Source organism: Sorex fumeus, unplaced genomic scaffold (assembly GCF_029834395.1).
Source record: "Sorex fumeus unplaced genomic scaffold, SorFum_2.1 ptg000111l, whole genome shotgun sequence".
NCBI classification, from domain to species: Eukaryota; Metazoa; Chordata; class Mammalia; order Eulipotyphla; family Soricidae; genus Sorex; species Sorex fumeus.
Genome location: NW_026606168.1, coordinates 3,594,192 through 3,666,280, shown reverse-complemented (window position 1 = coordinate 3,666,280; position 72,089 = coordinate 3,594,192). Strand labels below are relative to the sequence as shown.

The window sequence follows — 72,089 nt, the reverse complement described above, 5'->3', positions numbered from 1 at the left end:
CAAAATACAAAGATAGTCTACAGAATGGGAAAGGATATTCGCCGAATACACATCTGACAAGGGGTTGATATCAAGGATATATAAATTACTGATTGAACTCCACAAGAAGAAAACATCCAACCCCACAAAAAAATGGGGCAATGAAATGAACAGAAACTTTCTCAAAGAAGAAATCCGAATGACAAAAAAAAGCACATGAGAAAATGCTCTACATCATTAATCATCAGGGAGATGCAGATCAAAACCACAATGAGATACCATCTCACATCTCAGAGACTGGCCCACATCCAAAAGAACAAAAGCAACTGATGCTGGCATGGATATGGCGAGAAAGGGACACTCCTTCACTGTTGGTGGGAATGCCGACTGGTTCAGCCCTTTTGGAAAACAGTATGAACAATTCTCAAAAAATTAGAAATTGAACTCCCATTTGACCCAGAAATACCACTCCTGGGAATATATCCCAGAGAGGCAAAAAAGTATAGTCGAAGTGACATCTGCACTTGTTTGTTCATTGAAGCACTCTTTACAATAGCCAGAATCTGGAAAAAAACCTGAGTGCCCAAGAACAGAAGACTGGTTAAAGAAACTTTGGTACATCTACACAATGGAGTACTATGTAGCTGTTAGAAAAGATGAAGTCATGAAATTTACATACAAGTGGTACTATATGGAAAGTATCATGCTAAGCGAAGTGAGTCAGAAAGAGAGGGATAGACATAGAAAGATTGCATTCATCTGGGGGACATAAAGTGACAAAATAGAAGATTAATACCCAAAAATAGCCAAGATCAGTACCAGAATTACTCCATGGCTTAGAGGCCAGCCAGGCTTTCTAGGGGAAAGGGCAGCTCAGATAGAGAAGGGAGCACCAAATCAAGGGGGTTTGGAGGATTCTCCCAGGATGGGAGATGCATGTTGAAAGTAGACTATGGACCAAACATGATTGCCACTCAATGCCTCTTTTGCAGACCACAACACCCAAAAGGAGAGAGAGAACAAAAGGGAATGCCCTGCCACAGAGGCAGGGTGGGATGGGGGGATGGGGGTGGGAGAGATACTGGGATCCATGGTGGTGGAAAATGGGCACTGGTGGAGGGATGGGTATTTGATCATCAAAACCCAAGCACAAAAATTTGTAAGTTTACAGCTGTACCTCATGGTGTTTCACTAATAAAAATTAATTTTAAAAAGTTAAAAAATAAAAAAATAAAAAAGTGTATATATACATATTGGAGCTGGAGCGATAGCACAGCGGTAGGGCATTCGCCTTACACGCGGCCAACATGGCTGACCCGAGTTCGATTCCTCCACCCCTCTCGGAGAGCCCGGCAAGCTACCGAGAGTATTCGATATGCCAAACACAGTAACAACAAAGTCTCCAATGGAGACGTTAATGGGCCCGCTCGAGCAAATCGACGATCAAGGGGAGGGCCTTTATCTTATCTTATCTTATCTTATCTTATATATACATATATGTATATATACACATACACATATATACAATGTATATGTATTGCATATATACATACATACACACATTTACAATCACATGTATCATATGTATATATATACATAAAAATAGTGCTTCAGCCAAAATGCTATGATCTACTGAGACTGTGATTCCTCTTGTTTAATATATGTCACTAGAGCGTTCGCCTTACAAGCGGCCAACATGGCTGACCCGAGTTCAATTCCTCCGCCCCTCTCAGAAAGCCCGGCAATCTACCGAGAGTATTCGATATGCCAAACACAGTAACAACAAAGTCTCCAATGGAGACGTTACTGGGCCCGCTCGAGCAAATCAACGATCAACAGGAGGGCCTTTACCTTTACCTTTTATGCCCCTACTAGGAGCCAGATACAGTACTGAGCACAGAGAAATGATCCCTTAACTGAAGGGGTATAATTTCACCATGGAGCTAGGGCAGTCATTAGTCAAATAATGCCACTAAAGAATGTAAAATGACAAAGTGAGAACTGAGTGCACCTAGCAAATAGACTTATCTAGACTGAGGGAGTACTGGATGCCAATGTGAGAAAGTAGCTCTAGAGATGACAAAAGAATTAGTTAAGATGTGTCATGAAAGTAGACTAAGGACTAAACATAATGGCCTCGCAGTGTCTGTATTGCAAACCATAATGCCCAAAAGAGGGGAGAGAGAGAGAGAGAGAGAGAGAGAGAGAGAGAGAGAGAGAGAGAGGAGGTGCCTGCCGCAGAGGCAGGGAGTGGGATGGGATGGGGGTGGCAGGAGGAATATTGGGAACATTTGTGGTGAAAAAGCACACTGGTGAAGGGATGGATGCTTAATCATTGTATGATTGAAACTTAATCATGAAAGTTTGTAACTGTATCTCACAGTGATTCCATTTAAAAAATAATAAAATAACAACAACAACAAAATTAGTTCGCAAAACAGTAGTCAGGGCACATGCTTCAAATAAGCTACTGCATGTATAATGGCTGTGGTCACAGACCCGCACAAAGAAGTTTCAGTGGGCTTACAGCACAGAGTACTCTAGTTGGTTCTGGGATCCCCAGCTATATTGCCACCAATATGAGAAAGTAGTTGGACTTTATAAATGTCAATCCCTTAATAGCACAACAGGAAGAGGTCGTTAATGGAAATAAAGAGCTTTGAACATCTATGCTAGGAAAGGGCTGACTAGGATATGCATAAATGTTCTAGAAGATGGAGCACACAGTAAAATATCTAACTTCAGAGAGTAATAGGTCTATGTCATAGTCAACAGAATAGTCTGAAAGGCAGATCTATTCTGTGCCTATTCTTTAACATTTTTAAATTGCTATGGGGGAGGTAATAAAAACTCAAGGAAACTCATAGTTTGTGACATATGAAAATTACCTGAAACTCACATTTTAGTGTTCATGAACACAGATTACCCATTCATTTACCAACATATGTGGCTGTTTTCAATACATAATGGTCATTGAGTAATATCATAATTTCCTAGCATAGATGTTCAAAGCTCTTTATTTCCATTAACGACCTCTTCCTGTTGTGCTATTAAGGGATTGACATTTATAAAGTCCAACTACTTTCTCATATCAATCATATCAATACATAATGGTCATTGAGTAATATCAACAAACCAGAGTACTGAAGCAAAGCTGAAATTATTGTTTGCCCCTTTATAGAAAGTTTGCAGAACTCTGGGCTAGTCATACAAGCCAATATATCTGTCTGCTTAGTCAGATAACTGACAAGTGAGTCTTAATGGGAACAAGGGCAAAGTAATGCATTTTAGGATAAAAATATCCAAACTATTTATAAAATAAAGTCCATGCTCAGGAGTAAGCACAACTGGGAGTATCTGTTCTAGACTATAAAAATTATCATGCAATTGATGAAGATGCCTATCCATCTACTTCATCTGAGGGGGGCCTGAGAAATGATTAAAGTATAAATAAATATGAAACTACACAGAAAGATTGTATCATTTTGTACTAACATTTTTATGGAAACAAAGAAATCATCAAAATTTAGTACATAATCTACGAGGAAATTAGTAACAAAGATTTAGAATTTGTGAACCAGAGGAACAGTTCAATGGGCAAGGCACAGGCTTTGTTTGTGGAGGTCTAGGTTTCATTCCCAGAACTGCATGATCCCCATGTACTATCAGGATTGTAACTGGAGCACTGGCCAGAAGTAGCCCCTGGACACTATTGGGTGTAGAAGGCCTGCAAAAAATAATTTGCGATGTTCATCCAGGATTTTTGGAGATGGTACATATTTTGTCTTATTTAACACTATAGTTTCCAGAACCTAGGTTAAAGAGCAGCATGCTTGTTGAGAGACCAGAGAAAGATCAAAATGCATGCTTTTTTGCAGGTTTGACCCCACTCAGAACTGTACTTGGGCACCACCAGAAACAGCCCCCCCAAGCACAGAGCTGGGCCTAGTGCCTGAGCACTGCTGGATATGGCCCAAAAAACAACCAAAGATTAATATTTGTTGAAAAAAGGAAGAGATAAGGGAGGGGAGAAGGAAGAGAGAGGGAAGGAGAAAAGAAAGGAAGACCAGGCAGAATCTACAGTTTGAAGACTGAAGAGAATTCAATCAGATGAAATCAAAAGAAGAATACCCAAACATAAAACGAGTGTGAGATAGGAGGATGGCCAATGCAAATGTGCTAAACAACTGACCTAGATGGGGAATCAAAAAATTTTGTCTCTTGTGAAAAAATATTTCCATATTAAATACTGCAAAGTTTAGCAACATCTTGTCATTTTCTTAAGCCAACATCTTTGTACTTATAAAAAGTTCAGTAACTACTGAACCCCATTGTTTAACATTATTATTAACCCTTTTCCACCTTTGATCATGTCTCTGACATCCATATACAAAGCTGGAAAATTTAAAATGTTTTCACTAAAAGTAATGTATAACAGATGCTGAATACCTCAAAAGGTAAGAGAATCATAAGGTCAGTGAGTCATTGGAGTCTAAAATCAATTAAAGTCAAGAAAGTTCAAGATGGAGGGCCAGGTAACCAAAGAAAGACTTTGTGTTTCCTTTTGTTCTTATTATGATATATTTGCATAATAAAACAACACCATGAGTTTACTATTGCTATGATGACTCCTGAAGTGATCAAATATGGTTAAATCCCGGGTGATACCTTGACTTCTGGAAATCACTATCCCAAGTACTTCCTCTTCTCTAAAATCCCATGCATACTCTTCCCCTCATTAATTTACTCCATTTATATACTTGTATAACTTAGAAATTTGTGTCGAAACAATAGTACTCTCTCTGAAAGTATGCCTGCACTGCTACTTGTGAGTAAAAATGGCACTATTGCCTTTAGAGACTAGCTTCTTAAACTGTGTTGCAACCCCATATAGGTCATGTAATATATAAAGGTGGGAAGCACCAAAATTTTACCTTAAAACAAATGTATGAACATCAGTGAATATTCTATTTGTGTACCTAATATCTATGGGGCTGGAGCAATAGCACAGCGAGTAGGGCGTTTGCCTTGCAAGCAGCCAACATAGCCGACCCAAGTTTGATTCCTCTGCCCCTCTCGGAGAGCCCAGGAAGCTACCGAGAGTATCTCGCCCGCAGGGCAAAGCCTGGCAATCTATGCCAAACACAGGAACAATTGTCACAATGGAGATGTTACTGGGCCATCTTGAGCAAATCGATGAACAACAGGAGAACAGTGACAGTGACAGTGACCTAATATCTATACCCAGGTCAGGTAAAAATTTCTCAGGCAAAAATAGATCAAGAATGGAAAAAGTTGGGGGCCAGAGCTATAGTACTGTACAGCAGGTAGGGAACTTGCCTTGCACCTGGCCAACAAGGTTCAATTCCCGACATCTGATATAGTTCCCCAAGCCTGCCAGGATTGACCTCTGAACATAGAGCCAGGAGAAAGCCTTGGCAGCTTTGTGGTTATGGCCCAAAACACAAACAAAATGGGAAAATTTGAAGAAGACTTCGGGGTTTGGAGGTCTGGGGGACAGGGAGCCTCCTAAGCAGAGTCCAAGAGGTCCAGGGATTCCACCAGCAGTTTATTGGTGAAGTACACTGGCGGTTCATTACAAGGACCCAAGGATGTGATGCTGCTCGGGCTTTGTGATGTGATGACACCCTGTAATGCTGGGATCCTCCACGGCCACATCCAGTGGTACTTGGGTGTGACTGGCGCTGTATCACAAAAGAAAAATGTTTAAGAAGTCCTATATTAGAGACTAGTATATACTCGAGTCGTATCTACTAAAAAAAAATGAATAGTAGTATTGCTTCTAAGTAAGGCAGTTTACTAAACATTAAACTCATCTTAAGGGATCATGTGATATCAGGAATCAGGTCAGGTACATACACCCTAACCACTATTTGACTCCTGTCACTGTTACTGTCCTCCTATTGTTCATCAATTTGCTCGAGTGGGTCCAGTAACATCTCCATTGAGAGACTTGTTGTTACTGTGTTTGGCATATTGAATATATATTCAATGTAAAGTTTAAATATAAATTTATAAAATATAAATATCACTGTCACTGTCCTCCCATCATTCATTGATTTGCTCGAGCAGGCCCAGTAACATCTCCATTGTGACAATTGTTACTGTGTTTGGCATATTGCCATTGTGACCATTGTTACTGTGTTTGGCATATTGAACACATCACGGGTAGCTTGCCATGCTTTGCCGTGCGGGCGAGATACTCTTAGTAGCTTGCCGGGCTCTCCGAGAGGGGCGGAGGAATTGAACTCGGGTCGGCCACTTGCAAGGCAAACGCCCTACCTGCTGTGCTATCGCTCCAGCCCAATATAAATATGTAACATTGAATACATCATAGGTAGCTTGCCAGTGTGACAATTGTTACTGTGTTTGGCATATTGTTTGGCATATTGAATACGTCACGGGTAGCTTGCCGAGCTTTTTTGCCATGCGGGCGAGATACTCTCTCAGTAGTTTGCTGGGCTCTCCGAGAGGGGCAGAGTAATTGAACCCGGCTGTGCCAGGCCAGTTGAGTGCAAGGCAAGCGACCTACCGCTGTGCTATCACTCCAGCCCTGGATTTAACTCCTGTTTTTAATTCTTGGATTTAACTCCCGCTTCCCCAAAATTTAAGAAGTCTTGATCTAGAGTACACTCACTTCTAACTCTATGGGTGTGTGTTACTTTCAGCAGACTGCCTTACTTAGGAAAAATGTCATTTAAAATTCCTTGTATCTAGTTCTAAGGTAACTTGGTTTCTCCTATCAGTTATTCTGTAAGGGAAGCATTCAGAACAACAGGAGAGGTGTATCTCCAGAATAATTAAATATAATTTTTACTTAGTCATATAGTAACTTAGGTGCAATTTCTACACCTGCAATGTTCCAGGCTGACCTGGGACTTCAGTAACTCTTACTGCATTGTGATGTCTTGGAGGCCCTACCTGGGTGCAACCGGTCTCCTCTGGGTCACCACTGACCAGGTACATTGTTTAGTTCAATGTAATAGGAGTCATTTCCCTGAGGAAACCCAGCCCAGTATGCTGCAGGGCACAAAAGGAACAAGGTGTCTTTCTCAAATAAAATTCTCTCCCTTTCTCAACGAAAACTCTGCTAACATCAGGATTCCAGAATCTTTTCTCATTATGAGGCAAACTCATCTCAGTAAACAGAAATACCCATGTACTGGGAATCTCCTCCAATCCAAGGAAATCTGGACTATTGTTCACTGGCCAGACAACCTCCTCCTTTACAATGGGCCTCTTATCCTCTGTTTCCCAGATCTCACCCAGGCCTGTAGTGCTTGCTACCTCATGCTCATCACTTGGAATATTCAGAGCAGATCCTTCCTGGTATGAGCTGAGTGGGTCAATGGGGATAAGGTTCAAATCAGAAAATACCAGGAGACTGAGGAGAAGGCTCACCAAGGAACCTCAGCAGTCAAGGAACTATAGCTAAGATTCTGGATTGGTTTTTGTTTTTTAATTGGGATGGGGGGACACACTCGGTAGTGCTCAGGGCTTATTCCTGGCTCTGTGTGTGCTTAGTGATCATTCCCAGAGGGCTTGAGGAACCACAGGCGGGGTGACGGGAATTGAACCTGGATCAGTCATATGCAAGGCAAGTGTCCTCCACACTCTTTTATCACTCTGATTCTAGATCCCATTTTTTAATAGTGTCCACATGCATTTCTATGCATACATAAAGATGAAATAATCATCTTTGTGATTATCAAATAAAAAAATTGATATTTGAAGAGATTGAAAAATTGCCTTAAACTTCATTTGTAGATGAACATATGTAGATGAACATAATTAAGGCATAAATAACAGAGAGGAGAATAAAGCTTTGTTGGACAGTCTAAATTACTGTAATTTATATTTAATTACCATGTGGCACAATGATTATAAGGCATTATTATGTCTTGTAAATCATACATCAAGATCTTTGTGATAAGAGTGCTAAATTCTGTTCAGTCCTTTGTGATCCAGGAGTTAGTTTAAAACCACTAAAGTTAATTTAATTTGGCTTAGACTTGGGTGTTTTGCTTCAGAGAATACAGGGAGTTAAACAGCAGGTGAACTTGCTACATTGAATTCTGGAAGTATCTAATATAAAAGATACTTTTTAAAAAATTAATGTCCTCTTTATAAATGAATTCTGGGAAAAACTCAAAGCACTTTGCAGATTTCAATCTAATTAATCCTCACAATAACCCATGGGGACAGGGTTCTTATACAACGGTCTTTATTGTTTAGAGCCACCAGTTGTTAGAGGCCACAAAAAAGTCACTTCGTCTGCAGTGCTTCTCTGACCTCGCTTAATTGAGAAACACTATAATGTTCTTTGAAATAAGTCTTGTATAAATACAAATTATTAGTGTATGACTAATCTCTAATTATTATTAGACAGATTAAAACAACTAATAATTTCTTAGAAAATGAGCTTTAGACCTTATACCCTATCACTGCACTGCTTAAAGAATATAAATGTTTTTATTAGAGAATTTAAGGTTCTGGATGAACTCTCGAGGAGATAGGACACTAAGAGGACAGTGAGGAATTATAGACACAAAAACTGCTTAAGATAGCAGGTCCCTGAATAACACAAGGTATGCCCTTCAAACCAAAATAAAGTCACTCTCCAAGAAAATATCCCAAAAGATGTTAAGTGAAAAGTTCCTGTAATAGTAACATTAACGAGTATGGTTATGATCTAGAGATTTAAATGAGTTAGAGAAATAGTCTTTAACCTTTTTTATCAGTTTGCCTTTAACCTGCAGACCACCACTATCCTGATATCAGTCCACAAACTAGCAGTTATAAACAAGACTGTATGTAGATGAGTGGTTTTCAACACTTCTGTAGCTGAGAACCTGAACTAGTGTGCAGACCAGCAGTTGAAAACCACTGAGATAGATCTTGTCATTAGGTACTGAAATGTAGCAATCCTAACAAGGGACAGACACATGTGGAAGATTCTTGTTGAACAGCATTTGCCCCCATTCTTGCTTTGAAATTTGGTTGAGCTACTGTAATTTATTAAAATACCTGTCACTGTCACTGTCACTGTCCTCCTGTTGTTCATAGATTTGCTCGAGCGGGCCCAGTAATGTCTCCATTGTGACAAGCATTACTGTGTTTGGCATATGGAATACATCATGGGTAGCTTGCCAGGCTTTACCGAGTGGGGGGAGGTACTCTCGGTAGCTTGCCGGGCTCTCCGAGAGGGCTGGGGGAATCAAACTCGGGTCGGCCATGTTGGCCGCTTGCAAGGCAAACGCCCTACCTGCTGTGCATACCTAGAGAACATTTTTACAGTCTCACTGAAAAGGCTGAATAGAGAGTACAGTGTGTAAGACAATTATTTTGCATGCATCCAACCCAGGATCAAGTCCATAGGGTCCCCTGAGCCTACCAGAAATGACTCCTGAGTATAGAGCCAGGAATAAGCCCTAACCTAAGCACAGCCAAGTATGGCCCCTAAAACAAAAACAAAACAAAACAAAACAAAACAAAAACAATGTCTCTGCTTGCTTTGCAAACCTGACAAACTCAGGTTGAACCCTGCACCCATATGGTCGCTTGAGCCTTGGTAGAAGTGATCTCTGAGCACAGATTCAGAAATAAACCCTGAGCACCACCAGATGTGACCCAAAAACAAAACAAAAAAAAGCAACAACCAAGTTTTACTGAATTCTTAGCGTATCCTATGAAATAGGCAGGATATATATTATTTTCTACTTTTTTCATAGACAAAATGAATTCAGCAATAGTAGACAGTAGGTATCCCAATGAATGATGTAAATAGAAGATGAGTAACGTTCTCTTGAATTCTCATATGGTTCTCTTGTTCTCTGACTGTCCTAACCAGGGCCTAACAGCTGAAGACCTCAGGGCCCCAGCCAAGGCCATGCTGGGAACACTCTACACACACTTGGATGAGCCTCACGCATAAAAGAACTGGCAGAGGAACCCAGGTGTGTGGGACCCGGGGCTGAGATCTCCAAGCCTGCACGGTTTGGGACAGGACCTGCCAGTAGCTAGACAGTTACACCCACCAACTGCCGTGTAACCCCAACAACGGCCAGGATCCAGAGATTATCACACTCAGCTCCCGGAGGCGTGCGGCCGCGAATGGACATCTTATCATCTCATTCCTTCTTTGGACAAACTGGCAGGCTACCGAATGTAACCTGTCCACATGGCAAAGTCTGGCAAACTCCCCGTGGCATACCATATATGCCAAATACCAGTAACAATGAAGGGTCTCATTCTCCTAACTCTGAAAGAGCCTTGAATATGGCACTTTTTAAAAAAAAATCTCAGGGCTAGGACGAAGGAGACGTTATTGGTGCCTGCTTGAGGCAATTGACGAATAACAGGATGGTTGTGATTGTGATTGTGATGCTCTTGTTTGTGGAAAAGCATTCTCAGAGCACTTCCAAAGTCAGCCATTCATATCCAAACTCCACTCGCCCAGCTCTACTTCCAGACTCGGGGACTGGGGCTTGTACTCCTTAAAAGCCATGTGCCATCTGGGAGACTCCTATGGCACAGTTCAGTCAGGTGTTTCCTTCTCAGTTCAGTCAGGTGTGTTTAGAGAAATTAAAGAATATTTATTTTAAAAACTTAAACAAAAATAAAGGTATGAAAACAATGACCTTGAAAGAGGATACATTTCAACTCCAGATTGCTTTGCCTAAGTAAGGTAGTTAAACTCCTAAGCCAGGAAGTCTCACCTTACTGTATCCCTCCATGTCCAAGAACTTTACGCTCTTTGGAAGTTCCTTTTCTATCTAGTTCTCTTTATCCAGAGGAGGGATTAAACTATCTCTAGCCACTGTTAATCCATACAAAGTAGGATGATTACACTTATTGTGGTTAGGCATCCCATCACTAACCCTTGTCCACATGCATTCAAATAGCTTTCATCCTTTCCTGGAAAAGATAGAGAGGCACTGTAGCACTGTCCTCCCGTTGTTCATCGATTTGCTCGAGCGGGCCCAGTAACATCTCCATCGTGAGACTTGTTACTGTGTTTGGCATATTGAATACATCACGGGTAGCTTGCCAGGCTTTGCTGTGCGGGCGAGATACTCTCAGTAGCAAACCAAAAAGAGAGAGGACACATTTTAAATTATGGGTTGGGGCGAGAGAGATAGTAAGGTAAGGTAATTAACTTGTACACAGCCCCAGAACCCTATATGGTCCCTTGAGCTCCCCTCTGGAGTGATCCCTGAGCACAGAGCCAGGGGTAAGTTCTGAGCACCACTGGGTGTGGCCTAGAAAGACAAAAATTAAAATTAAAAAATCTTATGGGAATCCCTTGCATTCAAATATTCCAATGGAGAAAGGAATTATCAGCACGAGGAACATACAGTACTTGAGCTACATACATACTAGAGGGTATTTTTCCCCATGTTTTTGATCTACAAAAGCTTTTCTATCATTCTTCCTTTCCAAGGAGGATTTGATAGACTGATACTCAGATCTTAAGACTGTGGTGGGTCTCTGATCCATGAAACAGAACTCTCTCCTAGCATAAATCATGAGGGCAAAGTAGAGAAATCATTAAAACTTGAGCTCTGGAGCCTGGGATGTAAGTGGTAAAAAAGTCACTCTATGTGTGTAAGGCTCAGAGTCTGATTCCTGGCATTGCATGGTTCCCCGAGCACAGCCAAGGATGACCCCAGAACACCAGCAGGGAGTAACTCATCACTACTGCCAGGTGTGGCCTCAAAACAAAAACAATAAAGAAAGCCTGAGTTCTGAAAATAAACTAATGACACTGTGTTCCTGCTGTTTGCTTGCTGCATGACCCTTGACCTATTTACTTAACTTCTCTCAGACCCCAGGTCTTTAATAATTTAAAAATGAATAGAAGGCATGATTGAGACCTTATTAGCTGTTGGAGACTGTATGGTAAGCCTTATATGCTTTACAAGCATGATCTCATTTAATCCTTATGTCCTGTGAAGCAGGTACTATTATCTCTCTGTTTTGTAGGCAAAAACATAGATGCACAGAGTGTGCCATTGATTACATTACAGTGACTGTAAATGTAAAACCAGAGTTTGAATATAAGCAATCTGACTCCAAAACTCATGGTTTGAATTCAGTACCTTCTTCAAATATGCAGTAAGAAATAAGTTGATATAAGTTAGTTCTTGTGCATAGTTCCCAGTACATAAATAAGGCTTAGAAAGACTTCTAAGAAAGAAACAGTGGTAGAGTGATGTTGGCACTGTGGTGGTAGGTATAGTATTCCTAAAGTATTAGTATTAGTACTACTGCTTTGGGCTGGAGCGATAGCACAGCAGGTAGGGCGTTCGCCTTACAAGCGGCCAACATGGCCGACCCGAGTTCGATTCCTCCGCCCCTCCCGGAGAGCCTGGCAAGCTACCGAGAGTATTCGATATGCCAAACACAGTAACAGCAAAGTCTCCAATGGAGACGTTACTGGGCCCGCTCGAGCAAATCGACGATCAACGGGAGGGCCTTTACCTTTGGGCTGGAGCGATAGCACAGTGGTAGGGCGTCTGCCTTGCACGCAGCCAACATGGCCGACCCGAGTTCGATTCCTCCACCCCTCTCGGAGAGCCTCGGAGAGCCCGGCAAGCTACGGAGAGTATCTCGCCCGCACGGCAGAACCTGGCAAGCTCCCCATGACGTATTCGATATGCCAAACACAGTAACAACGAAGTCTCCAATGGAGATGTTACTGGGCCTGCTCGAGCAAATCGACGAACAACGGGAGGGCCTTTACCTTTACCTTTTACTACTGTTTTAAAACAGGATGCCTTGGCCAAAATTTGATGTTTAATTAATTCATTTCTATAGCACTGTATAGCAGTGTCCTTCCTTTGTTCATCAATTTGCTTGAGTAGGCACCAATAACGTCTCTATTTGTGAGACTTATTGTTGTTGTTGTTGTTTTGGGGGGTCACACCCGGCAATACACAGGGGTTACTCCTGGCTCATGCACTCCTAGTGGTGCTCAGGGGACCATATGGGATGCTGGGAATCGAACCCGGGTCGGCCACGTGCAAGGCAAACGCCCTACCTGCTGTGCTAGCACTCCAGCCCCATTGTTTTTACTGTTTTTGGCATATCGAATATACCATGGGGACCTTGCCAGGCTCTGCCATGCAGGTGGGATACTTTCGGTAGCTTGCCAGGCTCTCCAAGAGGGACAGAGGAATTGAACCCAGGTTGGCCACGTGCAAGGCGAATGCCCTACCCACTGTGCTATAGCTCAAGCCCAGGGATCATTTCTATAGTTCTTTACTAGAGAAGCTTCTCTGACTGTAGAGCACTCAAATTCATTTCTATAATAAAAATGGTATTACTATTAATAGATAATATGATTTTTTTTTGGTTTTTGGGTAACACCTGGCGATGCACAGGGGCTACTCCTGGCTCATGCACTCAGGAATTACTCCTGGTGGTGCTCAGGGGACCATATGAGATGCTGGGAATTGAACCTGGGTCGGCCACATGCAAGGCAAATACCCTACCCACTGTGCTATTGCTCTAGCCCCCAATATGATATTCTTTTCAGCATTGCCAATTTTTTCCAAGAGTCATCTGGGTCAGAAAACCGGTTGCTGTCTTTTTGGGAAGTGGGAGGTTCACACAAAGTGGTGCTCAGGAGTTATTCTTGACTCTGATCTGTGCTCAGGTATCACTCCTGGTGGGGCTTGGGAGAATATATGTGGTGCCAGGGAGTGAACCTGTGTCAGTTAAGTACAAGGCAAGTACCCTACCCAGCCCTCAGATAACTTGCTTGTACATGGGATATTTTGTGTCCATTTCAGTTAACTTGACCATTATTGTCTTGTGGTTGAGTTCTTCTATTTAAAAAAAAAACATATAAAATGGGTTACTTGGTTAAGAGATGGTCTAAATGGCTGCCTTTTTTTTCCATGTAAAATAGCTCACCTGGGGAAAAAACAGCATAATGAGCAATAGAAGAATTACAGCAAATACTCAGGTTATAAATGAATTGCATTTTAAAAATTTACTTGTCAGGGGCTAGAGATAGTACAGTGAATAGAGCACTTGCCTTGCAAGCAGCTGACCCATATGGTCCCCTGAGCACTGCCAGGGTTGATTCCTGAGCATTGCCGGGCATGGTTTCCCCATCAAAAAAGATGAATGTTCATTTATTGTTACAAATTCTGAATACAGAGAAATAAGGTTACAAATGGTGGTACATTCCAGAACTATTCACAGAAGTATCTTTAGTCTATTTTAAAGCTCAAAGATAGAAATCATGCCAGTAAACACAGGGCTGACCTAGGAACAAGAGTCCATGTGATAAAAGAATCAGAACAGTGTCTTCTCTGTTACAGAGGAATGTTGATATAGATATAACAGTGATTTATTTCTATGTAAAGTATTACCTCAAAACTTACCATCTTAAAACAAGAAACATTGATCTCAAAGTCTCTGTGGGTCAGCTGTGAGTGACCAGTCTAGGTGGTTCTGCTCAGGATATCATAGGAGGTTTTGGTCCACATGGCTCAGGCAGCAGTGAACTGAAGTAGCAGGGACTAGAGGAGCCACTTCCAATATGGCTCACTTGAAAGGCTTGTTGGCAATTCAATATCCTCAGCACACAGACATTTCTATGGTGCGGCTCAAATTCCTCATGGCCTGGGTGTTCTGGCTTCCCCCCAAGCTGAAATATCAAAGTGAGAGACCACGGAAGTAGTTTGTAATGTCTTCTATGACATACTCTTTTAAGTCATCCATTGTTACATCGCTACAGCCTATTCATTATTCAGTAGGAATAGCCAACAAAATAGAGGGAATTCAGCTCCTCATAAATTTGTAGATATATGTTGAATCACTATATATATTTTTTGTCCTCCAATCACTTTCCTCAGGTCCCCATTGATGCTGAAGAGTAAAAGTAAATTGTGAAGCAGAACTGCAGTATTACCAAGTTTACTTTAATATGCAAAATAGCTCATGTTTATCTCAACTTTCCTGGTAACATCTATGCACTTTCCTTAAGAGAAATACAATTTGAAGAATTAATACTTGAGAGTGCTCATCACAAACCTGAAAATTTTGCTCTATTCATTTGTATTTCTCATTAGTAGAGTTCCAGGCAGACTGAAAAACTGAAAATAAAAACGACATGTAATCTATTCCAAACTCAGGAAATTAAGATACTGGAGGTTAGGAAGGCATCCCTCAACTTTCTCCCTTCAGCTGCTAATGATTGAGGATCCTATTATGAAATTTGCCTTGGTCTTGGGACCCATGAGATCCTAGTTTTCCGGACTTGAATCAGCGGCAACTCCACAAACATGTTGGGCAGTGGTCGCTGAGAACAGAAGGAAAAAGCCCTGAGACTGTTGGTGTGGCCTTTCCCTCCACCACCCTCTCCCTCCAAAAAAGGAAAAGCAACTCGTGCTCTTGCACTAGTCAAGCAAGATCCGAAAACGTCGTCTGAATCTTCAGAAGCAAATAAGATCAATTTTCATTGTATTTTTCTGTAACCTGAAATTTTATAATCCCATGTAAACTTGTCGAAATACATTCAAAAACACTAAAGAGGAGTTGGCATTACATTTCAACTCCAGTTAGAAGCTTCACCTGAGTTCTGACAGTGCTTGAAATCTTCTGTGAGTTTTAACCCCATTTGGGGAGGGGAGATCTGAGGGACAAGACTCCTTTCCTGGGCACAGCCAGACACTGCCCTTGGCTCCCCGCTGATGAATGTGATGGAGACTATGAACTCAAAAAAGTACACAGACCCACAAAATTTTGCACATGAATTTGTGAGTACTGGATCCCCTATAAATCCACGCAGGTTATCTGGATTAAGAATCACTTACAGAAGGGGAAGCGTGGGACCTACTGCCATTCCATCTAGCCATCAAAATGTAGGTATAAACCAAAAGCTACCACTCAGAGTGTCATCCTGCTCTTTCCTTTCGCTGTTTGTGAGACAGAACCATAGGCCAGAGCGGACACCTCCACGGGTGTTTTCGGGGCTTGGATAAAAGCCATGTCGTGAATACCACGGAAGCAAACGGCGCGTGGCCAGGAGCACGCAGAGGACGCTGCGTATTTGCCGAGAATAGAAACCCCCTCCCTGCTGGACTCGCCCCTCCAATCTGATCTGACTGGGCAGCCTTGGCCAACTTGTCAGAGCGGCAGCTCGAGGAGAGAATCCCGGCGCGGCCTCCCTCTGGGGGGGCGGGCTCTCAAAATTCCTTTCTGGGTCCACGAGGCCCCCAGCTCGTGATTCCTCAGGCCGAGCTTCGGGGCGCGAACTCGCGCGCCGCGCCGCGCCGCCCCGCCCCGGGAGGGCCCAAACGGATCTGCCCCCCACTCCTCAGCGGAGGAGCCGGACTAGAGCCGCCCCTGCTCCCGGGCCGCGGCCGCCCGTGACCCCGGGGCCGAGGCGGGCGCCGCGCCCGCGCCCGCGCCCCCGCCCCGCCCCGCCCCGCCCCGCGCAGCGGGCCTGCGTGTCCTCGCGCCGACCCCTCCCTCGCGCGCCTCGCCCGCGGCCGCTCCGGCGCACGCGCGCGGCCTGGAGCAGGGCGGGCTGAGGCGGCGGCCGCCGGCCCCCGGCCCCGAACCTGTCACACCCGGGGAGCCGGCCGGCAGCGGCGGGCGCGTCCAGGCGCTAGGACTGCCCCGCTCGCCCGCGGACGCCGGGCCCAGCCGGGTGAGCCGGCCCCGCCGCGCCGGCAGGGGGCGGGGAGATGAGCGGCGGCCCCGAGGCAGCGCCCCAGGTAGACGCGCCGCCCCTCGCGCCTCGAGGCGACCCCGCGCCCCCGAAGTCGCACGCTGCACGCCGCGCGCGGCCGGGGAAGTCGCGGAGCGCGCGGGGCGCCTCGCATTGATCGCGCCTTTCGCCTTTCCGCAGCATGGGCACGGACGCCCGGCTCTGCCAGCGGGAACTGGGGCTCCGGTGAAGTAGGAGCCGCCGCCGCCGCCGCCGGCCGGCCGCCCGCCCCGAGCCGCCCCGCTCCGCCTCGGCCATGGCCGGGTCGGGCGCGTGGAAGCGCTTCAAGTCGCTGCTGCGGAGGGAGGATGCGCCGCTCTTTCTCAATGACACCAGCGCCTTCGACTTCGCCGACGACGCGGCCGACGAGGGGCTCTCTCGGTTTAACAAACTTCGGGTGGTGGTGGCCGACGACGGGTCGGAAGCCCCGGAAAGGCCTGTTAACGGGGTGCACCCGGCCCTCCAGGCCGACGACGATTCCTTGCTGGACCAGGACCTGCCCCTGGCCAACAGCCGGCTGAGCCTGAAGGTGGACCCCTGCGACAACTGCAGCCGACAGCGAGAGTCGCTCAAGCAGAGAAGGGTGAAAACCCGCCTGACCGTCGCGGCGCTCCTGTACCTGCTGTTCATGATCGGAGAACTTGTCGGTGAGTGGTGGCGCCAACCCACGGCCCCTTCCCTACCGGCCGCGCGGACAGGTGTGAGCAGGAGCTGAGGTCCACACTCGGTTTTCAGGAGGCGTGGGCTGTATTAGTGAGACGGGTTTCGAGATGATGAAAAGGCCACATGGTTCCAAAGATCAACCTGAGTACAATAGGAACTAGCAGATTACTGACCTTTTCCTCTGGCTCTCCTCAGGGCCGTCCGCCCTTTAGCGGAGGGAAGGACTGGGTATCCCTTAACTTCCTCTTCCCCCCCAAAAAAGATCAAATCAGGTTAGTTTTTATAACGATTGCAATAGTACATGAGGGGCTGGAGAGATCGTACAGCGGGGAAGACACTTGTCTTGCACGTGACCTCCCCGGGTTCCTTCTCTGACACCCCATAGGGTCCCCAAGCCCCTCCAAGCTGTGATCCCTGAGCACAGAGCCGGAGTATGGCCCCCAGACCAAAATATAATAGTAAATAATTCTCAAATTACTTAGAGTCCTAGAATTAAGAACCAGTTCTAAAGCTCCAATTTCCATGTGTTTTTTATTGTTTTTTGATTTTTTATTTTAGTTTTTTTACTGTTGAATTTGTTTTAAGTGGTCCATGATACCATTTACTTTTACATATCTAGTCAAGAGATTTGAGAAAATAAATGTTACCAGCCAGCCTGCAAGTTTTTCAGGATAAGGAGGATCCGGAAGAACTAGAGCAACTCCCTCTGGTTAATGAACTTGATTTTTTCCTTTGCTCCCATGATTCAACAAATATAATTTCAGTGTACATAAATGCTTCTTTTTTAGGTTAATTTCACAGCCACATTGGTGTAATTGATGTCTTCTCTTGGTGACAGTTCTGAAAAGTGACATTGAAAGCAGGAAAATTTCTCCTATGTCACTGTCACTGTCCTCCCGTTGTTCATCGATTTGCTTGAGTGGGCCCAGTAACATTGTGAGACTTGTTACTGTGTTTGGATGTCGAATATGTCACGGGTAGCTTGCCAGGCTTTGCCGTGCGGGTGAGATACTCTTGGTAGCTTTCCGGGCTCTCTGAGAGGGGCAGAGAAATCGAACTCGGGGTGGCCGTGCTCTTAATTATGAACATTAATTAGAATAGAGGTTATAATAATCCATATTGAAGAGGTTGACAGAAGTCATATGGAAGGAAATGATACACATTTCTTCCTTACCTCATTTCTTTTTATTTGTTCTGTGAAGGAGGGCAGGAGTTTGGACCACACCGAGGATGCTCAGGCATCACTCCTGGTAGTGCTCCAGGTACCGTACAGGGTGCCAGGAATCAAACGCAGGTCAACAACATGCAAGGCAAACACCTTATCTTCTGTACTATCTCTGTGGTCCTTTGCTACCTCATTGCATCCCCCTTCTCCCTGTGCTCACTTTCAGCCAAGCGGGCTACTCATAACGACCATTGGTCTGGCCCATCCCTGTACTTAAATGGTTTTTAGACACCTTGACCTCACTATAGTAGGATATGCATTTAACAGTGTAACTCAGGCATATATGTGTATATGCATACGTATAGATGTATTAATGTATGTATAACAGAAAAGTTTTATTTCATATGCTTTTACCCCATATTTTTTTATTTTGATCCCTGCCCATTTAACTGATTCTGTGGTCCACAAATATATCAAGATCTTCAATTTGAAAAGCACTACTTTGCATGAACTCGCTTTCCCACCACCTCAAAGTTTTTGGGTGGTTTCTTGCATTCACATGTCATCTCAAAAAGATACCTTCAACATGCCTTTTATGACTGACTAAAGTAACTCTCTTCTCCTCTTCCCTACTGAACTTTAAAAGCCCTCAGCAACTGATCTCTTTATTTATTTTGTTTTTTAGCGTGCCAAATTCGGTGTTGTTCATTGCTACTCAGAAGTAGCTCCTGGTTGTATTTAGGGGACTATGCAGTTGCAGTTGGACCTCCCACTGCAAAGCATCCACTCAACCTATAGAGCAATGTCTCCTGCCCTGAGATTATCTTCTTAGTACGTTTACTTGCTGATATATATCTTCCTCTGCTAAAGTATAAGCCCATCCCCAACACCTGGAATAAGGACTTGCACTGAGATCATACTTAATAAGTGTTTTGTATTTTTACTGTTAGGGGATTATAAATGCTTAAGGTATACAGAAATGCAAGGATGGAATTATAGTCATGGCCAGATAAGACCAGCAAACCATGATTTAGTGACTTACATATATTCGCACTACTGGAATGTTAAATCATTAAGATTTAGTGATTCTGGACTTTGATATTTAAAGTTTAACATCAATAACACAAATCACAATTTCCCCTAAAGATTTTAGTTTATTTTGCCTTTTTTAAAATTAAGATATAATTGTCCTTACTTTTACCCTCACTCCCCATTTTTTTTGTTCTTGGGCCACACCTTGCAGTGCTCAGGGTTTATTCCTGGCTCTGCCCACTTCTGGCAGGGTTTGGGGGATAATATGGGGTGCTGGGGATTGAACCCTGGTGGACCACATGTAAGACATGTGCACTCCCCACTGTACTGTTGCTCCAACCTTCTTACTTCCATTTCTGAAGTCTCGAGTTAGTAAATGTTATTTGTTGAAAGCTACAAGGAAATACTCCAAATGTAACTTTATTTTCAAATGTTGAAGTCTCATCCACATGACAGAGGGCCATGGATGTAGCTCAATATGCTATAGTACCCTTGCTTTACCTGTGTGAGGTCCTGGATTACATACCCAAGAATGAAAAGAATGAAAACATATATTTGCTAGTGCTTAAGATAGACTTTAACAAAATTATTCAGAATTCTGTATAAATAGAATATTTATTAAAGTGTTTGACAAGCACTTGGAAATAAAGCATTTAATGTAGGAAGTATGAAGTGATAAAAGATGAAGTAATTTAAAAATCTGAAAGAACATAATTTTGAATCTTGTTTTTACCACTAACAAGAGACCTTAGACAATGTCTATTTTTCCTTCCTCCCATTTAGCAAGTTTGGTTTTTTGTTGCTTTTTTTTTGACTACCAACAGTGTCAGGCACTGTGCTACCTGTTCTGAGAAAACAATGAAGAACAGAAATCTGTCATCATTAATGTCTACAACATTTAATAGTAGAGGATATGTTATATACACATAAGTACATTTAATGGTTTAAGACAACTGGTCTTAAGTCCTATGAAGAAAAAATAATGAGGTATAAAGACATAGTGGTCAGCAGGACATAGTTTATATGCATGAGATACAGATAAATTACAAAAGGAACAGAAGGAGTTATTCAGGCAAAGGAAGTGAAGGAGGAATTTTTCAAGCAAAGAAAACAGCATGTACAAAGATCCTAAACCCTTCCATTCTTTAGAAGCATCTAAAAGACCAGTTTGCCTGGAATGTAGTAAGCCAGGGAATCAGATCAGCAGGTCCTAACAGACCATACTAAATTAGTATAGTTTGTATTCTAAGTACAGTTGTATCACTTGATATGGTCAACAATAGACTACATAAATAACAGTGACTATACTATATGTGATATATGGCATGTGACAGGCCACACTGTCTATGGTTGTATTACACTCTGAATAATACATGATGACAAAATTGCTTAATAAAGCACTTCCCAGAAAGTATCCCCATAATCCAGTCATCAGGAGACACATGACTATACATTGGGAACCCAGTGAAAGTTTTTGAGTGGAATGTGATGTGAAAGTAATTTACCTTTTTAAAACATTAACTTGGCCCTTAAGTAGGGAAATAGTTGGAGGGTATGCAAATAAAAGCAAATAAACTATTTCAGAGATCCAGACAAAGTTTTATGGCTTAAACAGTGAAGAGAGATTATGTACAGACTGAAAAACATTTTAGAGGTAGCAGTAACAATGCTGGCTGTTGGATTGGGATGGAACGTTTTGGGAGAGAACTGTGTCAGGAATGATTTTGAAGTTCCTTTTTAAGCATTTGAGAAACAGCTAAATAAAGACGTCTAGTGAGCTGGTATTTATGATTGGATACTTAAGAGAAGTTAAGATAGAGATATAGTATATAACGTTATAGAAATGAAAAAAAATACCTAGAGAGAGTTCATCTTGAGGAACTCCAGTTTTCGAAGTGTGAAAAGTTGACATTGGTGAAGTAATTTTCAAATAGAGCCTGGAGGTAGAGGATGTAGCTTAGAGTAGAGCCAAAATCCTCACATCTATAAAACTTGGGTTTGATTCCCCCCCCATACCACAAAAGAAAATAATGGAGCTATGACACCATTACAGAGAAATTGCATGATCTCTCTTGTTTGAATTTGGCCAAAAACTGGGCCAAAATATTTGTTTCAGGGAAATCATCAAGCAAAGCCAGACAGATAGATGATGTGCTGGTGTGTGTATCTGACATGTGTGAACCTTAAATTCAGTCCCCAGCCATGTATGACCCCACCCTGACCCCTAGCATCTGTGAATGTGGCCCCTACAAAAAGAGTAATATTTTAAAAATTATCAACCAACAATTATTTATGTACCAGTGAAAAGTACTTTTAACCAACCAATTTTGTGTAACCTAGTTTAAGCCTATATTAATCCAAATTTACTCTTCCTTAACCACTGACCATATATTTTTTTCCCTCCCATAAAAGTTCTGACTTTGTTCCTCCTTGGGGCAAGTTTGAGGTTTTACTTTTTGTTTTGCTTGAGGCCATACCCAGTACTGTTCCGGGCTTACTCCTGGCTCTGTGCTTAGGGATCACTCCTAGTGATGGGCTCGTAAGGGACCATCTGTGGTACCCAGTATCAAACTCAGTTGCCACTTGCAAAACAAGTGCCCTACCAGTTGTACTGTTGCTCCAGCCCCAGTTTTGGGTTTTCTGCTTGAATTTCTGTGTATCCCAGATTACTAGTCTTCAGTCACAAGTAATCATGCTTTACTTGTGATTAATTGTGATAATTGCCATCTCAGTGTTTAGCTTGATAGACATCAGGCATAAGGCAAGCGGATAACACAAAATTGAAGAAATGTATTTTAAAGTGAAATAAGTTGAAACTGCTAAGAGATCTATATTGCTAGTCAGATGAGAACTAAAGTACCTTTTTAACAATAAAGGAACATTTATTAATTATTTTAACAGTTGCATTTTGTTTAAAGTGATTGCAAAATGATTTTAAGTGGCAATGGCAAATTAATTTATGCATTTAATTTTATTCTTTCCTTCAGCTTCAGTTATAATAAAAGGCATTAAAAAAGATAAAAGCACCATAAAATTATGTGGATAAAGATATATTTGTCAATGTGGGTATGTGTATTTACATACAAATCCATACAAGTGGGGGAGGGACTTAAAGGTGACAATAGTAACACAAATTTAGGAAATTAGAAAGGAAAGGAAACATAATTTGCTTGGTATATCCCAGAAAACCAACTCTCAAGCATGCTGTGGGACAAATCAAGAACCATCCCACTTTAAAGTGTTGCATGAGAATCACTTAGAAAACTTAAAACACAAATTGTTGGGCCATAGTTTCTAATTAAATAGGTCTGAATTAAGACTTGAAGATTAATATTTCTAATAAGTTCCCAGGAGAAGATGTTGATACTTGAACCACAATTGAGAGCTACTTAGAGAATCCTCAGTAGACCCAAATTGACTTAAACAGGTACCATTAAAAGTGGGTAAAAAACTAAGATAAGTAAAAGTAGTTACAACCTGTTTAAGAACCAGTCATATGTAATAATGTAATTAGTATTCACCTAGGTAAAATTGTGTCCGTGAAAAAAAAAAACAACGGTTTTTTAAATTCAGATAAAGAGCTTTTGAACAATAAAAGCATAAAAATAATTTTTAACTCATCGGAAATCTAGAAGATGAATTAAGGCAATCTATGACAGAGAGAATAGGCAAGAAAAGCACTATATAAAATCAAATTCCTGACCAAAATACAAAGACAGTCTACAGAATGGGAAAGGATCTTCACCGAATACACATCTGACAAGGGGTTGATATCCAGGATATACAAAATACTGGTTAAACTCCACAAGAAGAAAACATCCAACCCCATCCAAAAATGGGGCAATTAAATGAACAGAAACTTTCTCAAAGAAGAAATCTGAATGGCAAAAAAGCACATGAGAAAATGCTCTACATCATTAATCATCAGGGAGATGCAGATCAAAACCACAATGAGATACCATCTCACACCTCAGAGACTGGCCCACATTCAAAAGAACAAAAGCAACCGATGCTGGTGCAGATGTGGTGAGAAAGGGACACTCCTTCACTGTTGGTGGGAATGCCGACTGGTTCAGCCCTTCTGGAAAACAGTATGGACGATTCTCAAAAAATTAGAAATTGAGCTCCCATTTGACCCAGCAATACCACTCCTGGGAATATATCCCAGAGAGGCAAAAATGTATAGTCGAAGTGACATCTGCACTTGTTTGTTCATTGCAGCACTCTTTACAATAGCCAGAAACTGGAAGAAACCTGAATGCCCAAGAACAGATGACTGGTTAAAGAAACTTTGGTACATCTACACAATGGAGTACTATGTAGCTCTTAGAAAAGATGAAGTCATGAAATTTACATACAAGTGGTACAACATGGAAAGTATCATGCTAAGCGAAATGAGTCAGAAAGAGAGGGATAGACATAGAAAGATTGCATTCATCTGGGGGATATAAAGTAACAAAATATGAGATTAATACCCAAGAATAGCTGAGATCAGCACCAGGAGGATTACTCCATAGCTTAGTGACCAGTCGGGCATTCTAGAGGAAAGGGCAGCTCAGATAGAGAAGGGAACACCAAATAAAGGGTGTTTGGAGGATCCTCCCAGGAGGGGAGATGCATGTCGAAAGTGGACTATGGACTGAACATGTTTGCCACTCAATGCCTCTTTTGCAGACCATAACTCCCAAAAGGAGAGAGAGAACACAGGGGATTGCCCTGCCATAGAGGCAAGGGGGGGATGGGGGTAGGGGGGATATTATCCATGGTGGTGGAAAATGGGCACTGGTGGAGGGATGGGTATCTGATCATTGTATAATCAAACCCAAGCACAAAAAATTGTAAATCTACAACTGTACCTCATGGTGTTTCACTAATAAAAAAAGAAAAATTTTTAAAAAATCAAATTCCTATTACTAGGGATTTGATAAACAAAAGACAGCAGGAAGGGAGAAGAGAAACATTTTAAGAAATTTCTGCAGAGCCCGACAGGTGTGCATTTCTAGATTGAGTCAACAGAAGCCCAGCAAATTGGTGGCAATAAACCCACACCCAGATGCATCATGGTAAAAATTTCAGGATATCAGAAGCAAAATGTTACCTATTGCCTATGGAAACTGCCTTGTTAAATAGTTAATCCTATCATTGTTTGGGGCCACACCCAGCAGTGCTCAGGGCATATTCGTGATTCTGCCCTTCGGGATGACTCCTGTCTGGCTCTGGGGACCTTAATGGGGTGCTGAAGATCAAATGTGGGTCAGCCATGTGCAAGCCAAGTGCCCTACCCATTATGCTATCACTCTGGCTCTCCTGTAATTGTTTTTGACATTCACTACTTGAGAAATAGGCTATACCTGACAGAGCAGCAAATCAAGTTAAACTATTTTGATTCAAGTCATAAAAATTTCCTAGCTAGTATCCTAGGAGCCACAAGGTAGGTCAAATGACAGTTCTGCAAGAATGAAGCTTTGAAGAAACTCCAGCCCCATTCTGCCAAATGATACTCACTGTAGTTGCTGCTAGTTGGTTTTCAGAGTTACTACAGAGCAATTACCAGAGAGCCATGTATAAGAGCAAGTTAAAAATGCTACAGAGCAGAGTTTCTCAACCAGTATGGCCCCCAGGATATTTCAAGGGGTCTATAGGTGTAGACTATAGCTCCCAGCAGGAGCTGCACCATCAGACAGAGGCAACAGACGAAAGTGAGAAGTGAAGAATAAAGAAATGACTGAAAAAAGAAAACAGGGAAAGGTTGAATACTGTTACTATAGAGGATCCCATTCTTGCCAAAACTTATTCAAGCTATTTTTGAATAAATGCTAGCCATATCAATCTGAATAATTTTCAGAGTTCTGAAAAGGCTGATGTGAACAATTTTTGCTCTCATTGAGATGACGTTCAGAGGTTCGTTCTTTATTTTTGCTCATGGTGCCAACATAACATTCTTTCAAGTGTAGGTTAATTACAGTTAATGGGTTATTCATTTCCTTAGTGCACTTGCCATATTTCAAACATTCAGAAGCCACATGTATGTGGTGGCAGTCATTACTGGCAGTGCAGATAAAATATTTTTTTGTTGTTGTTTCTGTTTTGGGGTCACATCTGACAGTACTAGGGCTTACTCCTGGCTCTGTGCTCAGAAATCACTCCTGAGAGTGTTCATAGTGGATCAGGCATTGAATCCAGGTCAGTTGTGTGCAAGGCAAGTTACTGCCTCTCTGCTCAGAAATATTTCCCATCATTTCAGAAAGTTCTATTTTGTAGTGCAGCTCTTAGGTGCCTTTATTGATTGAGTACACTGAGACTTAAAAACTTTGAATAACATAATCTAAGTTTATGAGATTCCAAAACCCCGTATTATTAACCTCCAAGCTGTCTCTTTTCACAGCGCTTTCACGGAAACATTTAAAAACATGATATTTTGAAAAATAAACACTGGAGCGAATGGATCTAATTATGAGATCACCAACCCTATTTCTCCTGGTGATTGTGACTTCATACCTATGCCAGGAGTTGGGGGGGGTCCACAGATAATTTCAGTTACATGTCACAGTATCCTTAACAATGATTCTTGAAGTGTGGTTACAGACTAGAAGCTTCAGTGTTATTTGGATACATTTTAGAATGCAGTTCGTGAGTCCCATTCATACCTCCTGTATCCAAAATTCTAGAAGTGGAATCAAGTATTTTGTACTTTTATTAACACTCCAAGGACTTTGAAACATGTGAAAGTTTGAATAAAACCTGAGTATGTACTTAAATTCAGTGAATGGTGTTGGGAAAAATCTGTTGCCCATAAAAATATATGCACATATGCAAAAACATTTATAAAATGTATATTAATGTAATTTATGTACTAATAAAATAAAATATAAAATTATATTCTTATAAATACAATTTTATATAATTATATATACTATAGATACTACATTTTGCTCATTAGGAGAAACTGCTCTCTATATGCTAAAAATTGGTTAATTTTTATCTTTTGATCTAATGTAAATTTTATGATTTTTTTGTTTAAGCCCACCCCAAAAAGTGAATACAGCCTATCTTTTCTTAAACTTTATTGTAATATTTAAATATTTTAGTTACTAATACATTAATGAATTGGTAAGTTGAATTAAAAACTTTTCAGTATATGCTAGTCCCCAATTTACTGGTTTTTAACTTTCTAAGGTTATTGATTGACTCCTCAGAGAACCTTTTCATAGAAATGCATTATCTCACCAGAAAAAATATATTTAATGTTTTGTATAAGATTTTGGGCCAAAGCGATAGCACAGTGGGTAGAGTATTTACCTTGTAGTGGCCAACCCAGGTTCAATTCCTCCGCCCCTCTCAGAGAGCCTGGCAAGCTACTGAGAGTATCTCGCCCGCACAGCAAAGCCTGGCAAGCTCCCCATCACATATTTGATATGCCAAAAACAGTAACAACAAGTCTCACAATTTGTTGTGAGACATTACTGGTGCCTGCTCGAGCAAATCAATGAATAATTGGAGGACAGTGCTACAGTATAACATTTTATGATACCTTGAATTGTAATAGAACACCTTAATTAATCACTGTCACTGTCCCCCCATTGTTTATCGATTTGCTCGAGCTGGCCCAGTAACATTGTGAGACTTGTTACTGTGTTTGGCATATCGAATATGTCATGGGTGGCTTGCCAGGCTTTGTTGTGCGGGTGAGATACTCTCGGTAGCTTGCCCTGCACCCCGAGAGGGGCGGAGGAATCGAATTCAGGTCGGCCCGGTGGTCGGCCGTGTTCAAGGCAAATGCCCTACCCACTGTGCTGTCACTCCAGCCCTTAATTAATAGACTACCTTAATTATAATAAACAGTTATATGTTCATGTTTTTATAGGATATTTCATACTTTAGTTTTAATTGCTTAAGTTATTTTAAATAACCTCGTGCCTCTTATCCTTATTTTAAGGTGGATACATTGCAAACAGCCTCGCAATCATGACAGATGCACTTCACATGTTAACTGACCTAAGTGCCATCATACTGACCCTGCTTGCTTTATGGCTGTCTTCAAAATCGCCAACCAAAAGATTCACCTTTGGATTTCATCGCTTGGGTAAGTAATTGGGAGTTATCTTAAGTTTATGAAATTTTCCATTAAAACTGTAATGATCTATAAGCTTTAACTGAAATTATTCTTCTGGATAGCTTGTGTGAACAAAACAAATGATAGTAGGCAAACATTCAGAAACATTTCTTCCAGGGCACTTTGAACTCAATGAACTAAAGTGTTACACGTGTATAAAATTAAATCGCAATAATTAATTTCTAAATGTTGATTCCTATTTTTGTTCTGTGTATTCAGCTCCTTTAAAGAGTATCAAAAACATGTACCAGTTTATTTGAACTAGGGACAGAGAGAATAAATGATGTATAATTTCAGTCCCTAAAAATAAAAAAATGTACTGGAAAAATTTTCCACAAGGTGAAGACAATAAAGTATTACTAAGTGTATGAGAGAGGGATTCAAAAGGACCCATGAGGTGAGCAAGTGGTCACAGCCCTCTTTGGTATATTGTTCCTTCTTTGTCTTAAAAGTGTTACCAGAAAAATGATTTGCCTTGTGTTGACTGAACCAGCCACAACTCTATGGGTTTAATTTGTTAATGAGCATTAACATGTTTTCATTTCAGGTACTTCAGTCACAGGTGCAATAGCCCAAACTTTAAATATTACTTAAATATCTATGACTGACTTTCACTGGGACTGTTGTATCAACATAATTCTGCAAATACTAACAAAGATCCTTTTCTTTTTCATCAGCCTCCAGAACTTTATCTGAAGTCAATCTAGTAGTTCCTTATAAAATCTAGTTTTGGCAAGAATCTTCTTAAACCATGTAACAGAAACAGATCCAATGTGATATCCCCCAGGTTACATGACTATAGACTCTTTAGAAAGAATCCTAGTAGGCTGGCAAACCAATTTTCATTTTTTAATTTTTGGCTTCTTGGGTCACACCAGCAATGCTCAGTGGTTATTCCTGGATCTGCACTCAGAAATTACTCCTGGTGGTGCTCAGGGACCATATGGGATGTCAGGAATGGAACCTGGGTTGGTTGTGTGCAAGGCAAACACCCTACCCTCCGTACTTCACTCTGGCCCCAAAACAATCTTCTTTACCCATAAATGTATCCTCTTAATAATTTAGTAATTTTTCCATTGACACCCTTCACCTCTCTAGTTCTTGCTCCATGACTACAGATCATTTTATTTTTTTTAAATGTAGGAGTACTGCCATTGATTAAGCTGTCTGAATTCGGCATAAACTCCACATTACTTTTTTTAAAAAAATTAATCATTGTGAGATACAGTTACAAAGCTTTCATGTTCAAGCTTCAGCCATACAATGATCGAACACCCATCCCTCCACCAGTGCACACTTTCCACCACCATCTCCCCAGAATATATGCCCCCCCCATCCCAGGCCACACTCTGCCTTCCCCAATTTCCCCAATACTCTCTCCACTTTTGGGCATTCATGTTTTGCTCGAATTTTCCCACCACCATTCCAGCCTACCTGCCAGGGGCCGATGCTCGATCATTTATTTTCCACTGTTCATTTTGAGTATCTTGGGTGCCACAGCCACACACTTCTGGAATCCTAGATTGTAAATGGTTGGGTTCCGGAAACATTTCTGTATGGCACTAATCCATTTTGGGATTCATTAGGGCATTTCTGGACCAAATGCCCTAATGTGTTGGTGTGCCAAGATGGCGCCTGGAGGCACATTGTGGGCTAACAGGCAGGCCGATGAGCAGGCAGGGAGCCAGGGAGGGGCAGACCAGTGCCTCTGCCACCATGCAGCATGGAGATTTAGTCCAGAGATTTAATCCTGGAACCAGCATACCAGGACCTTGCTTGTGGAAGCTCTTGGTCGCCGGGATTCCATCTGGAGTAGGCGGGGAGACTGCACATGCTACTTCTGGGGTGCCCTGATGATATTGGCTTGGTATGGGACCCAGTGAGATCTCTGGCTTGGTGGTGTGTTCCAGGACTCACTGCTGTGTCTCTTGCTTTTGATCTCTTTCAAGATTTATTTATGGGTCTCTGAAGCAAGACCAGTAATAGAGTTTGCAGAGTGGCCCTGGAGTTGGTTCATGGGGGTGACTGCTAGTGCTCCCATGTGTATTCGGAAGTGGGGGGAGGTAGCCCACCCCAACTCCGTGAAAGACTTGAGATTTCAGTCACAAAACCTGCAATTTTCATACCCAAATTTTCAGCAAATTATATTTTGGTGAGGTCTGTCCTGAGACGGTAGAGTCAGGCCAGGGATATGGCGGCAGTTTTAGATTATGGAAGCAGACGGCTGCTGGGGACTCTTCTTGGGCAGGCACAGGCCAACCTTCCCCCCTCCAGTTTACCCCAGTCTGTTCAGCCATGTGCGGGTCTGAGATTAACTGTAACTTTTGGTCTCTTTCGAGATTTAACTATGGGTCTCTGAGATAAGGCCAATAAATGAGCTTATATAGTTGAGCCGAAGGTGTTTTGTGGACATGGCTCCCACATACCTAACTTTTGGCCAGTTAAATTCTTGGTAAACTTGGTCCCAAGTTGTTGGGGTCTGGCCAAAGGTACAGCGGCAATTTTGGGGTATCTGGAAGTCTGAAGGTGCCATCAGGCAGCTGATGCACTCACCCCGCCGGTACAGGTTGACCTGTTGGCAGCATCATACCCCTGTATGCTACAAATTCTTACTTGCCTGTGCAGAATTCAGCCCCACTGCAAAATTCCATTCCCACCCACTGCAAAATTCATCATATTGCATTGGTCCCCATACTTATATTCATAACTGTTGAGTAAACTCTATCACTATATTTTAACAAGTAGAATTTCTCAAAAATAGAATTAATAGAATAATTACAACAAAAGTAAATCAATTTTAATAATACACACATTTTTATTTCCCATTTTTGAAGAAATAATAATATTTTATTGAGAGGTTAAACCATACATGGGGGCCAGGAGAGAGCATAAAGGACAGCAGCAAATGCTTAGCCCCATGAGACTGTTGGGAGTGGCCCAAGCCAAAAAATAATTAAATTATACATTGTAAAGTACATAATCCTTTTTTGGTGTCCTACTGTGTTATTTACTTGAAAACTATATAAAATAATTACCTGAAGTTTATGAAGCACCATGAAACCAGATTGTAATTTACTTAAAATCATCAAGTTAACAGTAAAGTAAGGTAAAGGTAAGGTAAAGGCCCTCCCGTTGATCGTCGATTTGCTCGAGCGGGCCCAGTAACGTCTCCATTGGAGACTTTGTTGTTACTGTGTCTGGCATATCGAATACTCTCGGTAGCTTGCCGGGCTCTCCGAGAGGGGCGGAGGAATCGAACTCGGGTCGGCCATGTTGGCCGCTTGTAAGGCGAACGCCCTACCTGCTGTGCTATCGCTCCAGCCCTACTTCTAAATCTTAGAGAAAACAAAATTTATTCAAATATATTTAAGGCAACTGTTATAAAATTCTACTTCCCCTTTTTTAGTTAATTCAGATTTATCAGTTATATAAAGAAATAAACAGCATCATTCCTTTTATGGGATGAACCTAGCATAGGTAAAGCTAGTATGGCATGTTGACCTAGGTTTTGGGTGTATTTTGGACAATAAATACCTCTTCATTTTTCACCAGATCCTTGTACTAACCTAGTTGATCTGATCTATTTCCTCTTCTCTCAGTAGTCTTTAATCCAATACCATCTAATTCATTCAGGAGAACAGAAAGAACACGCTCTTTAACACCACAATCTGCTTTGTTGACTGACCGAGATCCCAAGATTGAATCAATTTCATCCAAAAACACAATTGCTGGAGTATTTGCTCTGGCTTGTTGAAATACCTTTTTTGGGGGAGAATGAGAGGGAAATGAAAATAGTAAAAAGCCATATAGTATGCATTATTCATGTTAATGTATGTTTTCTGCATTACTGCTTGTAATTCTCAAAACGCAAGAAGATTGGTAAGAATTGGGAAATGAATAAAAACAAGGAACAATGGAATATTATGTAAGGTCTAAAATATTTTCACAGACTATTTAATGTTAAAAAAACTGGTGGGGAGATGGGAGGGTCACATCCAGTGGTACAGGGATCAGGGATTGATCTTAGTAGTGCTCACATGATGCTAAGGAGTGAACCTATGCCTCCCACATGCAAGACACATGCTCAGCATGCAGAGTTCTCTTGCTGGCCCAATGTTACAATATTTTTAAGTTAAAATGCCAGGTTTAAAAAATAATAATAAAAAATAATGATAGCTCGTGTGTGTGTGTGTGTGTATTGTGTGTGTGTGTGTGATTCATGTGTATGAGTGTGTCTGTCTATATATGGCTTGGCTTTTATTTTTTTTTCCTAGTTTGGGGGTTATACCTGGTGGTAATCAGGGTTTACACCTGGCTCTGTCCCTCCTGGCAGTGCAGGAGGAACATTCTTAGTGCTGGGAATCAAACTGGGATGAGCCACGTATAAGGCAAGTCCTTAACCCCTGAACTCTTTTTCGAGCCTATCCAGTACAATTTTAATTAATTAATTTTGTTTTTTGAGTCACACCCGATGATGCACAGGGGTTAGTCATTCACTCAGAAATTACACCTGGCAGTGCTCAGGGGACCATATGGGATGCTGGGAATCAAACCCGGGTTGGCTGAGTGCAAAGCAAGCACCCTACCTGCTGTGCTATTACTCCAGCCCCCCAGTACTATTTTTAAAATGAGGCCTGATGTGAAATTTGACGTGAAAACTCAGAGGAAAGTAAACAAACCTGAGATAAGATTCTTTCTGAATCTCCAACAAAGGGCGATTCCTCCGCCCCTCTCGGAGAGCCCGGCAAGCTACCGAGAGTATTCGATATGCCAGACACAGTAACAACAAAGTCTCCAATGGAGACGTTACTGGGCCCGCTCGAGCAAATCGACGATCAACGGGAGGGCCTTTACCTTTAACAGTAAAGTAGATTTAGCAAAATCAAAAAGAATCAGAATGAATATCTTGTGGTTTGTTTAGGGGTGGAAGGTTTACACATGTGCAGTACTCAGGGAATCATATGTCATGCTAGGGATTGGACCAGGGTCAGCTCTGCTATCTCTTCAGCCCCAACGTTTTGGGGTTTTAGTGTATAGGGAGGGAGAGTGACACTTATGTCTAATTCATCAGTTAGTTCCTCTCTTTGAAGGGATGGTGCTCAGGGTTTACTCCTAGCTCTGCACTCAGGAATCACTCCTGGTGGGCTCCAGGAACCATATGGTGCACCTGGGATCAAACACTGGTTATTCACATGAAAGGCAAGCAGGTGCCCTACAGCTGTACTATTACTCTGGCCCCTTTAAACCTAATCTTAACTCAGCAGCTTAGTCTTCTGAATCTAGGTCTTCTATTGTAAAATGATATTGTGCCTGAATGGCTATATTCCAAGTAGCTATCCAGATCATCAGATTGGGAAATTATCTGGTATCCCCACCCTTAGCAGTTGTTGAACAGGAAACTGAAAGCCCTTAGTGGGTTTTTTATTTTATTAAGTCATTGCATGCTGCATATGGGTGATTCCTAAAACGAATCTCACTGCTTAAAATCACTTGTTTACTGATTTTCTTGGAGTTTTTAAAAACTTAAATTTTGTGATTTTAAAACATGTACTTTAATATCTTAAGACTGAAGTGGCATCATGGAATGGGGGTTTTATGTTGTATTTTGGAGAAAGTTTATTTTATATTGTTCTGCATATCTTACATAGTTTCTTCCCCTCCACCCCCACTACCTTCCCTTTTGTTGTTGTTGCAATGATTAGGGGTCACACACACTTGGTTTTGGTGTTCACATACTTTAGTTGAGGAGCTCACACACATGTGGGGTGGTACCAGAGATCAAACTCAAAGAAATTCTTTCACATCTTTAGGCTCTTTTCATTTCACTATTAATAATCATTCTCTTGCTGTTTCATCACAGTGTGCAGCTAGTTTCTCCACTGAGATCTTAAATTCCTTAAAGTCATTACAAGGATTGAAATCCTATTACTGTTGATATTTTACCCTCTTCCTGCAAATCACAAGCATCCTTACTGTCATCTAGAATAGTGAATCTTTTCCAAAAGGTTTTCAAATTACTTTGCACAGATCAGAGTAGTCACTACTTCTTTGACAGTTAAAGCTTTAATATGTGTTTCTTAAATAATAAGACTTGAAAATCAAAATATTCCTTAATCCGTGAGCTGAAAAATGGTTGTTGTGTTAGCAGGCATTAAAAGGCATCATCAAGTACATTTTATATTCTTAAGGGCCCTAGGAACTTCAGAATAAAAAGTAAGCATTGATTTCAAGTTTAGTCACCAGCTTTATTAGTTCCTAACAAGAGTCAGCCTGCTTTTTGAAGCTTTTAAGCCAGACATTGATTTCTAACTATTAAAATCCTAAATGGTTACCTTGTCATATTAAAAATCTATTGTTAAACACATTCATCTTCATCAATGATCTTAACTAGGACTTCTGGAGAATTTACTGAAGCTTTTAAATTTGCACTTGCTGCTTCATATTTTATTCTGGAAGTTGCTCCATAGTTTTAGACTTTTTAATTTAAGCTTCATGACCTCTCTAAATTTTCATAGAACTGAAAGAGAGTTAGGGCCTTGCCCTGGGTTAGGCTCTTACTTAAGGCTTATCACTTATTTGATCTGTCAAGCCACTAATACTTTCTCAATATCAGCATTAAGTCTATTTCCTTTTATTCTTATTCTTTTGTTCACTAGAGTAACTGTCACTGTCCTCCCATTGTTCTTCCATTTACTCCACCGGGCCCCATAACGTCTCCATTGTGACACTTGTTACTGTGTTTGGCATATCAAATACATCATAGGTAGCTTACCAGGCTTTGCTGTACAGGTGAGATTGTCTCAGTAGCTTGCCAGGCTCTCAGAGAGGGGCAGAGGAATCAAAAAATCAAACCTGGTCAACCAGGTCGGCCACATGCAAGGCAAACGCCCTACCTTCTATTCTGTCACTCCAGCCCTCCACTAGAGTAATACTTTTAATTTCCTTTAATAACCTTTCTTTTGTATTCATAACTTTGCTGACTCCTGAGGCCTGGCTTTCAGCCTGTCTTGGCTTTGAACATCTCTTTCTCACTAAGCTTAGTGATTTCTACATTCTTTATAAGTGTGATTCTTACATTCATTCTTACATTAATACTTAGAGGCCATTGTAGTATTTGTAATTGGCCTGATTTCAATAATATTGTTTCCCAGAGAACAGGCAAAAACAAAGGGAGGAGAAAGACAGGGGAGCCATTGATTTAGTGGAATAGCAAAACACATTTTTTCAGTTAGGTTTGCCATTGTGTATGGATGTGGTTTTTGGTGCCCCCAAATAATTACAGATGTGACATCAAATGCCCATAACACACTACCAGAGAAAATGATCATGGAAAAGTTGAAGTGTTATTAAAATGGGACACAAAAACATTAAGTAATAATGCTGCTAGAAAATGGTGCCAATAAACTTGTTCAGTGCAGTTGCCAGAAAGCTTCAAAACAAACAAAAAAGCAATCTCTATGAGACCAAAGTTTAATAAAGTACGTGTGCCTATAATTATATTTTTCACTGATAAATGTTACATAAAAAGGAGATAAAATAGAGTTTACTGGTCGTCTTTTTTATCTTAAGTTTCTATAGAAAGTTATCTTTTCCTTAAAAATACTAACCTCCAAACTCCACAATACTGATAGCCCAGTAGGAGCACAATAGGAGCTCATAATTGGCATCAGAGCCTTAGCAAAGTTAACAGTTATTGTACACCAGTACATCTAGGCAACACTCTTGAAAAAGCAAACTTTGCATGAGTTGAACGTGCTTTACATAGATCAAGAACATTGTGATCCACTCACTGAAAAGGTGTTCATTAGTTACTTGCTGAGTGAATAATAGTAAAAGGTGGGGATACAGGCAACATGTAAATAAATCAGAAATTATAATTTTATAAAGAGAAACAGTAAAGTACTGTGGTAAGAATAATTAGATTGGGGAAGAACTCAAATGTTTTTTGCATGAAAGTTGAGACTCTGTAGCTCTGGCAATTTGCTGATTTATTAAAATATGAAATAAACTTTATATTTTATTGCACTATTAAAATTTATAATTTTCTATATTTTCTCTCATTTAATTTTTTTTCTCTTGGCCACACAGCCAAACCAAAATTGAAATTCAGGCATATATTTTATAACCATACATATTTATTTATAATTCATCTGAATGAGACAAGCCTAAGAAATATACCAAAAAGCACACATTTTCTCTTTCTGTTTTCATTTTTGGGGGGCCACACAGCAGTATTCAAGGGCTGCTCTGTGCTTGGTGCTCAGAGTGCCACTCTAGAAGGGGGAGAAAGGGGACCATGCAGTGCCAGATGTTGTTTGCCAGGATTCTTGTGTGCAAAGTACGTATTCGGCCATTAAGCTTTATATTTTCTTCCTCCCCTAGTGCTACAGTTTTAGCCAGCTGGAGTGATTTAATTATTTGTGAATAAAGTAGTAAGATACATTAGAACTACTATAGTAACAGGTTTTCTTAATCCACTTGTAAGCTAGGCACTTGTATACACACACACATATACATACATACACACACACACACCACAGACACTCTCTTGGCAGCTTGGGAAGCCAGTTGGTGCTGGAAATCATACCTTGGTCTCTGCTGAAGTGATTTAATTATTTGTGAATTCTCTCTCTCTCTCTCTCTCCCTCCCTCCCTCCCTCCCTCCCTCCCTCCCTCCCTCCCCCCCCCCCCTTTTCCTCTCTCTCCCTCCAGCTTGGGAAGCCAGTTGGTGCTGAGAATCATACCCTGGCCTTCTGCATGCAAAGCCTGCACACAGCCAGTTGAGCTATCTCTCTGGCCGTCTTCACTATTTTCTTTTTCTTTTTGGGTCACACCCGGCGATGCACAGGGGTTACTCCTGGCTCTGCACTCAGGAATTACCCCTGGGGGTGCTCAGGGGACCATATGGGATGCTGGAAATCGAACCCAGATTGGCTGTGTGCAAGGCAACAGGCAAACGCCCTACCTCTACCTGCTGTGCTATTGCTCCAGCCAACCCCCCCCTCCGTCTTCACTATTTTCTAAAAAGACAGGACTGAATGACATTTCTACATAATGGTTCTTTTTTCTCCACACCCCTTAAACACTTGTTGCTTCTGGCTTTTTTTTATATAGGTAATTCTCACAGGGGTGTGAGATGATAAAGAAGGCTAATTTTATACACACACACACACACACACACACACAATGAATAGTATTTAGTTACAAGGAAAGATAAAATCTTGCCTTTTGCTACAACATGGGTAGAACTGGAGAGTACCATCTAAGTGAAGTGAATCAGAAGAAGAAAAGCGAACTGAGGATACTCTCTCTCATATGTGGTACATAAAGGAACAGAGCAAGGGAATAATCAAAGCCAAACAGAACAAAAACAAACTCTTGGATGCAGAACACAGAATCGAGATTACCAGAGAGAAGGGCGGTTCCAGTGTTCTGTGGTAGAAGAAGTCAGTACTTTGGTGGTGGGTCTGGTATGCTCTTATGACTCAACATTTCTGCAACAACAAGTAAAAATAAATTTACTCAGCTTCTAGTCCCTGTTCCAGATTTAACACTTTCTCTGTCTTATGAATTTAAAGTTATGTGGTATCCCCTAATTTACATATATCATACTTTAGCTAGTACGTTCCTTGTCTTTGGACAGTTAAGGTATCTTTTCCAGGGCCAGAGAAATAATCTCAATGGGCTGAGTGCATTCATTGTATGCAGAAGGCTGCAAGTAATGGCAGGAATAGCCCAAAAATCAAAATCAAAGATATTTTCTGCATGTTTTTGTTGTTTTCGTGCCACCCAAGTGGTGCTCATGTGTGCTGGGAACCAGGCAGTACCTAGTGTCAAACTCAGGCCTCCTGCTTGCAAAGCATGAACTCCAGCCTTTCTCCAGTCAATACTAGTTAATATTGGAGACCTAGCTTTGTAAATATCTTTGCATACATATGGATTATTTCTACAAGGTAGATTCCTAGAACTAAGGAATATATATGTTTAAATTCTTGATTAGTGTTACTCATCACTCTTCTACAAGGTTTTTCCATTTAATACTTGCACCAATGTCATATTTGTTAAAACTGGTTATTATCAAATTTTTAATTCTTGTCAACTTAGTAAGAAACAAAAATAAATCTTGCTTTTATTTGTATTTCTTGTATTATGATTATTTTTGAGAAATTGAGCATTTTTATCCATTTTCTGCATATTATATTTGTGTCCTTTACTCATTCTTCTTATGGATTTTCATTACTGATTTTTAGGTACTTTTGGATTAGGAAGTTAGTCCATGGTCATGTTAAAATATTTTTGTCTTAAATCTTTCACTGTGTGTGGTTTATAAATATAATTTTAGACATGAAAAGAGGAGGCTGAGGAGTGTTAGAGAATTAATGGAAAAGTCACATCAAACTACTAATCACTTTTAAAATAAGAAAAATAGGGTGGTGAGATAGCTCAGGTGTTAGTGCACATGCCTAGTATATGCAGGTTCCTGAGTTCTATCCTGAGTTCACATGGCCCCCCACAGGTGGTTCCAGATACCACTGGGTATTCCTAATTTTTTCTCCTTGTAAAATACCAAAAAATAACATGACAAAATTTAATGTGTTTTTATTTCCTTAGGGGAAAGAGAAAGATTATGCAGTATTAGTCTAAAGTGCAAAATCATGCTGCAAATGTTTTTTTCTTTTTAATTCTTCTCCAGAGGTTTTGTCAGCCATGATTAGTGTGCTGTTGGTATATATACTTATGGGATTTCTCCTGTATGAAGCTGTCCAAAGAACTATTCATATGCAATATGAAATAAATGGAGATATAATGCTCATTACTGCAGCTATTGGAGTTGCAGTTAACATAATGTAAGTTCTATTGTTGTTTTATTTTATAAATTCCATAAATTTATAGCAGAATTAAAGAGAAAATAGAGATATTACGTATAGTCACTGTCTCCATACATCTTACCTCAGAGTGGGATATTTGTCACAGTTGTTGAACCTGCATTGCATAAATTATCATTTAGAGTCCACAGATTACATTAAGATTCGGTCTTGCTGTTTTCCATCTATTAAATTCGGAAAAATTTGTAGTGGCATTTATCCACCATTATAGTATTGTACACTATTTTATGTTCATTTTAACATTTTCAAGTACTGGGAACTTACAGATATTAAACATGCTCAGTAATGTATAGATTATTTTTAATGTATATTACATTCTTTTCTCTCATAACTTAATAAAACACTGTTAAAATAATAAATTACTCATTTGTTTTGCTCAGGTTTGCTGAAGTTTGACTATCAGAAATTTAAGTAGGACGAAGTTTTTCTTTTTTAATTTATCTCTTTTAAAAAATATTTTCATTGATTCAGAGAGATAGTACAATGGGCAAGGCATTTGCCTTGCATATAACCTACCTTGTTTCAATCCCCAGAACTGCCTTTTAAGTACGTCCAGCTATGGCCCAAAACCAAAATAATTTATTTTCGTGTTACTTAATTTTTAAATTTTACCACCAACCTTTTTCCTGGAAAAGCATCAAAATTTTAAGACCTGTAATCATTTGCACCACTGATTAGCAAGCTTTGTGAAGTAGTCATGTAATACATACTTTAGGCTATGAGTGCCATACAGTGTCTTTCATAACTTAGCAACTCTTACAGAAAACACAACCATATTCATTATCTAAGCAAATGAGTATGACTGTTTTCCAATAATACTTTATTTACAAAAGAGTCAGTGGACCAGAGATGGTATATAGCCTCCAAGTTTCCCATTTGTACCATAATGGCTCCCATTTGGACTTAGCCTCCCCCCCCCCCCAAAAAAAAATACATAAGTCCTTGGGCTGAAGAATTGGTACTGGAGGTAAGTCACTTGCCTTGCATGCAATCAACCCAGACACCACGTATGGTCCACCCAAGCACTGCCAGAGTTCACTCCTGAATAAACGAATAGCCCCTGAGGACCATGAGGTACGGCCCCACCTACCACAGTCCACAAATAAAAAAACCTTACTATATAATCTTTTAAATTGAATATACAGCCTTCTTCACTTGTATCCTAGTTCTCCTGTTAACTTTATTTTAGCAGAATGACTGACTTGATTTTTTTGTTTTGTTTTTGGTTTTTTGATCCACATCCAGCAGTGGCTAAAGGAACAGTGTGGTGCTGGGGCTCAAACTCAAAGTTCCTGCATCAAAGCATGCATTTCCATCCCTTTGAGTTCTCTTCCTGGTCCCTGGCTGACTTCAAACATATGGAGCCCATTTTCATTCCTGCTGTTCCTTTGGTCTAAACTATTTCTCTACTACTTGCTCCCGAACTCCATTAAGATTCAGTTCACATGATATCTAAGAGACTTTGTCTTATCACTCTCCCCATCACTAACCGTTGTAGTGCCTTATTTTCTTTGAAGTGTTTATATTGCTTGGAAATACCCTATGATTATATTTATTCATAGCTTTCCTACTAGATCCATAAGCTCCTTGGAGGTCAGACACATCTGTCTTACTATTTTCATCCCAGAACAGTACTTGATAATACTGTATGTGCTTAAGTACTTATCAGATGAATGAGTTCTGTGTTTTGTCTCATTTGTTCCTGACAAGTAACAAATATTTTTATGTCTGTAGTTTTGGGAATAACGATAATAATTTTTCCTTTTATTCTTAACAGAATGGGGTTCCTCTTGAAACAGTCTGGTCACCATCATGCTCATTCCCACTCCTTGCCTTCAAGTTCTTCTACCATAAGTTCTAGGTGTGGACACAACCAGGATAGCCTAGCAGTGAGAGCTGCATTTGTACATGCCTTGGGGGATTTGGTACAGAGTGTTGGTGTGCTAATTGCTGCATACATTATACGATTCAAGGTAATATAATTATGAATTTTTCTATTTTAAAATATACTTCATTTCAAAATTAGAACTTTTTTTTTTAGTAGAAATACTATTTCTGACCCAGAGGGATAGTACAACAGGTAAAATGCTTACTTTGCACACCGCTGACCCACATTCAGTTTCCTGGTACCAAACATGGCTCCCTCGGCACCCCCAGCTGGCACCCCCAGAAATGATCCCTGAGCATAGAACCAGGAATATGCCGTGCCTTGTCAGGTGTGGCCCAAAATACCCACATAAAAAGAAGTAACTTTTCATTGTAACATTTCAGTTTAAGGTATACTGAAATATCACATGTATATATGCTACATTAGATAAATTAATATGTGTAAAGATGATTGGCTCAATCAAAACTGAACCCCAATGCCAGTCCTAGTAATTTTGCATTTTCTAAAAGCAAGATTGAGCAACCAATATAGCTTTTTTTGTTAGTCCTGAATACAATACTATCTCATAGGGCAGCTTACCTCTAGTTGGTGTAAGATATACCTTTTGCTGGAAAACTTTTTTTTTTTTGGCGGGGGGGTTGGGGGGGGACTTTATGGGTCACATCCAGTGATGCGCAGGGGTTACTCTGGCTCTGCACTCAGGAAGTACTCCTGGCGGTGCTTGGAAATGGGAAGGGAATCGAACCCGGATCGACTGCATGCAAGGCAAATGCCCTACCCGCTGTGCTATCACTCCAGCCCCAAAAACTCTTTTCTTTTCTTTTTTTTTTTAATTTTTATTAGTGAGACACCATGAGGTACAGTTGCAGACTTACAAATTTTTGTGCTTGGGTTTCAATTATACAATGATCAAATACCCATCCCTCCAACAGTGCCCATTTCCCACCACCACAGATCCCAGTATCCCTCCCACCACCCATCACCCCATCCCACCCTGCCTCTCATTTTTAAACCTTGTTGCTGGGCTAAAAATCTTGAGAGATCTAGATTTCTGTCTGAGCTCTACCATTAATACTTTGACCAAATTCTTCCTTTCTAAACTCGAGTTCCCTTTTCTTCCATATGTTGCACTTAGATCAGATAGATGCTTGCTAAAACTCCTTCTAGTTCTATTTCATAGTTCATCTCTAGTTAAGAGATTAAGAGAAACCACAAAGGAAACATTAGAACAAAAAATTAAACTTCTGAAAGTAGGACCCATGAGGAAAGCCATTTAACATGTTGATGCTAGCGGCTGCAGTTTCTCAGTAAACCACATTCAAGTGTGAGCCACCAGTGGTCTGTGTTAAACATGTTAAACAGTCTAGGAAAAAGTAACATTTCCCAGTTGTAATATCCAGATTTTAAAAGTGTTTTCCAGTCTCATGAAAGAAAGCTAAACAACAGAAAACAAAGTATGCCTTGCTTTGCTTTACAATATGCTTTATATCTTTCTGTAAAGTATGCCTTGCTTTGCTTTACAATATGCTTTATATCTTTCTGTAAAGTATGCCTTGCTTTGCTTTACAATATGCTTTATATCTTTCTGTATTTAATTACATGCTATTGACCTTTCAGCCAGAATACAAGATTGCTGATCCCATCTGTACCTATGTATTTTCATTACTTGTGGCTTTTACAACATTTCGCATCATATGGGACACCGTGGTTATAATACTAGAAGGTATGGTCTTACTCATTGTGGGATTTTTTTGGGGGGGCACGGGGGGGAGGTCACACCTGGTGATGCACAGGAGTTACTCCTGGCTCATGCACTCAGAAATTACTCCTGGTGGTGCTCGAGGGACCATATGGGATGCTGGGAATTGAACCCGCGTCGGTCACGTGCAAGGCAAACGCTCTACCCGCTGTGCTATCACTCCAGCCTCTCAATGTAGGTTTATACCTTCCCTGAATCAAACGGGGTGAGAGGACATCCTAAGATAGGAGCCTTGTCTTTTCCTTTCTTTTTACTGATCTTTTTAGGTGTATTATATACACCATCTTACATGTATATAATACACAAAATTAATAAACTCTCTCATTATCCATTTAATATATATAATAACTACAAAACTAGAGAAGGCTGGCTGTAATCCCCGTTTACTAATTAGAGAACTGAGGTTTAGTGGGATAACATAACTTGATTGAGGTCAGGTTACTAATAAAGTGAACTAAGACAAGGATGCCATACTGTTTAGTGTAATTATGTTTAGTGGTTTATTCATTATAATTCCCATCTAATTTGGTAATTAGTTATATCTTTGAATGTCTATGTGGATTGGACCCAGGCCTCTTGCATGTAAAGCATGTGCTCAGCCCTTCAAGCTATTTCTCTGACTCATTGGCATATACTTTTAATGTTACATTTTCAGCATTCCCCAACTTACTGACAATATCCCTAAGTATATAAGTTGTCAACAGTTTTATCAACATCTGATGTTTCTTTTTTTCTTTTTTTGTCTATTCTAGCCTTATTTAATAAATGAAGCATTCTGGTTTGATATTTCTTTTTAGTGAGAATGAACATTTTTAAGTGTTTATTAACATCAATATTCTATTGTGTATATTCGTTTGTTGATCTGAATTACTCATATTTTTTACCTTATTCTTTCTTTTTGTGGAGGGTTGGAACTGGCAATCAAGTCCAGGGTCTTAACTGTGTAAGACTAACTACTGATTTACATACCCAGCCCAACTATTTATTGATTTTTAAAAGTGCCCATTTTTAAAAGTGCCCATTCATTGTTTAAACTGAATTTGGTAAAACCAGTTTCTCTAAAGAAAGTGTTCTATTAGTAATGTATTACTTTTTCCCTAAAATAATCTTTACTTATAAATTATATATTCTGAACAATAGGTGTACCAAGCCACTTGAATATAGATTATATCAAAGAAAGCTTGATGAAAATAGAAGATGTATATTCAGTAGAAGATTTAAATATCTGGTCTCTCACTTCAGGAAAGCCTACTGCCATAGTACACCTACAGCTAAGTATGTTGCTGACAGTAAATACTGGGGTTGGCGGACTTCTATCTTTGGAACTAAACATCTGTGCTTATAATTAAGTAGGATTATTGTTGGAAATATTTGTTTAAAAAGAGAGAGGAGATGGGGATTTGCATCAATAGTGATAGCAAAGCAGACATTTGCACACTTTGTGAAATCAGATATTAAACTTTTATTTTTGGGCTTGCTTTTTCAAGCCCTTGGTCTCCCTTGAACGCATACACATCTTGCCTGTTTGTCTCTGTTTCTTTGCTTGCTTTAGACTGTGTTCTCTCTTGAATATGTATCTCTCCCTCTCCTCTCATATCTTTTTAAATAACTTTCAGCAAATAAGTAAATAAAATATTTGCCTTCAGATTAAAGACATTAAGTACCATTGCCATGCTTTTTTTCCTACATAAAAGCTAAGTCATTTCAGATTGATGCTTTTACTTTTTATCAAAATAATACATGTGATTTATTTTTTAATTTTTAAATGAAAGATTTGTAATTGATATTTAGTATTTATTCTCTACCTGGGAGTAGATGGAGAGATTGGATTTAAGAGAAGTTATTCTGATTTTGTAAATAGATATACTTCTCTAATAGAGTAGTTTCAAGGGGTTGGAATCAGACTAATAAAATATATACACAATATATTAGTATATAGGTGAGTTTTTTTCCCTATGTTTTACTTACCAATGTGTAACTCTGTACTATGAATAATAATGGTATTTTCTTGACATTGCAGTTCCTGGAAGTTCACCTAAATGGGAGGAAGTACAATTCAAAGCAAAGCATTTATTATTGAACACATTTGGCATGTATAAATGTACTATTCAGCTTCAGAGTTACAGGCAAGAAGTGGACAGAATTTGTGCAAACTGTCAGAGTTCCTGTCCCTAATTCTATGTCTGGGGGACTACTGCCTTATTTATCCTGCAGTCATTGAGAGCAATAAATGCAAATCTAAATGAGAAGATGGGATTCCTGACAGCTGTATCCATGTAAGCACTAGTCTCTCAACAGTCACTCCAGTCTGACCATGCTAGTTTCAGTAAATTAAGACTTCACCATGATTATCAGTTGAAGATGTTTCCAAAATAATGTTTACAGAATGATATGTGACGCTACAGATACCTCAAAGAAGACAATCCAAGACCATACATACTTCATTATGACAGAGTACACGTCTTAAAGGAAGCATAAAGAGATATCAGTATTTGCATTGAAACTACTTTTTAAAATCCATTTTGTATTAAGCCAGTGCTGTAAAACTGAAATATTTTATTATGTAATCTTGACACCAACTTCTGGAATTTGAGACCCAGCTCTCTTTTTACAAAATTTCTCAACAGATTTCAGATTTCAAAAAAACTAATAGTATTGCCCAGAGTCTGGAATAAGCATGTATTCCTTAGGGTTTCAGAAATAAGTCTTAATGTTATAGCTATACCATATAACTTTTTACAGATGTTACAGGGTTTTCAAATCTCAAAGTTGTGGTTTTAGTTATTTGTAATCTTATCAGAACCAAATCTTTATATATTATGATCACTGTCACTAAATTACTTAGGAAATATTTTCATTTTTTTGAATGGCAAAAGTTAGTCTCAAAATAAAATGCTATAATTTAAATATAGATCATTTTTTTAAAATATTAAGTGAGGATGAGGTCTGGAGTTTCACAATTTACGTCTTCCTGAATCCACTTTTATTGTTCATGGTCTTAAGTATAGTTGGAAACTGCAAAATGTGAGCATTGATTGATCTGTCCTTTGAAGAACTGCCTTATACAGTGCTCAAAAAGTTTGATTGTTACTTTGTTTTCTGCCTCTATTGTAGTTAATTTGTGTGTACCTGTTTAATTTGTGTAAAACTCCCGAGGTCTAAGATTAAGTTTGTGAATAGCCACCTCAAACACGTATATTCATCCAAAGAGAATTTTATAATGATAATGGGTTAAAAATTCCCTTTAACTCCAGAAAACACTAAGATATAATTATGAAGTTCTCCAATAACACCATAACATAAATGCTCACAGGAACTGGAAAAAGTATTACTCTGCGAAAACAAAAGTTTCAAGGCTTTTTGATGGGTTTGGGCTTGTGTGCATTTTTAAGCACTGGATGAACATTGAGGCTAAACATAAATTTCCAAACCAAAGGCAACCTAATTGGTAGCTGTTATGTTAAAGAGGCAACTGTAAGTACTTGTGTTTCATTTTGCAGCTACTGGTTTTGAGATTTTTCTTTATGCACATTAAAATCTGTTCTCAACAGAGACATTTTCTTATACCAAGAATGGCTGATTCTTGTCTACTTAGAGAATCAGAATAGATTAGCAACAGATTAACAGAAAAGCTTTGAATTAAAATCTTAGACATGAAGATGATTTTTAATGTAAAAGAAAAAATAGCAAAGGCATCCTGTCAGAATTTACTGTAGGTAAACCTAAGCTAAAAACTGGATTTATCTAAAAAAAATTGTTTAACATTTAATGAGGGCTAATGATTCCTAATAAAAATCTTTGTTGATTTGAAGGTTCATTTTATGGGATTCTTATTATGAATCTATTTAAATAAGGATTTAAAGTTTTCAGCAATTCCAGGAGTACATAAACTTTAATCAAAATATTCTTAATATGGAAGGCATTAAGAATAAAAGTGAGACATTTTAGTAGATATCTGAGCTGTCAGACTTTGGTTACCTAGAGTAAGAACAAGAAAAAGAAATGCATTATATGTTCATGAGTTTTACCATTATTTGCAGTTGAGGTTCCTATCTACTGAACTTATTTCTTATAAACTTTTTATTTATGTATATATGACTTTTCATATTAATCTGTTTCTTGAGAATTTGTGTGATAAAGTAAAAAAATCTACTTGAGGACTGAAAGGGATCCTTTTGTTATAACAGAAACACTGAGAACGTTTGAAAATCAAAATTGAAATTTGTGAATTTCATATTCTGCTTAGAGTGAGGTATACCTAAAGAGTCCTGTGCTTTTTGTTTGTTTGTTTTTACAAGAACTACAGATTTTGTTGTATATTATTGGGTCTAAGAGGCTTAAGAATTAATAGATTTAACTTTTCGTAACTTGACAAAACCCACAGAGAAGGATGTGACCTTGGCATCTATAACCAGAGACTGCACCCTCTGACACAGAACCTCGAGTTTGTCCTTCACCTGCTGAGCCCAGCCAACTCTAAGAAAGAAGTCTCCGTGTCATGGAAAAAGCAGTAGCTGTGTTTGTGTAAACACAGAGCATTATTTTGCACTGGGAAAAGAAATCACACTGGAACAACAGAACACAATGCAAAAAAGTGGGGGGGAACTGGGCAGTTAATCAGTGGGATGTATTTTAATAAACATTTTCAAATAATCTGAGTTTATTGTCTATATAAATCTCTTTCACAACTCTCACCAGTTGCAGCCTTTTGATGATTATTTTGAAAAGATGCCTATGGTTTCATTAACAATAACATTGCCTTACGAAGACAGTAAAGGGAATATAGTTGAATGAAGTTTATTTCAGAGAACCTTGAAATGCAGAACTCGAAGCAATTGTAATTCCTACATTTTCCATTAATTATGCCTTGTGTAATGTTAACCCAGATTTTCACAACTTAGAGTTCCCATGAGTATTGCTTGCCAAATCATTGAGCTACTTATTTTGTGACTTTGTCTTCACTTAAGGTGCTGCATTTTCATTTTCTAAAACCAGATTTCCTGCTTTTGGGGTCACAGTGGTCTGGTTCTGTATCTTGAACCCATATGCCATCCCTGATAGTGTTTTCTTTAGCAGTCTTCTGAGAAACGGACACAAACAAGATCAGATACATGAACTTCCCTTTTGTTTTAATGTGGGGAAAATCATCTTTCAAAGATAATATAGCTTAGAAATGTGTTTCTAGATGGGGAAAAATCTTTAATAGCTAGTTGTTCCTGTTTTACTCTCTACACACAGAAATTTATAGAATAAGTATAATAAATGGAAACAGACTGTCTTGTGCAGCCGGATTCAAGATCATCGCCGGTGAGGCTGGATTGAGTTTCTCAAACAACCACTGTCACTACTTGAGAAGCATAGTTACTTCTGAAACACAACTAAATTTATTTTCTTTATATTGCTTCACTGTAATAAGGTTTTCTCAGAGAACTTGATCCCCTGTGGAATAAGGATTTAGGCTGTTTTGTTATAGACGCTACTTTATAATATATTTTTTTAAAAGTCACAGAACGTGTTCCTGAATTTGGCCAGTTTGTTTGGCTCAATTTATCTTGTCCTGAGCATAGCCATGAGCCAGTGGTATTAGTCACAAGTGGATAGTGACATCTCATGATATGCTGTGTTGAGGAAAGGTAAATCTGATCTCCTTAACTACAGGTCTGTCCTGTGAAGCCCATGAGACAAGGCTTTAGAGTTGTCCGACAGATCATCAGATGCTTTTTGTGACATTGGTAGGAGCAGGCAAATTGGGGAGTTTTTCGGTATTGTGTGTGTGCACACTCATTCACAACTGGCTTAATTTCTTTGCAATCATATTGTGTGGACCAACAAATACTGAAAACATTTATGAAAAATTTCCCAGTTAAATCTATGATTGTCAATTTTATATGTACAATTCTGAACTGCAATACAAAACAAATGTATCAGTATGTCAGTTTTGCACCTAAACGAGTATATTTGGAAAGCATATGCTTCTCCAAATACATTTTATTAAGTAAGCCATATCACAGTTTAAGAACTTGTATATACTTTACCATATGGTCCTTCAGAAACCAGATATTTTGCATAGAATTGGTTTTAGAAAGATTCTATAGTTGGATTTTGTCCTTGTAATTTAAGATCAAAATATATTTACTGAATTTGCAATTTTCAAAATGTAATTTCCTATACACTTATTAAATATTGTTTGCTGTGTATTTTATTAAAAATGAAAATGTAGAGTTCCTCAATTTTTACTAATACTAGTTGGTCTTAAAACATCTCTTTAAAAAGATTGGAAAATTGGAAAATTTGGAAATTTTCTTTCTTTGGAAAATTGATTGTAATACTTTCTTAGATATTTAAAAAATCTGAAAAAAAACTCAGATAACAAAGTCAGATTTTAGAAACTTTTTATCTCTGTCAGTCATGTTTAACATCCCTGCGGTCTCTGCAACACACCCCAGCAACAAAAAGGAAAGAAGCCATTGCAAAAGAGTGGCGAGGACTGATACGAAGCCTGAGAGGGGTGCCCTGCACCTGGGCCATGAGGCCACCTCTGGCCCCCAGCCTGCACTGTATGACCTGAAAAGTTCAGAATGGTTTCTACCTTTTTAAATAGTATTTTAAAATTAAATATTTCCTGATATGAAAATTATGTGAATTTTAAATTTTGCTGTCTACAAATAAAGTATTTCCAGAAAGAACCCAAGCCACACTCTGATCTATGTGTTATCTGTTTTCTTCCATGCAACAATAACAAAACTGAATGGTTTAAGCAAATATGAAGAATTTGTTCCTTTAGAGGAAAAGTTTGCCTCCCCCTGCTGTATCCCGTTCAGGCTTCAGCAGCCTGAAGAACGTAAAGCAAACTCTATAGAGGGTGTGTGGGAGTTTCTGACAGGGTCAAAGGGCTACCTGAAGTGCTAAGAGATCTCTCCCTCCCTTTACTTTTTTTTCTCTTTATCCCACTTGGGGTTTGGAGCAAAAATAGAGGAGTAACAAGTTCTCAAATATTATCTAAGTATCGTATGCTCTATCACTAGCAAAGTAGTTTTCTATCTAGAACACCAGGATCGAACACGCAAGTTTGATCCCTGGCACCACCTATGTGAGATTCCCCCCAAACAAAGCCAGGACTAATTCCTGAGCACCGCCAGGTGTGGTCTCAAAACATTTTTCAATAGAAACGTTAAATCATTTTTTTTAAATTCTTCACTTGTTATGACATACAGGAATAAAATTTTTATTAAGTAGTATGTACTGTTTGGGAAGTCATGAGGAAAAAACATTTATCTACTAAATTAGATGAATATGTTTATCCAGCTTTACAAATAAGGTTCTATAAATTTGTACTATTTCCTAGGAGAAGTTTCAGCTATCATTGGGAAGAGAAATACGGTGTTAGGGAGCTGGAGACAGGTGTAGTTAGTTGCTTGCATTGTATATGGTTGACCCTGATTCAATTCCCAGCTCTTCAATGATTCCCCAACCACCACCAAAGGTCATTCCTGAGCACCACCCTACTCATACAGGGTATAGCCCCCAAATCCACTCCTCCCAAACACACACAGACACACACACTCAGTCTTACATGTTTTACTATCTACCGTACTATATTTCTGTTTTGCTGTGCCATATTTTTTGGTCCCTTTCATACATGAAAATTCTAACTTGGGTAACAGCCTTTCAAACTCATATATGCTAAATTTTCACCTTTATTGGAATAACATTTTGGTTATAATTCAGTTACAGCTCTGATCTATTACTGCTATAGGCTATAAAACAGACATGAATAGGTAGTTTGAAGACATGATTACATATCATCTCTACATGAATCCTGTATCTAACCTTAGGTGGATTAGAAATACAGCCTATGAAATATCACAAAAAATATTATCATTTTCATGCAATATTCTGGATTAGGGTTTCTGGTAATTTTAGTATAAAGTATTAAGTTTGGCTTGGGCATAATCCACTAAAAAAGGTGATGCTTTATAAGTTACCAAATTGACTTTTAAAAAAATTATTGTGGTTTGACTTCAAATCCCTATGATTTTTGCCAGTTTCTGCATTTTTATCTGTGGGTGGTTTTTTTTTTTTTTTAACACTTCTGTTGACTGTAACAAACTGCTGATGCTATGTAGGAGAGAGGGGGATGGGATGTGTGTGGGTTGGTGGTTATCCAAAACATACCGAGTAATCTTGATTCTTGGTAAAAAGAGTAGGATTTTATTTTTCAGTAGGAAACTTCAAGACCTCATGAAAGCAAGGCTAGCCCAAGAGGGACACAGATTACTCCTATTCACTGTCCTAGGATTGAACATCTCTCTCCCACTTCTGTTTCAGAGGAAATCTACAGCATCAAAAGATTACAGGGAGAGGGGGCTGGAACAATAGTACCGCGGGTAGGGTTTTTGCTTTGCACGCGGCCGACCCAAGTTCGATTCCCAGCATCCCATATGGTCCCCTGAGCACTGCCAGGAGTAATTCCTGAGTGCAAAGCCAGGAGTAACCCCTGTGCATTGCCGGGTCTGACCCAAAAAAGGAAAAAAAAAGAAGATTACAGGGATATTTGCCTCTGAATGGTGATAACAGTGAATGTTTGGCTTTAGTAATAGCCTGAAGAACTGGGGTAAAGATAAACATTTCCTGGACTTCCTCTCATTAATTTTGTTCTCCTGCTAAGGCTACAGACTGAATTCTCTTTTCAACAGGCTCTTAATCACTTTACAATTTCCATGATATTTAAGTATGATCTGAAGAACACATGCCTCTCATATCAATTGTGCAGGAAATTCTTCCAAAGTCTATGATAGTTTTTAAATGGGAATTTTCAGTGTGTTTTCCCCTTACATAACAGGTTTTTACAAGCCTCCTCCTTTTTAAAGAGACCATGATATTGAAGTTGCAATCAGTGGAAATGGCTTGGTTTATTTTTTCCTCTAAAGTGAACTGAGACTACTTCCAGATCAATCAACAAAGAATTTTTTTAAAAAAAATGTTTTGAAGGCTTGTTTCTAGTTATTGAACACATTATAGATTAGAACACAAAATTCAATACATTTTTAGAATTAAACAGGAAATGAAACTATGTTTCCAAGAGTATCTTCCTTCACACCCCTACAGATAGAAGATCAGGCTGTTAGGAATGGTTCGAAAAACTTCCTGTAGAATACAACCCATCTTTGGGTAATATGATATAAAATTCATATTCTTATAATTTTTTCACTGCTCATTTCCATCCTCTCCAACACCTGCATGTTGACCATACCAAATTATAATAAGCTATTGGCTAGCTGAAGAAGTAACTGCTATCACTGACTGAGCATTTACTATATTTCAGGTACTGTACTATAGACATATATGTATTATTTAATCCTCTCTGAAGAACTACTACTACACAAAGATGCTACATCAAAGAACATTTTAATCTTTACTGTTCAAATGTGGAACTTTGTGACCTTAGTCTCTGGGCTCAACAGGACCCGAGAGCAGAGATCCTCTGCCTACTTCCCCTAGTCTCTGGCAACCCAGGGATCATGCCCATAAGACACCTACTGCTGGCACCAGATAATCTCCTCATCGTCCAGAACTCACAGCTGCTTCTCCCTGAAGAGAGCATAAAATGAGGCCCCTATAAACATGCCACCAGACTCCGCACCAGGCTGTTTTCACTTGGGGCACTCCAGAGGAGGCAGGTGAGAGCCCTCCCCACCCCAAAGTACCCAGCCTCAGCAGCCGACCTCCACAGTCCAACAACTGCCACACTCCAGGCTGCTTTCCACACACTTGGACCGAGCCTCACATATGAGTGAACATATTCCTGGACTGCACTGCTGCAAAAGCAGCCACGTGACACATAAGACTCCATACTCATTTTCCATAATTACCACACCATATGGGCTGGAGCGATAGCACAGCGGGTAGGGCGTTCGCCTTACAAGTGGCCAACATGGCCGACCCGAGTTCGATTCCTCCGCCCCTCTCGGAGAGCCCGGCAAGCTACCGAGAGTATTCAATATGCCAGACACAGTAACAACAAAGTCTCCAATGGAGACGTTACTGGGCCCGCTCGAGGAAATCGATGGTCAACGGGAGGGCCTTTACTTTACTTACTTACCACACCATATTTGATGAGAGTAGGCAACAAATCATAGAGGGAAATATATATGTATATATATATATATAGATATATATATATATGACTGGGAACACCTTTAAAGGCGATTAGAGGCCACCCCAAAAGCCTCCATCCCTCTTGGAGAGCCCAGCAGGCTACTGAGAATATCCTGCCTGCATAGCAGAGCCTGGCAATCTATCTGTGACATACTCGATATGCCAAAAACAGTAACAATGATGGTCCTCATTCTCCTGTCCCTGAAAGAGCCCCAAATACCTTATCAGGCTACACTAGCATGCAACAGGGACAAATGGAGATGTAACTGGTGCCCGCTCAAGAAAACAATCTATGAACAATGGGATGACAGTGATGACAGTGATGATGATTGTTCAAATGAAGAAAAAGACTAGGAGAGTTATGTGTCTGTGTCATGCCCAAAGTCATATTGGTAAAATGAAATCTAAGATCACATGATCACAGGTGAGTCAAACAGTTACAACAAAAGTCTGGCATACATGAGACCTTAGGTTTGATCCCCAGCACCACATTATCTCCAGGACACTGCAGTGTAGTCCTGGAAGTTGCCAGCATTGCTAAAAAGCGCCGGCTCCCCCGCCCACACCACAAAAAAAAAAAGATGCAGTGAAATAATAGTTAAAATCACAACCGTGTTTTCAGATAAGAGATGTATGTAAGCAATGGAAGTCTAATCGTTTAGGGGTAGTCAGCTATATAATTACATGTATGCTTCCTAAATTGTATGTAACCAAACGTATGTAACCAAATGTTTACTATTTTAGGGGGTTAGGGTGGGCTTTCTAGCAGTGTTAAGGGGACCCTGAGTCTGTTCCCAGTGATTAGTGATCAACCACAGGCCAATGCTAAGACTTGGCCCCCCTTCCTCATACCCCCTGGTGCTGGGGATCTCCAGGGTATACCTAGCAATGTTCATGATGTCATGTGGTGCCAGGGATTGAACCTACTTGAGCACATGCATGGCAGGCCCTCTAACCCCTGTACTCTCTCCGTTCTTGAGTTCAGATTTCTGAGGCAGTAAATGAATAGACCAGCTCTAGCACATCCTCTTCACTAGCTTTTCTTCCTTCATCTCTCAGCCCCAACAGGAAGGACTAGGGTCCTAGCCATGGAGCTGGACCCCTCGTGGCCCTCCTTTGGAAGCTAACAGTTCCTTAGTGACCAGACCAGCGTGATTCCCTGTCCCCTTCTGGTCCTGGTTGTGAGGACCTGGGGACATTTCACATTAGAGTCAATATAACATGGTACCCACTGGCCAGAGCAACACCCCAAATCATAAGTCAATTTACACATGATTGGGAGGAGGAAAGGAAAGATAACTCTAAGAATTGACCCATCACTGAAACCAAGACAGGATGGAGATAGTTTAGAAATCCTGCATGGAAATGTGAACCCCTATAGGGAAGTAAAAAGCCTACAATTCTCTGGTAATTTTCAAACATTTCTAGGAAAGCCCTGAGATGCCCACAAGCTACAGAACTTGGAGTAAAAGCTGACCTCATCAGGGTTAGGAGTGGCTAATATCTTGCTAGCAATCAGGTTAGTTATTCAGTTGCTCCAGATCAAATAGATGCTCATAAGTGCTCACACAAAGGCATGGGTCCAACAGGCTGCCTAGATTTTCATCCTGTTTCTCCCTTCATAACAGGTTCAGGGAGAGTTATGTAACTCCATACCTCTGTTTTCTTCATCTGCAAAATGGGTACATTGACTGTACCTTCCAATGTGATTTTATGAGAATTATATGACCTATATAATGAAAGTGCTGGGAACCTGAAAAACTTAAACATCACAAATTTGATTTCTATACACATGCACTCCTGTTTTCTTCACAAGCTAAATAAGCATTACTAAGTTTGCAGTCCTCATCCTTATCCTCTGCTTATTTTCCCCCTTCTTTATCTAGATCTTTCTCCAATACTTTATCTCACAAAACTAACTCATTTATGAATGCTCACCCATAATCATCTCCAGAAAGTCTTTCTTGACCTCCCATGTTAATTAGGAGCAGTGCTCTTAGCTCATCCCAGAATTTGATCACTGTGGAACTCTGACCTAGGAAACGAAGAGGCTCCTCAGGGCCTATACATAAGTCATCTCTGAATCTCCAGACCCAGAAACACAGAAGGGCCGTGTGAGTGTAGGATGTGCTATGCATGGAAAATATCAACGAGCCCTTGCAATCTCCACTGTCAACATTCTAACTTCTTTCCTATAGTGACTGAAACCCTATCATAAAACTGCTTTTTCTGAGACCAAAGAGATAGTAACAAGGGGAAAGGAACTTGCCTTGTATGTGGCCAACACCAGTTTGATCCCTGAAGCCACATGGTCTCCTGCATACTGCCAGGAATTTCACCTGAGCACAGAACCAATATTAGCTATCAATGTCCTCGCCTCCTGCAGATTTTCTAGGTAACAAAGAATGAACAGTTTTTGGACTGGGGCTATGTGTAATTATACTACCGCTGTGCAAGTACTAGTACTTGTAGTCCTTGTAGTCATTTTATTTCTATTTTAATATGACAACAATTATTAGGCAATTCTTAAACACCCAGAAAATTATGTAATTCATTGCAACTATATTGGCATTAATAAGAAATAGTGGTTATTGCTACTTCAGACCTGAACTGGTTCTTGGGAATTCTCATTTTGCTGATAACTTGTATTGATAAAAGATTTTCTTTTCAAGATAATAAAGTGACAGTTTTTGGCTTGAAACTGAGGAAGAACTTACTACTTTTGAAGTACTAATGAACTTTAAAACAATGGTTGTACTTAAACATGCAGCTAGGTCTATCCAAAGGCACAGTTAAGAGACAGAAGAAAGTTCTGTCCTAGCTTTGCTAGGTGCTTCTCCTCAGAAAAGATTTGGTTGTGCCTTGTCTCATTCTGACTGTCTGAAAAGTTAAGATCATTCTCAATTGAGGATTAGGTTCCGTCCCACTGAATCCACCTTGAAATGAAAATACCATAAGTCAAAAATGCGTATGTTCCAGGGGCAGAGAGATAACTCAGCTGAAGGCAAGCCTACTTTAATCCCTGGCACTGCCAGGTGGCCACCAGCACCTCTGTGCCTGACAGTACCACCTCACCAGACCCAGGAACTGAATTGTCTAATCATATCTGAACCCCAGAATCCAGCAGAAATCACAATGTATATGCCATTACCTTAAATGTGCTCAGAGCACTAACATTAGCCCACAATTTGACAAACTTATCTAAGACAAAGCCTGTAATAGATCTCAATTCTAAAAAAGTGCTGAATAACTTGTGTGATTCACTGAACACTGGATTGAAAGTGAAACACCCCCCTCTAGAATGAGTTGTGCTCCCTGATGTGCACAAGACTGATGGGGACTCCCACAGCTTAGGGTAATGGGAATGTTTTGTACCCCTTTTTTGTGAGCCCAGGGAGAGTTTCAAAATGCAAAACTTTGAAGTCAGGTTGCTACTGAATGTAGATTACCTTTGTGATTACTATTTTGTGAAGCAAAAGATTACTTTTGTGAAGCCCAAAAATCTGGAGTCCAGGACTAGAACAGTTGTACAGCAGGTAGGGTGCTTGCCTTGCATGCATCCAATCTGAGTTTCACCCCCGGCACTGCATATAGTCTCCTGAAACCCACCAGGAATGATCCCTGAGCACAAAGCAGAAATAAGTCCTGAATAGCACTGGATGTGATCCCCCCAAAGTACAACATAAACCAAAAAATTAGGGGTCTGTCCACTGTATTCATGGGTGATCACTGTATTCTCTATATTCAGATCACCCATGAATACAGTGGACAAACCCCTAATTTTTAAGTAGTAAAACCTTAATTGAATGTTCAGTAATATATATGCCAGATACTTCTAAAAGCCTTACAGACATTTTTTCCCCTCAATTCATCTTAGGTAGATACATTATCACTTTCATTTTCTAGTATTAATTACTGGAAAAGACTTTGGATTTTGGGAATCCTTCCCAATAGAACTATGACTTTATTATACTAATTCTAAAGATGATGAAATGGAAGCAGAGGAGCCAGGGAAATAGCCCAATGGGCTGAGCATGCACTTTGCATGTGGGAAGCCCAGGTCTGAGTGCTGGAATCTCTGAGCTATGGTCCTCTGAGCACCACCAGGAGCAACTCCTGAGCACTGCTGGATATGATGCAAAAGCAAAGATATATAAAAATATTTTCAAAGAAAAAAGTTGAGGGCTGGAGTGATAGCACAGCAGGTAGGGCATTTGCCTTGAACACAGCCAACCCGGGTTCGATTTCCAGCATCCCATATGGTCCCCTGAGCACCGCCAGAAGTAATTCCTGAGTACATGAACCAGGAGTAACCCCTGTGCAATGCCGGGTGTGAACCAAAAAGAAAAAAATTAAGTTGGGCTAAAAAAAATAGTACAGGGTTAAGATGCTTGCCTTGCAGTCAGCCCTGGTCCAATCACCAACACCTTATATGATTCCCTAAACAGAGGGCCAGGAGTAAGCTCTGAGCACCACTGGGTGAGACTCAAAGTAAAAAAAAAATAATCTAACTCAAGGGAAACTAGGGGCCGGGCTGGGACTCATACAGACAGACCATTTCCAGCAGCCTTGAATCTTGGCTCTCAGACAGATGAGAATGATCAAGAGTCTAGAGCATGTAGCCTGAGGCTCTCAGAGGCCTGTAGTACCTACCAGAGGTAACTGTGGTGGCCAGAGCCTGAGCTGGTGACAGAAGCAGTGGGTGGGTGGAAGGACAATAAGGAAGAGGACCATGAAGTTCTCAGGAGCTGCTGTCAGGCAGGATGACCACCTTCACTCGGTCTCCTCTTCCAAACTGTGGCAGGCTCTACTGCCCACTGGACAATGAAAACGCTGAGGAGTGATGCTCTCACAACCTCCTCTTCTCTTGTAAAAGTCACTGGAAAGGCTCTGATAAGAGTTACATGGCAACATGGAAAGGATTTGGAGCCAGTCTGCTCCGGGTTCAAGTTCTGTGAGTGCCAAAGGGAGTGATCTCAGCAAGGGTTGTGTGCCCCCACAAACCCTTTTAATTATTTTTTTATTTCATAACTTTACTAAGTCATCACTTTAGTTCTCATCCACATTGACCATCTGCAGATTTTTGAAAGTAGTGATGAGCACACAGATAACCAATATGTAAAATTTGTTTGGTGAATCTTCATCCTCATTATGCTTTCTGGACAAATGTACACAGATCTGGTATGGGACATTCCTTATTCCTCTGACCCCAACAGCTGTGTTGAGCCTAGAGTCAGTGCTTACATCATGGTGCCCATCTCCTTCACAGCAAACTTCTGGATCTCTTTGAGTGCCTGACATGTACGCTTCTCGAAACTCACTCTATGGGTGTGCTTGAAGGTGTTGAAGGTGTATTCTCGTGGAGCGGCCCTTCTTCTTCTCATACCCTTTGCAGGAGCTATTCTACCCAGCCCAGGAGAGACCCCAAACCCTTTTTCTTCAGGGGTAGGATAGGGTAATACCTCTCAGGTTTTCTTTGGGGGTGAATTAAGACAATGCACATGAGATACCTAGCATGGTGCTTGATCCTTGTCACCACAGTGCCTGTCCCGGATAGGGTGAAGTCATAATGTCACCAATGGACAAAACCTCTTAGCTTCCTCTAACTCTGCTGCCTTTTCTCAGTTGGGATTCCCATCCTACCTGTTGGTATGTAGACAGCATTTTCTAGCTGGGGCACGTAGGACCCTAGATTACTCCCAACCCTTCTTTGAACTCAGTTTTTTCATTGGCAAAACAGTATTCACACAATCCCCTGACCTCACAGGGATCTTGTGAGAAGTAAACCAACTAATGCATGCTGGGGCCCCCCCACCCCACAGCGGCCTCAATAGACCTTCTCCCTGGTTTGGATGTCCTGAGCTCCCCTGGCCTCACTGGATATCTTCCCACACTTCATAAATTAATACAACATCACAGACACAAAGATTCAATGAATCTGCAGAATCAGCCCCAAATTGAATCACTTATAACCCTGTCATCACAGAGCCACCTTGCTCCAGGATGAGAACTCTCACCCCCTGCTTCTTCCTCTCCCCCAATCTCAGGCTCAGGGCAGCCTCAGGATAAGTGTGGGCAGAATCTGATGAGTCAGGCGTGGCAGAGCCTACATGTACTCAGGAAGCCCCTATTGAGTGCATCCGCCTTCACTAAAGCATGGCGCCGAAATAGAGTTTTCTCCAGCTGGAGATTGTCCCTGTCACATCACAGTGGCATAAGAAAGCTTAGATCACAGAGTTTCCAGTTTCCAGGAGCTGAGTCCTCATCAATCCTAGGACATGCAGGAATTCCCACATCCTCTCAGCCTCCCTTTCACAATAAGTGCCCCCGCAATAAAGCCAGTTCACCACCTGCACCCCATTCCTTCACACACACACCACCCATTCCAGGCCCCACTTCCGGTTCCACAAGTTCCTTCAGCATGAGAGGAAGCACCTGCATCGCTCACCCCAACTGCTGGCTACTTCCACAGTCTAAAAACACTCAAATGGTCTCACTTTATAATCACATTTCCCCACGGACCTCAATATGGAATATGCCAATCCTACTCTCCCATGGCAGTATCTCTCAGTCAGGGTCATGCGGGCCTCCAGGATAGTCCAAGGGGGTGAAAAGGAGGAGTCTGGGCATAAAAAGAGGGGTCAGCCAGCAGGATAGTGGCAACTATGGTCAGAAGGTGGCAACGATGAGGAAAAGGCCAAGAAACAATGCTCAAGAAGGTGAATGCCAGAGGCCAGGCCTCTTCCTTCCTTCCTGGCTCATCCTTCATCCCTCACAGAGAGCTGGCCACTCTGGAGAATGAATGCAGCAAAGTCAGACTGGAAGAGAATACTTCTCCCCAGCAGAGTATCTGAATTAAGAAATTTGCTCTAAAATTCTATTGTCCTATGCAGGAGCCACATTATATCATTTGAACTTTAATTAAAATTAAGTCACTTGAGGGGGTATGGTGTCACCAGCAGGTCAATCTGTACCTGTGAGGTGAGTGCATCAGCAGCCTGATGGTGCCTTCAGAATTCCAGATACCCCAAAATTTCTGCTGTGCCTTTGGCCAGACCCCAAAAACTTGGGGCAACGTTTACCAAGAAAGTAAACAGCCAAAAGTTAGGTATGTGGGAGACACACCCACAAACCACCTCCGGCTCAGCTATATGATTGGAGGCATGGCCTCTCTGGTTCCTGATCGAACTGCTTAATAGCCATGATCCCAGAGACTCAGAAACAAATCTCAAAACCCAACGGCTTTTGGCAGAAATGTATCCAGTCCCTACAGTAGATTACTGTTGCTGGGCCACCCCAGGTGGGAATAGGTTTCGTGCCTTGGCCTGTTCCCCCTGGTGGCCCGGTGACCACCATCCTCCAGAGGCCACTGGACAGTCAGGTTTGGGCCCACAGCAATGAGACACACAGGGCCTCATGGGATGGGGGTGGAGCCGGCCTTTTCCTCCCCATTCCAACGAGACCCCGAGTTGCTGCCCCAAAACAGCCTCTTTGGCTCCTGATCAAGCTGATTAACAGCCATGATCCCAGAGACTCAGAAACAAATCCCAAAACCCAGGGGCTTTTGGCAGAAATGCATCTAGACTATGCGGTAGGTTACTGTTGCTGGGCCACCCAGGGGGGAAAGGGTACTATCCCTCTGCCTGCTCCCCCTTAGTGGCTCGGTGGCTGCCATCGCCAGAGGCCATTGGACAGTCAGGTTTGGCCCTCAGTGACGAGACATGCGGGGCCTCATGGGAGGGGGGTGGAGCTGGCCCTTTCCTCCCCACCCCAATGAGAACCTGAGTTGCCAACCATGAACAGCCTTTCTGGCTCCTGATCAAGCTGCTTAACAGTCATGATCCAAGAGACTCAGGAACAAATCTCGGAACCCAGCAGGTTTTGGCAGAAATCTCTTCAGATTTAATTGTTAAAATTTCGGAATTTCAAAATCGCGCGGCCACTACTGCAGCCACGTCACATCTTGTGTTATTCATAACCAGCAATAGGAAACAACTTGTCTCCTGTTGCCTTTTTAGAAAATCTGAGTGATGGGGTAAAATAAAATAATAATGGTGGGTCTGGTGTCAAAATATTGAATGTAGTCAAAAGAGAGAGAGAGAGAGAGAGAGAGAGAGAGAGAGAGAGAGAGTAATGTAGAAATCATCTGCCCCACAGGTAGGGGGAGGGTGTGGGATAGGGGTATACTGGGGTTTTGGGGGATGGAGAATGGGCACTGGTGAATGTATGGGTATTTCACTGTATGACCGAGACTTAAACCCGAAAGCTCTGTAACTGTTCTCACAGTGATTCAATAAATAAAATTTTTTAAAAATTAAGTAACTTGAAAATTACCCCTGCCATATAATCCAACAATTTCCCTCCTCATTATTTACTGAAGAAAAATGAAACCACACGTCATACAAGGCCTTGGGCAGAATATTCACAGTAATAGTGTTTACATGGACTAAAAACTGAGCAAGGTCACTAGAGAGACAGCACATACAGTAGGCCTTGCATGCATATACAGTTGACCTAGGTTCAATTCCTGGCACCACATAAGGTCTCGAGCCCTGCCAGGAGTGAACCCTGAGTTCACAGCCAGGAATAAGGCCTTAGCACTGCCAAGCATAGACCAACCCATCTCTCAACTCCACACCTTCCCTCCTCCACATACATAGAACCCTAGGCAGAATGAAACAAATGTTCATCCAGAAATTAATAGATTAAAAAGGGGGGATGCAGTAATGGGAAATGTGGCTTATTGATAGAGAACTTTCTTTGTATGTGTGAGGCCCTGGGTTTAATCCCTGGCAGCACACACCAAAAATTTAGTGTTTGTTCTTAGAACAGAATACTTCTGAGTGACAAATAGGAATGTGCTATTGATGTTCACAATTATGTTGCGCAGAAGTAGACAAAGGTACTCTGACTTCACTTATCTCAAGGTCACCAAGAGTGACTGAAGCAGGTCAATAAATGCCTGGGGGTGAGTGGGGACAGAGAAGGGGAAAGGTGGGGCTCCAAGGACGCCCAAAAACCCATGGTCATGGATGCACCCACTGCCTTCATCATGGTACCTTTCACAGAGGAATCTACACTGAAATACATGAGCATGATGTGGGCCAGTTAGGTCTTAGTTTATTAAGAGGGGGAAGAACCCCTGGCACTAAAAATAAGGAAGAAGAGGAAAGGGCTGGGTGAGAGTTCACATGGCAGAGTACATGCAGGGCCTGGATTTTCTCTTTAGCACTGCAGGATGTGTCCTGGTGGTCCTGAGCATTTTTCTGTCCGGGACAGCTCCTACCTTCTGGCCTGCTGGGATTATGTGGGGACTAGGGAAAGACAGGCAAAAGAGACTGACAGATGGGTAGTTTAGGGGACCTTTAAATCCAGAATGCTGCCCCGGTGAGGATCTTATATTGGCTCTATCTCTGTTCCCCATTTAGTGAAATCTCCACTCGAGAAAACCCATTATAAAAATGTGTATTTTGGGGCCAGAGTGATAACACAGTGGGTAGGGTGTTTGCCTTGCATGAAACCAACCTGGGTTAGATCCCCAGCATCCCATTTGGTCCCCCAAGCACCGCCAGGAGTAATTCCTGAGTGCAGAATCAGTAGTAGCCCCTGAGCATCACTGGGTTGTGACAGAAAAAAAAAGAAGGAAGGAAGGAAGGAAGGAAGGAAGGAAGGAAGGAAGGGAGGGAGGGTAGGTGGAAGGGAGAGATGGGAGAGTGAGGGAAGGAGGGAAGGAGGGAAGGAGGGAGGGAAAGAAAGAAAAGAACGAAAGAAAGAAAGAAAGAAGCAAGCAAGCAAGCAAGAAAGAAAGAAGGAAAGAAAGAAAGAAAGAAAGAAAGAAAGAAAGAAAGAAAGAAAGAAAGAAAGAAAAGGAGGGATGGAGGGAGGAAGGGAGAGAGGGAGGGAGAAAGGAAGGAAGGAAGGAAGGAAGGAAGGAAGGAAGGAAGGAAGGAAGGAATTGCAATATACTTAGGTTCTCAGATGTATAAAAATCTAACCTGGATAGAATGAGAGGCATTTGCCCAAAGAATGTTCTCTTTCTGATGATGGATGAGTAGTGCTAAGTAATAACTATTGTGTGTGGAGAACAACCTCAGAGTCAGAACGTGAAGGACAGTCTGTGAGGCTGTGAGCCCCTGGCCTCATGCTTTTTCTCTCTTATTTCTGTCTCTGTTCTTAATTTTTGCAGTGTCTCTGTTTCAGTCCTGGTCACTCGTGGCTGGTTCTCACTGGCCTCACCCATGAACAATTCCAGGGCAGCAAGAGCGGAGGCCAAGACTATGTCCATCAGGCATAAACTGGGCCATTGCCCTCCACAAGGGCATTTTCAGTCCCAGAAATGGGACCCTGAACACACAGCCCCTCACTCACACTTCCTAGGTGGACAGGTGTCCCTCAGTACTTCCTAGTTGGGAGAGATTTCTCTAGGTGTAGCAATGGAGTCAGGTTTGCTAGTGGGCTCAGATTTGGGGCTCATTTTGGAAAACTCCCTCAGTTTCTGCCTTTGCACAACAGGCTACTCAATCTTTTGGTTTTGTTTTCTGGGCCACCCTCAGTGATGCTCAGGGCTTATTCCTGGCTCTGCACTCAGGATCACTCCTGGCAGGCTTGGGGAACATGTGCAAGGCAAACCCCCTACCTACTATACTATCATTCTAGCTCCTCGTTGGCTGCTGAGTTATCAAGGCTAAGGCGCAACATCATGGGAACAGAGTGAGTACCTGATAATTACAGTTGTCTCTTCCACAGCCTCAATTCGGAGTGGCTTCTCTGCATCCTCTACTCTCAGGCCTCCGCCTCTTGCTGGCAGATGTCCAGGGAAACGGAGGCCCAAAAGCACAGCTTTACCTTGGCAGCAATGAAAGTGGGGTAACAGAGCGTTCTGGTCCCTTTGGGGGTACAGTTTCCTCATTACAAGATACAGAGCTCAGAAACAGACAAAAATGGAAACAACAAAGCCAGCAATCCAGCAAACAGACACAAAGTGCAGTCAGCATCCCTCAGCCCCCACTCAGGAGCACGGGAGAGCCTCCAGCGGTAAGTGAAGCAGCTTCAGAGTTTCCTTTAGTGCGGCAATATTTCTAGGTCAGGGCTTTGGTGGAACTGTGCAAACAGTGATGCAGGAACAGGGGTTGCAGAGATGGTACTGAGGGCAAGGTACTGGCGTAGCCTGCTGACCCCTGCTGGTCCCCAGCACCACATGGCTCGCCGGGCATAGAACAAGTAGCCCCTAGGTACCGCTGGGTAGGTCTCAACACCCTGCCCCCAAATTAAAAAGTAATGAAATTATTGCACAGCTTTTGAAAGTCTATAAGGAAATGCACACTTTTGGAAGTTCTTGGATTGCTACAAAACTCTACGGTCTTTCACGAGGACAATATGGAAAATCTTATAAAGGTGGACCTTAAAGTAGCATTATGGGGGAGCTGGAGTGATAGCACAGAGGGCAGGACATTTGCCTTGCACGCGGCTGACCCGGGTTTGATTCCCAGCATCCCATACGGTCCCCTGAACACTGCCACGAGTAATTCCTGAGTGCAAAGCCAGGAGTAACCCCTGAGCATCGCCAGGTGTGACCCGAAAAGCAAAAAAAAAAAGTAGCATTATGGCATTATTCCATTCGTGGAAATTTTTCCCTACAGAAATAATTTAGGGGGGAATGTCAAAATAGAACGTTAAGGGCAAAAAGAAGGAAGCAACGCCACCTGGTGGAAAATATCAGAATTACTCAGAGATGCTCTTTAAACTTTTTCTCCTTTCCACCTTCCTCATTTATTTCCACAAACCTGTTCTTGTGAGGAACCTACTCTAACCTGACACATTTCACTTTATTTTTTAATTGAATTTCTTATATATGAATTTTATTATCATTCATAAATACTTTAGAAACTTCCAGGAATCTCTGTAATAAATGACCATCCTGGTTCTCAAGAATATCTACTTTTAGTTAATTCAGTAATGGTCACGGTCCTCCCATTGTTCATCAATTTGCTGGAGCGGGCCCAGTAACATCTCCATCGTGAGACTTCTTGTTACTGTGCAATAGCAGGGCTGGAGCGATAGCACAGCGGGTAGGGCGTTCGCCTTACAAGCGGCCAACATGGCCGACCCGAGTTCGATTCCTCCGCCCCTCTCGGAGAGCCCGGCAAGCTACCGAGAGTATTCGATATGCCAGACACAGTAACAACAAAGTCTCCAATGGAGACGTTACTGGGCCCGCTCGAGCAAATCGAAGATCAACGGGAGGGCCTTTACCTTTACCTTTTCTAACAGCTACATAGTACTCCATTGTGTAGATGTACCAAAGTTTCTTTAACCAGTCATCTGTTCTTGGGCATTCAGGTTTCTTCCAGTTTCTGGCTATTGTAAAGAGTGCTGCAATGAACAAACAAGTGCAGATGTCACTTCGACTATACATTTTTGCCTCTCTGGGATATATTCCCAGGAGTGGTATTGCTGGGTCAAATGGGAGCTCAATTTCTAATTTTTTGAGAATCATCCATACTGTTTTCCAGAAGGGCTGAACCAGTGGACATTCCCACCAACAGTGAAGGAGTGTCCCTTTCTTGCCACATCCACGCCAGCATTGGTTGCTTTTGTTCTTTTGAATGTGGGCCAGTCTCTGAGGTGTGAGATAGTATCTCATTGTGGTTTTGATCTGCATCTCCCTGATGATTAATGATGTAGAGCATTTTCTCATGTGCTTTTTTGCCATTCGGATTTCTTCTTTGAGAAAGTTTCTGTTCATTTCATTGCCCCATTTTTGGATGGGGTTGGATGTTTTCTTCTTGTGGAGTTTAACCAGTATTTTGTATATCCTGGATATCAACCCCTTGTCAGATGTGTATTCGGCGAATATCCTTTCCCATTCTGTAGACTGTCTTTGTATTTTGGTCACTGTTTCTTTGGAGGTGCAGAAGCTTCTTAGTTTAAGATAGTCCCATTTATCTATCTCTGTTTTCACTTGCTCGGCCAGTGGCGTGGCATCTTTGAAGATACCGTTAGCTTCAATGTCATGGAGGGTTTTGCCAACTTTATCTTCAATGTACCTTATGGTTTCTGGTCTGATGTTGAGGTCTTTAATCCATTTTGATCGTACTTTTGTACATGGTGTTAGGCAGAGTTCTGAGCCTATTTTTTTGCATGTAGCCGTCCAGTGATGCCAACACAATTTATTAAAGAGGCTTTCCTTACTCCACTTCACATTACTTGCACCTTTATCAAAGATTAGATGAGCATATTATTGAGGGGTGATGTCAGTGTATTCAACCCTGTTCCATTGGTCTGCAGTTCTGCCTTTGTTCCAGTACCATGCTGTTTTAATTATTACTGCTTTGTAGTACAGTTTGAAGTTCGGGAGGTTGATTCCTCCCATTTTCTTTTTCCCAAGAATTGCTTTAGCTATTCGTGGGGGCTTATTGTTCCATATAAATTTCAGGAGTGTTTGCTCCATTTCTTTGAAGAATGTCATGGGTATCCTTATAGGGATTGCATTGAATTTATACAATGCTTTCGGTAGTATTGCCATTTTGACAATGTTAAGTCTCCCGACCCATGAGCAGGGGATACCTTTCCATTTCCTCATGTCCTCTTTTATTTCCTGAAGTAGCATTTTGTAGTTTTCTTTGTACAGGTCGTTTACTTCCTTAGTTAAGCTGATTCCTAGGTATTTGATTTTCTGGGGCACAATTGTGAATGGGATTGTTTTTTTCATGTTGCTTTCTTTTCTCTCACTGTTTGCGTATAGGAAAGCCATGGACTTTTGGGTATTGATTTTATAACCTGCAACTTTACTATACGAGTCTATTGTTTCTAGGAGTTTTTTGGTGGAAGTTATTGGGTTCTCTAAGTAGAGTATCATATCATCTGCGAATAGTGAGAGCTTGATTTCTTCCTTTCCTACCTGAATGCCCTTAATATCTTTTTCTGCCTAATCGCTATTGCAAGTACTTCCAGTACTATATTGAACAGCAGTGGAGAGAGTGGGCATCCCTGTCTCATCCCTGATCTTAGAGGGAAGGCTCTCAGTTTTTCCCCATTGAGGATGATGCTTGCTGTAGGCTTGTGGTAGATGGCTTTAATTATGTTGAGGAAGGTCCCCTCTATACCCATTTTGGCTAGGGTTTTCATCATAAAGGGGTGCTGGATCTTATCAAATGCTTTCTCTGCATCTATTGATATGATCATATGCTTTTTATCTTTTCTTTTGTTGCTATGGTGGATTATGTTGATTGATTTCCGAATGTTAAACCATCCTTGCATCCCTGGGATGAATCCTACTTGGTCATGGTGTATGATCTTTTTGATGAGTAGTTGGATTCTATTTGCTAGTAGTTTGTTGAGGATCTTTGCATCTGTGTTCATCAGGGATATCGGCCTGTAATTCTCTTTCTTTGTGGTATCTCTGTCTGCTTTTGGTATCAGTGTGATATTTGCTTCGTAGAAACTGTTCGGAAGTGTTTTTGATATTTCAATTTCGTGGAAAAGCTTAAAGAGCATTGGGAGTAAGTCCTCTTTAAAGATTTGGAAGAATTCACTATTGAATCCATCCGGGCCAGGACTTTTGTGCTTGGGGAGACTTTTTATTACCATTTCAATTTCCTTGATGGTGATAGGTCTGTTCAGGTATTCCAGGTCTTCTTGGTTCAGCCTTGGGAGTCTGTAGGAGTCTAGGAATTTATCCATTTCCTCGAGGTTTTGGTGTTCCGTGGCATAAAGCTTCTCAAAGTACTCCCTGAGGATCCTCTGAATTTCTGTGGTTTCTGTTGTAATGACCCCCTTTTCATTTCTGATTCGGTTTATTAGGGTTTTCTCTCTCCCTTTCTTTGTGAGTTTTGCTAGAGGCTTATCGATCTTGTTAATTTTCTCAAAGAACCAGCTTTTGGATTCATTGATCTTTCGGATTGTTTTCCACTTTGTTTTTAATGTAGAAGTACAACTATCTTTTCCACTTTTAATTTCTGTTTTATTCTGGGGACGCGGAGGGAGGGGTCCCACCCAGCAGTGTTCAGGGGCTCAGTGCTCTCAGGATTCACTCCAGTTGGTGCTCAGAGAACCATGAGGTGTCAGAGATAAAACCTAGAACCCCAGCATGCAAACTGTGTATTCCACCCCTTGAGCTGTCTCCCCAGTTCCCCTTTTACCGTTTTTTTCATATTGCAGAATTTCTTAGTGTGATTTATTTTTTTCCATTTTAAAAAAAGTATTGAATCACGGTGAGATAGAGTTACAAAGCTGATCATGATTGAGATTCAGTCATACAGTGTTCCAGCACCCATCCCCCCACTTTTTACTTTTAAATCAACTCATTTTCACGTGTGCTTCACTGGATGGATGCAGTTCCATTTTGCCATACTCAAACATAACCACTAGATGGCAGGGAAGTCTCGGGCCTAAGGCTTCCTCCACCTATCGCTGCTAAATCTCCCCCAAATATTTTACAGGCAATTTTAAACAGAAAATAAACCATTATACAGCTACATGGAATGCAGTAAGGACTATTTGTCTTGGTGTAATTCATTAATTTTTATTTCTCAGAAAAAAAAGAATAAAAAGGCTTTTACTTACTTCAAAGCAGGGAATACAGATGTGGTTGCTGCCCTCGCTGAGTGGGGAAAATGACCTACCTCCAGGAGCCACCTGTGGGGACGTGTGGAAAGAGTCACCACCACTTATGCCACTTGGGCACTGTTTCAGAACCTGAAGGGGGACAGGATAGGGATTTATCCCGGGAGCTACACACACATTTGTCTTCTTTCTCTCGTTGTTTTCTCGTTTTTTCAGTTCTGTTTCCATTAGTTATACATCATGGCTGCTTCAGTAGACATGGTAAACTTAGATGCCTCTCAGGAAGCCAGACTGTGATGGCCATGGTATGTGGACAGAACACCTCTGAACTGGACACCTCTTCACATCTCTGTAACAAGCAGCGTGTCCCTACCAGCCCCAATGTATGCTTCCTCAACTCTCTGTAACTCTCTCTCTCTCTCTCTCTCTCTCTCTCTCTCTCTCTCTCTCCCTTTATCTTTCTCTCTCTCTCCTCATTTTTCTCAGCATTGAAGGAATGAATGATAAAACGTTTCTGGGCCTAGAAGTCACCACACCACAGTCACCTTCAGGAAGAACCTGAAGGAGAAGTCTTTGGAGGGGCAGCTCCTCTGGAAGAGCTGGGAGGGCCTGACACTGAGTGAGGGTGTGAGTGGCCGGGACCATGAGCAAAGGAACCCCACCTGAGGCTGAAGGAAAGCCTCACACCAGGTCTCAAAGCTTAACTAGGATTTGGAGAGAATTTGACCCCTTTTCTCCAGCCATCACAATGGTCATGGCAAGAACACAGGAACCTCAGGGCAAAAGTTTGGTTCATTTCCTGAGGCCTCATTTCCTAAGATGACGTGTGTTCAACAGTCACGTTTAGAACACACTGAATTAACTCAGATGTTTTACCCTGAACTTCACCCAGCTGAAATAGAGATTCAGAATAGGCTTTGGATAGAGGTGGAGGGTGGGGCTGAGGTGCTGTGGTGGGGGGTGGGAGGGAAACTAGGGACATTGGTGGTGGGAAATGTATACTGGTGAAGGGACAGTGTTGGAACATTATACGACTGAAACTCAATCATGAACTTTATAACTGTATTTCACTGTGATTCAATAAAAAAATTAAAATTAAAATTGAAAAGAGTTTTAAAAGGTTTTGACCTCTCTGGTTCACCTGACTTCTGTTTCAGGATGACTGGGCAAACTGGCCTTCTGAGCAATCAGGAAATTCTGACATGCTCAGGGTTTCTCACAGGTGAAGGAAGTTGCTCCGTTTCCTGACTGGGTTGGGGTCCAGGCAGGGACCTGGCGAGCCACAGAGGTAACCCCCAGAGTCCAAGGCCAGCACCTGTGGGCTGATGACAGAAGCAGGTGGTGAGGTGCACTTCCAGCCACTACCCCCAGATCGCCTGTACCCATAGACAGGCAGAACCAGGGGTGTTCTGTGTGGAATTGTGGGACCCCTTAGAGTTTGGAGTCTCCTCTTTTTCCTTCCTTATGCAGGTGAAACTCTGTGGTTCACTAGAGTCAGTTGTAACTGCTTGGAAGGGCTAATTGTTAAATTGTCAGCAATTTTGTAAAAACAGTTATTGAATAGTTGTTTTTTTAAAAAAAATTAAATTATAATACATCACAAGAATTATTCTCTGTCCTGGAGTTCCTCCTGCATCTTGGGCTGGAGCTACTCGCTCTTAGCTTTTTTTCCCATCTGGAGGAGCCTGTGTTCTCTTTTTTATGTGGGAAGGAGAGGTAAGGGTGTGATTAACTATACCCAGCTGGGCTCAGGACTGACTCCTGGCTCTGTGCTCAGGGGTCACTCATGGTGATGCTGGGGATCAAACCCGGGCCAGTCATGTGCAAGACAACTGCCTTACCTCCTGCACTCTCTTCGGTTCCCGTGTTCTCTCACGAACATATCTTTCTCCCTCTCTCTCCCCTCATATTTCTCTAAGATAAACTACTTCAAAATAATCACAGAAAAACAAGTTACATAGTTCTTAAAAGCAACAATTAGTCCACTCTCTGCTCCCTAACAATTTTCCCCACGTTTGTGATCACAAAGACCTGCGAGAAAGAGCAGGACATGATGCTGTGTCTTGAGAGCATCACTGTCCGATCTGGCCATCTCTGGCCTTGTGAGGTGAGGGCCATGACACCCCAGAAATCCACAACCAGGGCCTTTATTCTCCAGAACCCACTGTTACATCTGTGCCTGGACCTTTGTCTCAGCCACCCCTCTGGATGAGAGGGAAGGGAGGCAGGAAGCCCAGAAAGAAAAGGGGAGATCAGGGGAGAGCCCCTGGTTCACTGGGTGGGTGGGGCCTTCTGAAAATGGGGGAGGGGTGCATAACGAAGGGGATTCCTGGGAATGAGCGGCTGACTTGAGGGTAAAAGGCAGCAGCAAAGACATTGAGAGGAAACCACAGGAAGGAGGGGAGCTGGCAGGGCCAGGCGCAGGCTGAACCCCAAGTTGCCTGCACTTTCAGGAAAGCCGCAGGAGGCTGGTGCCGGCTCCCTCCAGAGTGGACAGCGCAGGAGGGGGCGACAGTGCTGTATGGGGCAGGGTCTTGTCTCTGGTGAGGGGAGCACAGAGGAGACCCAAGAAGGAAGGACAGAAAGAAGCAGGAAATCTGTTTCTCAAGAGGGGGTGTTGGTGGGGGGGAAGCGCCAGGCTTGGTTGCGGATTGCAGGAATTACTCCCGGTGGTGCTCGGGGGCCAAATGGGATGCTGGGAATCAAACCAGGGTCTGCTGCATGCAAGGCAAAAACCCTACTCGCTGTGCTATCACTCCAGCTCCCACCTCCCTCCCCCCAATACTTTTTAAGGCCTGGGCTTCTTTTTTTTTTTTTTTTTTTTTTTTTACACCTCACTGTTAATCTGAGGCCTGCAGAATGTTCAACTGAGTCAGGCAGGAGATTTAAACTAGCTCTCCTAGTTCTCCCTTTTGCAGGTTATCAGGCCTGGTGTGCCACATTCCAGTCATCCTTATTCTAAGGACAGAAAAACAATCTTTCCCTTGTTTTCCCCTGCCTGTTTCCCCTGCCCGAGTTATTCCTCCATCAGAAGAAAGTCAGGCAGATTCCAGCATGTCTCAGTGCTTCCTGTCTGACTCACTTCTCTGCCCCTCCCAGCAAAATCTTTTCTCGGGAGCATCCCAGTCCTTCTCTCCACAGCTGTGCCTCTTCTCACGCACACGGAGGGCTTCCAGAACCTTCTACCACAAAGATATCCCAGTTTCTATCTCAAGCTGGCTGTCCCCCCAGGGTCCCAAATGGATCACCTGGTTCTGCGCACCTGCTGCTCCTGCAGGCTCCCTCTCAAGGACAGGCTGCAGAGCACCCGCCAAATCCAGATGCCCCCAAACAACCCGCCTCCTTATTCAGCCACCTCACAGCTCAGGGAAGCCCCTGTATCTCACCCCCTCAGTCCTTTTCCTGTCCAATCTGTCTCCCAAGCCTCTGCCTTGCTTTCCCAATTAAATGGCTTGTTCTTCCTGTGCCCTATGTTTTGAAAGCAACCAGTGACGTTTCATCTAATGAATAATTTCCCACTCTTTCGAAAATAAATTGGGGGGGTGCAGCTGAAGCTCTGCATGCAGGAGCCTTGGGTTCCACTCCCCAGCTCTTTATGATCCCTCATCCTCACTGGAAGGACCCTGTGTAATGCCAGGTGTGGCCCCCAAACCCTCCCAAATAAAGATGTATCTCCAACTCCTAATCAGAATCTCATCCATTAATAATGAGCCTTTCTGAGGTCACTGTATATCAGGCATGGTGCCAAGACCCCAGATACAAAAGTGAGCTGTGGAGGGGCGGAGTGAGAGTACAGTGGTAGGGCATTTGCTTTGCATGTGGCCGACCTGGGTTCAATTCCTGGCATCCCATACGGTGTCCCCCGAGTACCTGCAGGAGTAATTCCTGAGTGCAGAGCCAGGACTTAACCCCTGAGCATTGCTAGGTGTGACCCAAAAAAGCAACAAAACAAAATAAAACAAAACAAAGGTGAGTTGGACCTGACCTCAGGACCTACATGGGGAGAGTCTAGCAGTGAGACTGTAGTAGTCCCTGGAGAATGACAGAGGGGAGCACATCCATTCCTAAGAACATTTGGGGACCTCTTTGGTCAACCTGCCAAAGCTCAAGGCGTGGACACCCTCCTAGACCC

General features: G+C 41.5%; 1 protein-coding gene across 3 annotated transcripts; it reads left to right on the top strand.

The window, feature by feature from the left end:
• Positions 1 to 16,549: 16,549 nt before the first annotated feature.
• Positions 16,550 to 48,919, top strand: SLC30A4 (solute carrier family 30 member 4). Of its 3 annotated transcripts, none has more exons than XR_008795314.1 (8): positions 16,550 to 17,376; positions 27,526 to 27,672; positions 38,396 to 38,549; positions 40,366 to 40,561; positions 42,094 to 42,199; positions 43,376 to 43,510; positions 44,256 to 44,511; positions 46,620 to 48,919. XR_008795314.1 is itself a non-coding variant. In XM_056135381.1 (8 exons), the coding sequence occupies exons 2-8, from the start codon at positions 16,986 to 16,988 to the stop codon at positions 44,408 to 44,410; spliced, it is 1,284 nt and encodes a 427-aa protein (XP_055991356.1). In that variant the 5' UTR covers positions 16,550 to 16,736; positions 16,871 to 16,985; the 3' UTR covers positions 44,411 to 46,367. The 3 variants fall into 3 exon arrangements, 2 of the variants coding, with proteins under 2 accessions (XP_055991356.1, XP_055991355.1); XM_056135381.1 differs by lacking the exon at positions 46,620 to 48,919 and having other exon boundaries at positions 16,550 to 16,736; positions 16,871 to 17,376; positions 44,256 to 46,367; XM_056135380.1 differs by lacking the exon at positions 46,620 to 48,919 and having other exon boundaries at positions 44,256 to 46,367.
• Positions 48,920 to 72,089: the final 23,170 nt, after the last annotated feature.

Coding starts and splice junctions, on each gene's coding strand:
- SLC30A4 (XM_056135381.1), top strand. CDS start 16,986: ATGGCCGGGTCGGGCGCGTGGAAGCGCTTCAAGTCGCTGCTGCGGAGG. Junction 17,377..27,525: donor CATGATCGGAGAACTTGTCG/GTGAGTGGTGGC, acceptor CCTTATTTTAAG/GTGGATACATTGCAAACAGC. Junction 43,511..44,255: donor CATAGTACACCTACAGCTAA/GTATGTTGCTGA, acceptor TTGACATTGCAG/TTCCTGGAAGTTCACCTAAA.